Source organism: Vitis vinifera, chromosome 19 (assembly GCF_030704535.1).
Source record: "Vitis vinifera cultivar Pinot Noir 40024 chromosome 19, ASM3070453v1".
NCBI lineage: Eukaryota > Viridiplantae > Streptophyta > Magnoliopsida > Vitales > Vitaceae > Vitis > Vitis vinifera.
The window spans coordinates 12,271,686-12,343,774 of NC_081823.1; the positions used below are offsets into that span (position 1 = coordinate 12,271,686).

Genomic DNA, 72,089 nt, shown 5'->3' on the forward strand with positions numbered 1-72,089 from the left:
AATGTGAGGAGGGTGCAAGGAATGTAAAAAGGGTATGAGAAATGTGAGGGTACAAGAAATGAATATATATATATATATCATACTCTCCTCACTTTATTTGTACCCCTACAAATTTTTTAATATTTTAATCTTTTAATTTTTTTGAACATTATTTGCTTCAATTTCAAGTGTAATTAGTCTTTTTACAATATATTATTGTCAAGTTACTTAAAAATAAAAATTTAAAACAATTTAGAGGGTACAACAAATGTGAGGAGGGTGCGAGAAATGTGAAGAGGGTACAAGAAATGAAAAAACAATAAAAAATAAATTTCTTGTACTCTCCTCACATTCTTTGTATTCCCACCAATTTTTGAATATTTTAATTTTTTTCGAATATTATTTGCTTCAATTTCAACAAAATTCTTGTACCCTCCTCACATTTTTCATACCCCACCAATTTTGTAAAATTTCAATATTTTAAATTTTTTTTAACATTATTTATTTCAATTTCAAGTGTATTGAGTCTTTTTACACAATATTATTGTTGAGTGAAGTGAAAAAAAACATAAAATTAAAATTTTCAAAAAATTTAAACAAAAAATGTCAAAAGGGTATGAAGAATGTGAATATGGTACATGAAATGTGAGGGTATAAGAAATGAAAAAACTAAATTCTCATACCCTTTTCACATTTCTCGTACCTTCCTCACATTCTTTGTAACTTCACAAACTTTTGAATACTTTAATCTTTTAATTTTAACTCATCTAACCCTTATAAACAGTGTCATCAAGGAATATGAGCTCAAAATAAGAACCATTGGGATCCATAGGAGTACTAGCTCTCTTAGAATAATATTTTGAAATTGATTCAACATCTCACTACAAAGAGTCAACTGCACTTTAATACCCTATGTATATTACAACAAGACACCAAGTACTTGGATATGTGATCTACTATCTATTGCATGCAAACTCTCTATAAACCGGTGTCTGTAATCTAATAAGGTAGTGTTGTCACCTATCAAAATTACCCCTCAAATCCTTTAGTTACAGATCTCACTTATTATGTGATCAAATGACATTCTACCTCCAAAGAGCATATGTTAAATTCCACTAAAGGAATTACTATGGCCACATATTTCATTATCACATGTCCTCTGGATCACCCCAGGGGACATATTGTCTCAATCCCATGAGATATCATGGTGCCTCTATTGAGAATACCTATTGTCATCAACCTCCATAAACAGTGACCCAATTCATAGGGATATATGACCACTTTAGGGTTTCACTCATAGGTTAAAGTCTTCTATTAATTTTGGCACAAACTCAATATCCTCTAAGGTTGAGAGTCTATGCATTATAGTAGCTTGGTGAATCATGACAATTGATAGTCTTGCATCATGATTCACCGTAGGTCCTATCTAGTGTGTATCACATACACTAGTACACTCATCATAGGAAACCCATCCCAATGACCAAGACCAGTCATCCCTCCAATTAGGAGGTAATGCACTATAGTCTTTCCACTTTGGAAAGCCCAAGGCCTTTTAGCCTATACCATCAAAGGGGCAAAATCATCATTAGAAAGCATCATCGTGGCAAGCGGAATCGAAATTGCATGTGGCAAGGTCAGGATAACATTTAACCAAATACAGTGCTACATCTACATATTGTAAAATTGTACATGGGAACACAACAATAATTCATATCAAGAAAGTAGATAGGGGATAGTAAATATAGCTCACCATGAAATCTCACCATTAGAGCTATGTACAGAAGTTTGAATCCAGGCAAGTCTGGGGGAAGGACTTGGATCTACATATCTTTGGTGACGCTTAATAAATATAAAGTTAGATCTTCATGACCATAGCTAACAGCGGAGTGAAGTGGCGTTTAATTGTTGCATTGGCAAATATTGGGCAAGCTTGGCTTTTTGTTCACTAACAACTTGGCTGTTTTATATTGCCAGCCCTCAGAATGTTGAAAAAGGCAATGGCGTTATCAGAGTCCTGCAAATCCAGTGCCTCACTTGGCATGAACTCAACCAACTTCTCCACAAAACCCATGTTGGCCACTCCTAACTCAATTGCTAAGTGAAGCACTGGGGCACCATCTGTTCCAATCAGGGCAGAGATTGAATTTGAATAATGCCTCAAGAATATTGAAGCACTTTTCCAATCACCATTGAGTACAGCTTGGTATAGTTCCAAAAAAAAGGTTAAATCTTTTTTAAATAATTTTGCAGTCACAAAACCAAAAGATGTATAGGTCAGCATAGATTTCCCTGATATGTATCTTTATTTCTTCAACATTCACAACCTCCTAATACTAAAATTATCTTTTAAAAAAATAAATCATTTAAGTTATGTTTCCTTCTCAAAAAATTTGAGAAAAAATACAAAAAAAAAAATAAACAAAAAAAATAGAAAGAAGGAAAAAGTGAAAAATAAAAATAAAAAATAGACTTAAAATCAATAAATTAATTATTTTTATATGTTATTTTAAACTCATTTTCCTTGATATCTCTTCTTTCCTAAGTATTTTCTTGGAACCAAACATAAAAGTTTTATCTAAATTTACCTCTAATCAAAATCTTCATATCTTTCAATAATAGTTTGAACCTTTAATAAACTGCACCAATTAAAATTTAATTTAATTTAGTTTCTTTTTTTTGCTTTTTTTTAATAGTGGGTTTTAAAACACTTCAACTTACATAATAAATATGCCCAAAAGTTGCAGGAGGACCTCAAACGGAAATGGACATGAACATGGTTTTCAGCATTTTACCGGAGTTGCTAGAGGAAACCACTTAAACATATTCATCGGTAAGGTGAGCAATTTCGATGACCTTATTTCTTTCCGATGATGAAGGGGAAGAGACTGAAGCATATTCATCAGCATTATGCACCATATTGATGCTACTACAGTTAAGATTGTTTGGACTTGTAGGAAGAGTGTAAAAAAAATTTTATTCTATTTTATTCGATTAGTCTTATTTTTTGGGAAGAATCCTGTTGGGAATTATATTTATTTTATTTTATTCTATTAGTCTTATATTTATGGGAAAAGTCCTATTGGGATTGTGCTAGTGGAGTCTCACTTCTTTCATAAGTAGAATCCCCTTCCACTTTGAGTCATGTTCTGATTACAAGTGTTAGTGGCCTATAAAAGAAGGTCACCTCTCACTCTCTAAATATGAATACCAATTTTTTAGAGAGTCTTTTCATACATCTATCTGGATGAATATTTTCAAAACTCGAGTTGTACACATCTCGCTTACTGAGTACACCCAAGGCGAGATATGGTTGTTGAATCCTGGAGGTAGACCACTGGTACCTTATAGCATCGAGTTCGTCTTTGAAGAAGGTGGATCTATTTCAAGGACGGTGTTTGTCATGCCTCAGTCGATAAGTTTTTCTTCTTATTAATTCTATTCTTTGTTTGTGTCTTTTGGGCTAGTCATTTGTTTCCATACCCTTAAATCCAATAATCTTGAAATATATCCAAACGGAAGCTTCTCTAGTTCACACCTATCCTGACACCTCTAAAATTGATCCCTTCAATGGGACATTCTTTAAGAAATGGCAGGAAAGGGTTTTATCTACGATTGATGTAGAGAACTTGGGACACATTTTGACTTACCCAAAACCAGAATATGGTTCTCATCTGTTACCAACTTGGGAAACTGGAAATAAACAAGTTAGTCATGCTATTCAGAGTACCCTTTCTAATGAACTTTTTTATATTTATCGTTAATTTAAAGTTGCAAAAGAAATTTGGGATGCAATGAATAAAAAATATATTTTGGAAGATGCAGGAACTCAGAAATATGCCATAAGGAATTTTAGAAATTTCCAAATGACCGAGGATAGAGATGTATCATCTCAAATCCATGACTATCACTTGTTGATTAATGACTTAGCTATTGAAGACATTAAATTACCCGAACCTTTTGTGGCTGGTTATTTAGTAGAGACTCTTCTAGAGTCTTGGAAAGACTATAAAAATAACATGAAACATAAAATGAAACACATGTCCCTAGAGGATGTCATAATCCATATTAGGATTGAGGAAGAAAACCGAAATAGGGACAATGTTAAGAAAGTTAAGGAATTGTCTTCTAAGCCTAATGTAGTAGAAGGAAAACCTAAACCCAAAAACAATAGGTCCAGGAAACAAAACTCTAGGACCAAACCCTATGCATCAAACAAGGTCCAGAACTCAACTATTAAAAAATGGGGTAATTGCTTTGTCTGTGGCAAGTCTGACACCATGCAGTTCAATGTCGCCACAGGAAGAGAACTAAGAAGTCCCATTCAAAGGCAAATCTGGCAGAGACAGGGGTGATCATAGTAGTAATGTCCTCTAAGGTGAGCATGGTCACCAATATGAAGGACCGGGTGGTAGACTCTAGGGCTACCAGGCACATCTATGGGAATAGAAGTGCATTTACTTCCTATACCACTATAAAGGAAGGAGACGAACAAGTGTTCATGGGTGATTCTAGATCTACTACAATGATTGGCAAAGGGAAAGTTCTCGTTAAGCTAACCTCTGGAAAAGTGCTTGCCCTTAGTGATGTTCTTCATGTGCCAGATATCCGCTAGAACTTGGTGTCAGTATCTCTGCTTGGGAAAGCAGGAGTGAGGATCTTGTTTGACTTTGATAAAATAGTTTTAACCAAGAATAATGCATTTATGGGAAAGGGCTATTGTAATCAAGGTTTATTTATGTTGAATGTTTCTAATATTATCAATAATAATGCATCTTCTTCTTCTGCTTACATAGTTGATTCTTGTGATATTTGGCATGGTAGACTAGGACATGTGAACTTTTCATATATGAAGAAAATGGTTGAATTGAGTTTAATCCCTAAACTATCATTAGAAAACCATGGAAAATATGAATCTTGTGTAGAATCTAGAACCACAAAGAAATCTTGTAAATCAGTTGAAAGAGAATCAGATCTACTAAGTTTAATACATAGTGACTTAGGAGACCTAAAAAAATACAATGACTAGAGGTGGTAAACGGTTCTACATAACTTTCCTAGATGACTACTCAAGGTATATAAGGGTATATCTTTTGAGAAACAAAGATGAAGTAAGAGATGCTTTCATAAAGTACAAAAATGAAGTGGAAAATCAACTAAGCAAGAAAATTAAAAGGCTTAGAACATATAGGGGAGGAGAGTATGAGTCCAACCCCTTTAATTCTTTTTGTGAAGATCATGTGATCATTCATGAAACTACTCCTCCTTATTCCCTTGAGTCTAATGAAGTAGCAGAAAGGAAAAATAGGACCTTAAAAGAAATTATGAATGCAATGTTGGTAAGTTCAGGAGCACCTTTGAACTTGTGGGGGGAAGTTATCCTATCCACATGTCATATTCAAAATAGAATATCTTACAAGAAAACTGGTAAAACTCCTTATGAGTTGTGGAAGGGTTATGCACCTAATATAGCATACCTGAAAGTGTGGGGGTGTTTAGCTAAATTTCTTCTCCCTGAACGTAAAAACGAAAACTAGGTCCTAAAACCTTTGATGCAATGTTCATTGGCCATGCTGAGAATAGTACGATATATAGGTTTCTTGTTACTAAGTTAGATAACAGCCTTGTAGATGTCAATACTATAATAGAAACAAAGAATGCAAGTTTCTTTGAAAACATCTTTCCTATGAAACTAAATGGTGAACAACAAGTTTAGAAAACAAGTAGAGACAAGTCTATTGAACCTTCTGAATTTGAACTTAGAATGAGTAAAAGAGATAGGAAATAAAAAAACCTTGGAGATGGTTTCTACTCCTTCCTAAAAGATGAGGACCCTAGATCCTATAAAGAAACTATAACTTCTCTTGATACACCATTCTGAAAGGAGGCCATTAACAGTGAAATCGAATCAATCATGTACAACCATACATGGGAGTTAGTAGATTTACCTCCTTGTGAAAAGACTATTTGTTGTAAGTGGATCTTTAAATGAAAGTTAAAACAAGATGGGTCCATAGAGAAGTATAAAGTTTGTTAATTTGCCAAAGGCTTTAAACAAAGGAATGATGTAGATTACTTTGACACCTTTGCCCTAATGACTAGAATAGCGTCAATTAGTGTATTGATCAATCTAGCTTCCATTCATAATTTGGTGATACACCAAATGGATGTCAAAAATGCATTCTTGAATGGGGATCTAGAAGAGGAAATTTATATGGAACAACCTGAGGGTTGTGTAGTTCCAGGGAAGGAGAAAAAGGTGTGTAAGTTGGTTAAATCATTAGATGGATTAAAACAAGTTCCCAAACAATGGCACAACAAGTTTGATCATGTGTTAATAACTAATGGATATTCCATTAATGATGCTGATAAGTGTATCTACAGCAAGTATGAGAATAACACATGTGTAATCATCTGCCTTTATGTTGATGACATGTTGATCTTTGGAACTAGCCTAGAGGTTGTGCGTGAGACCAAGAAATTCCTAGGTTCTAAGTTTGATATGAAAGACCTAGAAGAGGCAGAGGTGATTCTAGGAATTAAAATAACTAAAACACCTAATGGGCTTAAACTTTCTCAAGAGCACTATGTTGAAAAGATCCTAAGGAAGTTTGAACACTTTGATTGTAAACCAGTGTCAACTCTTTATGATCCCAGCTCACAGCTGAAGAAAAATAGAGAACATAGTGTTGCCCAAATAGAGTATGCTCAGATCATAGGGATCTTAATGTACTTAATGAATTGTACCAGACCTGACATTGCTTATGCAGTAGGTAGATTGAGTCGGTACACCCAAAGTCCTAATAAGGACCATTGGACTGTTGTTCGTAGAGTCCTTAAGTATTTGAGAGGCACCATTAACTATGGTTTGTGCTTAGTGGATTTCCAATTGTCCTTAAAGGATTTAGTGATGCAAATTGGATCTTAGATTCAAATGAGATGAAATCCACTAGTGGATATGTTTTCATCCTTGGTGGAAGTGCAGTTTCTTGGAAGTCTGCCAAGCAAACTTGCATTACTCGGTCTACTATGGAGGTTGAGTTTATGGCCTTAGAAAAGGCAAGTTTTGAGGTTAAGTGGCTTAGAAACCTCTTAACAGATATCTCTTTTTGGACGAGACCGGACCTGTCTATGTCTATACATTGTGATAGTCAAGCTGCAATCGCTAAGAGTAAAATATTTAATGGGAATAACAAACATATACGCCTAAGGCACAATATTATGTGGTAACTGCTTGAAATAGGGGTTATATCCCTAGAATTTGTGAGGTCAGAGTTGAATTTGGATGATCCTTTGACCAAACCACTAAATAAAAAACTAGTGGAAGAAACATCGAAGGGGATGGGGCTTATGCCTATTACAGAAGTCAAGAGTGGTGGTAACCCAACCTATTAAAATGGAAATTCCATGAAGTAGGTTCATGTGGATAATAACAAATCACTTGTTGACTTGAGGCACTTTATTAACTCTAATTGTATGAGAGTCTATCCCTATGGTGTAGATAGAGCGTATTCAACATTGATTAAGGTTGAGTGTTTACTCTTAATGAATACCATATTCCTTATGGATGGTATGTTTAAATGCATAACATACTAGATAGATTCACCTATATGAGAGTGGAGGTGGGGTCGCTTCCTATGAGAACTTAGGCAGGTTCTCTAGAGCTCTCATGAATATCCAGGTAGGGTGCATGACCTATTTGTGCCAACCCGTTTGTACAGCTCGTAGTGTAGTTGAGAAAACCAATGTGGATAAAAGTCCCTTGAGTTACATCGAGAAACAGTGGTTCATAGAAATTTATTTTCACCGTGTTTTGTGATTCAATACTTATTTGTCCTAAGAATGGTTCATAGCCTTTGGGCAATAGTACTAATGGATTGGATTCTTTTTTCCTCCAAAAAAAGAAAAAAAAAATCACATTTACACTATGTGGGGGATTGTATGAAGTGTGTAAATAATTTTTTTTTTGATTTTATTCTATTAGTCTTATATTTTTGGGAAGAATCCTATTGGGAATTATTTTTATTTTATTAGTCTTATATTTTTAGGAAGGGTCCTATTGGGATTGTGCTAGTGGAGTCCCATACCTTTTATAAATAGAATCCCCTTTCACTTTGAGTCATGTTATAATTACAAGTAGAGTCCCATTGGGACTGTGTTAGTGGCCTATAAAAGAAGGTCACCCCTCACTCTCTAAATATGAATACCAATGTTTCAGAGATTTTTTCAAAGAATTTTTCAAAGTCTTTTCATACATCTATCTGGATGAATTTTTTCAAAACCTGAGTTGTACACATCTCGCTTATAGAGTACACCAAAGGTGAGATTTGGCTGTTGAATCCTGGAGGTAGACCACTAATACCCTACTGCACCGAGTTCGTCTTCGAGGAGGTTGGATCTATTTCAAGGACAGTGTTTGTCACACCTTAGCCGATAAGTTTTTCTTCTCATTAATTATGTTCTTTGTTTGTGTCTTTTGGGCTAGTCATTTGTTTCCATATCCTTAAATCCAACAGGACTGTCATCGATTATGAGAGTGGTAATGAAGAGGAAGCCATTACATCAAATTCCTCCTCATGCTCAGCAATGTCGATTTTACTGTTGTTAGGACTATTTGCGCTGTTGTCATCTTTAGGATGTGGTGAAGAAGAAGAAGCCATTATATCAAATTCCTTATCATGTTGATAGCCATTCCCATGTTTAGTGAAGTTATTATAATGTGTAACAGAAAACCTAAACAAAATCTGAAGTTGACAGAGGTCAACATTAACTAACTTACCTCGCAGATGGATTTGTTATCCACGATGGAAGAAATATTTAACTATACCAAGGCAAAGAAGATACTCTTATCCAAAGATAAACAACAACAACCCATTTTTCCCACTATCCTCAAAAGATACATAAAATCGACCAAGGACCATTGAAGCATAAGAGGTGAAATGGTGAAGTCTTCCAAGTCAACTTTGTTTATTAATTAGTTGAGTATTTTCTAAGAAGTAGATAGTGTTGAAACGTTGACCGGTGGATGACAATTGAAAATAATAAGCATATATGATTTATCCATTTTTTAATGGTAGGATTTCCCTCAAGCTATTGTCAAATATAGATATAACCCCCTTGGTGCCCTGTTTGCATCACATCATTAGTTTTGATTTTTCTTTTTTTATAGAAATTATGCCTAATTGACAAAACTCTTAATTATATATTTATATATATATATATATGAAAATTTCACCGAAATATCGCATTTTAGTTGTTGTAGAAATGAAATAGGGTTGCAAAATATCGGAGGGGTGAAATTAAAAAAAAAAAATCAGCATGTTTTGTCGATATTTTGGATTTTTACCTATTTATCAACAATTTTGCCGATTTTTCAATTTGGTCAATGCGCAGGTGGTCTGGTCAATGCGTAGTGAAATGGTCAAACCCTTAAAAATCTTAAAATGTGACTTGTTGTAGGCACTAGGACTCTAATCCAAACCCAAAACAAACAAACATAGCCTTGGTCGACCAGTAGGCTAACTTGCCTATTTATTAAAGTAAAGGCACCATATAAATATATCATAAAACCGTCATAAAAAAGATATTAAAAGAATATTTTAATAAACAAATTATTTCTAATTATTTTATTTTAAATTTCATTTAATTGATCACTAAAAATATAAAAAATGTAGCTATAATTTTCTTAACAGATTTTTTTTATATCATTTATATATTAATTAAATATAAAAATATGAATATTAAAAAAATTATGCATATATGATCATTTATTTTATATCATCTAATACAATTGAAATTAAATGGATTATAATTTTAAAATTAGATATACTATAATCAAATATTACAACATTATTGTTGAATAATATTTAATATAATTTAATAATAAATATATATTTATAAAATTCATATTTTTTTATCAACCATATGAAATTATTATCAAATATGATTAACTATATCATATACATATACCATTTTCTTTTTATAAAATAACTTTAAAATATCAATTATTGCTTATTATATCGTTTTTATAGTTTTCTTATCAATTTTGGGCTTACTGATATTTTGTGTCAAAATATCTATCGATATATCTAATATATCCATAAAATCAAAGTACCGATCTATCTATGATTATCGATATTTTTATCTTTATATATATGCCTTTTAAGTATGGTAATAGCTAGAAAAATAAAGTACGATGTCAAAATTACTAAGAAGGTTACTTGACCAATTGACAAGGTAAAATGTCAAGAATACTTAAATATGAGTAATCATGGTAAAAATACAATAAACTTACTGGAAATAAATTCTTTTCATTCAATGTATAACAACATTTGTGATTGAGGAATAGGGTTACTAGAAGTTAGGAGTTGCAGGATGACCTCAAGTGACCCATATAAGGCATTTTTACTCATTACACATGGTTTATATATATAAGACCTACAATTAGGTCTATAGAAGATGAATTGAAAAGATAATTTAGACATTTCATCATGTTTTGTCTTCGTACATAGAAATTTTCAGACTTACTCAACCTTTGCGCAATTACATTTAGGTTTTATTCCTTAAACAATATATTTTTTTAAATTAAACTAGAAAAATTGGATGAAAATGAAATTCATGCTTTTGGACATAAACAACATGCAATTGTATGCATTAATAGAAATTTTGCATTTAACAATCTTTGTAGTAGTTACTTTTTTAGGCGTTATGAACTCTTAAACATAATTTTCCTTTTCTTTTTCTTATTAAAACTAGAAGTCTTAGATAAAAATATGGCTTCTTGCTTATGAGATTCTCTTCAATCTCTAAGAGATATTTGGTGATATGGGTAGATCAACTAGTCAAGTTGCTCTTAAAACTATTATGAATACCAAGATGACAGAAGGAACTCTCATTAGAAATTATATGACTCATATAACTAGACTCTTTAACAAGATGGGGATTCTTAGAGCTAAAATCAATGGTGAGACCAAGGTCAATATGATCTTAGAGACCTTATTGGATTCCTTCAAACAGTTAAAGCTCAACTATTCCATGGATAAGATGTTGATGAACTAGCCAGAGTTGATGAGGGAACTCTAAATGGTTGAGGGGATTTTCAAAGAACAAAGGGTTGTTCATATGGTAGTTAGAGGTTCTTTAGGTTTTTCTAACAATAAAAAGAAGAAATAGAAAAACACTAAATAGGGAATGTCCAAGGTTAGGAAAGGAAATAACAAAGGAAAGGGCAAGTGCTTCCTTTGTGGCAAAAAGGTCATTAGAGAAAAAATCACTTCACTACCTAAACAAAAAAAAAAAAAGGAACATTTCATTCACTTTTAGTTGAATCTTGCTTAGTGGTGGATTCTACCATTTCATGGTAGATAGATTTTAGGGCTACTGACCATATTTGTAATTAACTATTCCATGAATAAGATATTGATGAACTAGCCATAGTTGAAGAGGGAACTCTAAATGGTTGAGGGGATTTTCAAAGAACAAAGGGTTGTTCATATGGCAGTTAGAGGTTCTTCAAGTTTTTCTAATGATAAAAAGAAGAAGAATAAGAACAATTTCAAAAAAACATTGAATAGGGAAAGTCCAAGGTTAGGAAAGGAAAGGGAAAGTGCTTCCTTTATGGCAAAAAGGGTCATTTGAAAAAAATATGACTTAACTTCCTAAAGAAAAAAAATTACATTTCGTTCACTTTTAGTTGAATCTTGCTCAATAGTGGAATCCACCAATTCACGATAGATAGATTTTGGGGCCATTGACCATATTTGTAATTCTTTACAAGGATTCTAACTAAGGAGAACATTGAATGAAAGCAACATATACTTGATTCTAGCTTCTTATGCAAGAATAGTAGTGTAGGCGCTAAGAGATGTTACCCTAGTATTAGGCATAAATTTTAAAAGGTGTGATTTAGGCGTGCCTAGGTGCAAGGCAGCACAACGCGAAGCTCTAGCACCTTGCCTTACTCTAAGCACAACTCACTAAGGAAGGCACTACTTAAGGGTGTAAGACCCTCGCCTTCAGTTAGGTGTAAAGCTCTGGAGACGTGTGCTTCTTCCATTTTTTTTCTTCTAGAGAGGTGTGTCTTCCATTCTTTTCATCCATTCTTCTTCTTATTCTTTTCTTTATCACGATCTATTAGGGCCTTTTTTTTTTTTTTTTATTTCACCTCAAAACACAACATTTTTAGTTGAACAATTTTATTTATTTTTTAAATATCTAAGCTATAATCGGATTGTGACAAAGAAAAGAAGAAGAAGAACTGAAGAAAAAGAGATGAGAAAAAATATATATATGTATTGCTCCAAGTTTTATGAGCTTTCTCAATTAGATTTTTTTCTTTTTCTTTTTGGATAATATTTGATGAAATATGTGCTTAGGACAAATAAATGGTTATTAATTTTAATTATATTATATGTGAATTATGGTGCACCTCACTTCACTACAATTTGCACCTTAGGTTGCACCTTACACCTAGGCTCCATGAGGACATTATGCCTTAGATGTGTCTTGCACCTTTTAGAACTATGGTATTAGATAATAAAGGTCATCTTAAACTTAAGCATTATATTTACTTACTTGAGTCTAGAAAGAATCTTATTTTTAGTTTTTGACTAAGTAAACACAATTACTTGGTTTATTTTAATGAAAAGGTTTTTATTAGAAAAAAAAATTCATTTATTTGTTCAGGCCCATTTGGATGACGATCTATATCATATCACTTCATCTCATTTATGATTGTGTTGAGAAAATCAAATCTCATTAAAGAGGAAAGTACCTAGCATTAATCAAACCTTGTTATGACATCTTAACCTAGGTCATATTAATCTAAATAAGATCCAAAGATTAGCTAAGTTTGGAACATTGCACTTTTTTGTTCTAGAGGATCTTCTAGTATATGAATCCTGTATAGAATGTAAAATGATTGACAAACCCTTTATAACTAAAAGACTTAGAGACAAAGATTATTTGGAAGTAATGCATGCTAATGTGTATAGACCTTTTAATGTCCATGTACATGGAGGACATGAATATTTCATTACCTTTATTGATGATTACTCTAGGTATGGTTATTTTTATCTTATGCATATGAAATTTGATGTCTTGGATAAGTTCAAGAAGTTCAAGGTGGAATTGAAAAAGTATTTGTTGGGAACTTCAAATTACTCCATTCCCTGGCCTCGAACCACATAGGGTGCATGCATCTATCCTAGGCTTTTCTCAATCTAATGTAGTGGGAATATATAGTATCAAGAACTATATTAAGATCTAGATCTAGAGGTTAAAGTATCACACCTACAATCTGGATGTTCCAAGATCAATGCATGTTTGATGCAAATTCTAAAACTGCGGTAGTCATCGTAGAATTTGTCTACCCAAGAGTCTTCTATTTGATCTCTCCCTCCATGGGTCTAAGCATAAGAGAAGGGTAGGCTTCTCTCTCTCCCATGAGGGTAGCTAGGGTTTCTCTTTGGAGGCTTTCTCTCTAGAGGCTTTCTACTTCAAAATGATAGGCAAAAGTTTGAAACCCTAAACCTTAAAAGGGTATTTATTGGGCGCCTTGTGGGTTTCAATTACTTGATCTCAAATTAGGCTTAAGTCACTAATCTAGCCTACCTAGGTCCTACTTAATTAATTAGGCCTATTAGTTGTCTCTTCATTCCATCGATTACTGGTATTGTGTGTGATACCAGACACACCGACAACCAATTAGTTGCATTTTGCATAATTTCCTTACAAACAATCCTAGGAGTGATATTGCCCATGATAAGATCGAACTACACATTTTTATTATGGTGGCATTACTACACGGAATAAACCAAAAGGGAGTTTGGTTCCTTAGTGAAATTTTTTAGTACATTATTTCCCTACCACAACAACGACAATCAATTCTACCCACCAGAATTATTTTCCACAGTTAACCGCCAAATTCAATTTTGTCACCATTTGGCATATGATTAAAAGGTTGTATGTTTTGGTAGAGTGGGGTCACATCATATTTCAAAATAAGTCTAAAAGTGTGTTTGACAATAATTTTAGGAAGTGTTTTTAATCTTTCTAATATTTAAAATTTTTTATCTTTCAAGTATTAAAAATATTAGAAACACTTCTTATAATCATTGTCAAACGCACTTTAAGTATAGGATACACAGTTTTTTCCCCATTATAGACAAAATAAATAAATAAATCTAAATGTCACTCCATCTCATTTAACTTAGATAGTCAAAGTATGTCTGTGTGTTTTTATAAATTTTTTGTGGCCATTTTTAGCAAGGATATATTCATGAAAAAAATTACTGAATAAAAAAAGTAATTGATTTATGATTCAATATTCAAATCCATAGTTGAACTGTAATGTGACAAATATATAATTTATATATATATATATATATAAATTAAAAAAATATATAAAAATTAAATTATGTACAAATAATTAAATATTTTCCTTAATATTAGAATAGTATATCATAATCATCATAAAATATAAATGTGCTAATATTTTTATTTTATTAAATAGTAATATTATAGTATTTAATTATAAAAATATTATATATAAATATTTAATACATTTATTATTAATAACTAACAATGTACTACTACATTCAAATCATTTGCCTAGAGGCCATTTATTCCTGATGTGAATCTTTTTTTAGCAGAAAAATGTGTGATATTTGAAGATGAAAAAGTCGAGAAAAAGTGTGACATACTATGTGGGGCACTAATAGACAACCATTGATGTGAGCTGATATGCTGTATCTACACTTTTATCTTCAAATATCACACATTTTTTGTTTTCAATGCTAGAGATTAGAATTACAAGGTTTTAATCATGTAAATATTGTTTATTTTAAGTCCAAAGGACATGTTCATAAAATTTAAAAAACTCATATATATAAGATATCAATAACTTTTTCCTTTTGTTGGATGTGGGATATTACAATCATCTTCTAAGATGTGTTTCCATAGGATTGTAGTACTAAACAAAGAGACATCCCTCACGATATCAAAGAAACTTAGTTATGAATTGATTCTAGTATCATTTATAATGATCAAGGAAAAAAGTTTCTTAAATTATATATTAATGAACTCCTCTCAACCTTGTAAACATATTTTAAGGTTATTAGAATCCCTTAAGCCTAAAGTGGATATTATTAATTTACATAATTAATTAAGAGTGAGTTGCTATTAGAAATTGTTTACACAATTCCATACTCTATGCATTGTTGACGATTTATACGTATTTTTATGGCATGTCCAACTTATTGGTATTAATTACCAACGGTCCCGCATGTTTGAAAAATATTGATATGATAGAACCATCTTTAAATTATTAAATTATTAGTCATAAATATATATTAATGTACCACCAACCACCTGTGTAGCTTGCTGTGCTAAATTATTCTCATATCCTTTTCAACATCAAATAAGTGGATATATGAGCACCGACATGCTATGTGATTCTAAGCTATTCCCATTTCTTTTTCAATGCAGAATCTTATTTAATGTAAGCTTGAATTTTATCTCTTCCACATGCTAAATTATTTAATGCAAAATAAGTGGATAAAATATTCATTTTTTTAAATTAGCCGATGAAGGATCTCAAACCAATCAAAGTGGAAATTTTAGAGTCAATTATAGTGAAGGACTACAACTGAAATACTATTTTGTTTCAATGCTACTTAAAAATTGTGTTGTTTTTTTGGCTTAGCAAAATTGTAGTTTAAAATATATGGAGAAACAAACTTTTAATTAACATTTTATATTAGATATGATAACGTTTAATACAAATGGACAAGAGAAAATCAACATCTATGCAATTGATACAACTTTATTGGTATGATTGAAGATTAAGAGTATGCCTACTGGTGTAATTTAAAAATTGTTTTTTATTTTTAAAATAGGAAATTGTCTTTAAAAATTCATAACATTATTTAACCATTGTTTCTTATTTCCACTCTTCAAGAACAAAGGAAAATGGAAAATAAATTTTAAAAAACCAGTAAAAATTCTTTTCATCAATTTTTAAAAAGGAAAACATAAAGAAAAACCATAAATAGAAAATAAAATTAAATCTAATATCTTTCTTTTTCGATCCTCATTACCCAATATCAATACCAAAAATTTTCAAAATGATATTTCTTTGAATTTCATGTGTTTTTCTAAATTTCCTTCAACTTCTCTAAAATTTTTCATCAAGTAAATGAATTCAAAATCATATTGTAATTTATTTATATTGAAAAATTATTTCAAACTTAAAAACCAAATTAGTACTATAAAGTTATAAAACTCAATAACATTAAAAAATTATAGACCAAAATTCATTTGAATGACTCGGCTAGTTTATTTTTTTTGTATATAATCATATTTTTGTAAATTTTTATACAAGCCAAGTCTAGCACTTTTTAAAAATAATTTTAAACTCAAATTGTGACTCAATTAAATTTATGGATAAAAAATAGTTTACTTTATTATTTCTTTTCTACTCATAATTACATTTTTATAGACTTTCTCACCAAAGAAATGAACTTCAAATCATGAGACAATTTGTATTAAGTTTATTAATAAGTTTAATAATTTGTAAAAATAATTTTAAAATAAAAAAATTGATGAAATTAATTGTAGATTAAATCAAAACATTACATAATATTCCTTTATGCATGTACTGTGTAAAACTTCACTCATTTATATATTAAAATTTCAAATTTTATTTTGTATAATTTCATTTGAAATAAAATATTATTAATAACTAGTTTTAAATTATTATTATTTATTTTTTACAAAAAAATCAATTATGCTTTCATAAAGATGTTAATATCCAGATTTTTATAGTATACACAAAAATAGTATATTCTTTTATAATAAAAAAATTAATTTATAGCTTTATTATAATATTACTATTTGTATTTTACCAAAACAATCATTTTAAAAAAAACTATTTGCAATTAAAAAAATATTTTCATTTTTAGTAAAACATGAATTAAATTTAATTGATATTATATAAATTCAATTTATAATATTTTTATGAAATCAAAATGGAAAATTATTTTTAAAGTAATTTATTCAAACAAGGTTTTTAATTTTTTTTTTTTTGAAACAATTTGTCAAAGATCCTTATTTTTGTAAAATATTTAAAAACCGTTTTTTGTTACTTGTTTTAAAAATAATTTTTGAAAACAAGCATAACAAAATGACTGAAGGACCCCAATCTTCTCAATTCTCTTAGTTAAAAGAATAAATGGGCAAAAGAAAAAAAAAGGGTTGAAATAAATGATAAACTTCTGCTTTGATTCAAACTCTAAATTTTACTCTAATTCAAACTAATAATAAATATATAAATACTAATAATTAAATTAAAGGCAAACAGATAAATTATTTATTTTCTCTATTAGAAGTATCTCCAATCAATCAAAGTAAAAGTTTTAGAGTCAAGGTGCACCAAAGTGAAGGACCCTGCCAAAAAGAAGATTGTATGGATTTTTGTAGTTTATTCAACATGTTAACACCAATGGTCCAATATGTTTTGAAAAACATTGATGTGCACATTCACCCAAAAATTAAGAGATCATAATATGCCTACTTTTTATTTTTATTTTATAATACGAGGAACAAGTGCCCACTCACCCAAAAAAAACATGTTTCACATGCACGAACCGGATAATTCTACACTACTGGAATATTGATATCATAATATGCCTTCTTTTAAATTTTATCTAGTAAAGTCGTCAAACCCATGCTTGGGCTAATATCTAGGAATGCAGCCTTTATTCATAATTTAAAACATCCAGATCAACACAACCAATCAAATCTATTGATATGTGGAAGATAATCTTCTGAATTCTCTTAGTTCAAAGAGTAAATTAGAGGATGAAAGATCTCCAACTAATCAAAGTGGAAATTATAGAGTGAAGTGGATCTATGAAGGACCACATTTGAAACATAAAAGGTTTGTCTTTCAGCATTTTTTCATCCACTGCTTTAGGAAAAAGGTTGCCAGCACAACCACTAAAAAGAACTTTGTGCGAATTTTTGTGGCTTGTCCAATATCCATATCATATATCATATGCTATATATAAAATTACTTTTGATAAAGTATGAGATACCTATATAAATAGATACCATATAAAATATTTGTATAAATATCTATATGATATTTATATAGATATTTTGGGGACAAAAAATGTGATTATTTTGGGGACTCGGCTTTTTCTATGTTCCTTTTTCTTTATAATTTATGTATGTTATGGTGACTTTTTTTTTCTTTTTTTTCTTTTTTTTTCCTTTCCATCCATGGAGCCTAATTCACGTTAAAAGGTGCTGAAATAATACAACCAAACAATCATACACAAAAGAAATGGTTAAGAGAATGGATTAAATTAACAAAATAGAAACTCCTAATAACAAAATATATAAATATTTTTAAGTTGTGATGCTCAAACGTAAATATTAAAATTGATCACTCAAATTTAAAATTATTTTAATTTTCTTTTAAAAATTAAAAAAAAAATTATAATTGAAACTTCTCAAGATTAAAGCTTATTTTTTGATAAAATAAAATAAAATAAAATAATAATAATGTAACCAATGGGTGGATCTATTTATGTCTTTGCTACCGCATCACTAGCAACCAAACATAGTGGGAAAAAAAAAATGATGCACTGTAAATGATGAAACCGAAAATCTAGAGGGCTAATGTAGACCCTCCATTCTATCCCCTTAACGCATGCCCTATTAGGTGTTCTTTCAATACTTCACAGTGGTTCCCTGGCGACCCTTTGCGGCTCATATAGCCAACCTTTTTTAGCCACCTTGGAGATTTTGGTTGAGCAATTTATTTGGCCCCTCATTATGACTCTTAGCATAATCAAGTTAGATCTAGGATTTTTTATTTTTTCTTTTCTTTTTAGGATAACTCCTTTAAGTGAACCTTTAGGATAGAATACATAAGCACCCTTTTTCGATCACCTTGGCCCATTTAGACATTTTTGCCCCATTTAGGATCACCCAGGCCCAATTAGGCACATTCAACCCATTTAGGATCACCAGAACCCATTTAGACACATCCGACCCATTTAGGATCACCTTGGCCCATTTAGACACATTTGATTCATTTAGGATCACTCTGGCCCATTTAGGCACATTCGACCCATTTAGGTTACTTTGGCCCATTTAGACACATCCAAACCCATTTAGGTCACTTAGGCCTATTTAGGCACATCTGACCCATTTAGAATTACCCTAACCTATTTAGATACATCCAACCTATTTAGGATCACCTTAGCCCATTTAGAGTCACCTAGGCTCATTTAGGCACATTCGACACATTTAGGTCACCTTGACCCATTTAGACACACCCAGACCCATTTAAGTCACCCTGACTCATTTAGACACACCTATAATCATTTCAATCACATAGGCCCGTTTAGGCACATTAAGGCCTATTTGACCCATTTAGGCACATTTGACTCATTTACACACATCTAGGCCCATTTAGGTCACTTAAGCTTGTTAAGGCACATTTAGTCCATCTAGACACTTTTGGCCCATTTAGGATCACCTAGGCCCATTTAGACACATCCGGCCCAATTAGGATCACCCTAGCCCATTTAGACACATTTGACCCATTATAGTACATTTGGCCCATTTATGATCACTCTAGCACATTAGGCCCATTAAGTGTCACTTAGGCCCATCTAGGCACACCCTAGGTCCATTTAGGAACATATTGTCCCACTTATGTCACCCGTTGACTTTCTTTTTTTTTTTTTGCATGGTTTGCATTGCATGGCTAAAACTTCTTTGTATGGCTTGCATGACACCTTTTTTTTGTTATTATTAATTACTTATTTATTTTTATTTATTATCTTGTTATTTATTTATTTATTATTTACTTATTTATCTATTATTATTTCATCATTTTCTATTTTTTCTAATTATTATTCATTTGTTCAATCTATTTTTATTTCTGTGTTTTTGTAGGGAACTTTACCAAAGAGAGCCAACGGAGATGGAAAGCAAGAATCACCAAAATGAAAAAGGAAGATAAAAGTAAGAGAGAGTAAAACTTACCAAGATGAGAGGGGATGGTGAGCTGCATTATGAAAGTATGGAGAACATGTTTTGGGAAGTTTATCAAAGAGAGAGTCAACAGAGATGGAAAGCAAGAATCACCAAAATGAAAAAGGAAGATGAAGCAAGAGAGAGCAAAAATTGCCAAGAGAATAGGGGATTGAGGGTTGCATTATGAAAGTATGGAGAACACGTTTTGGTAAGTGAGAAATTCAGCACGTGGGAAAGGTTTTGGAGTAAGGAAAGGAGGGACTTGGTTAAGTTGGAATTTGGAGATTCAATATGTTTTTTAGGAGAAAGAGGGGATAACATTTTAAGACAAAAAGAAATTCAATGTGGTAGGAAGGAATGTTTAGCATATTAAGGAAAAACATGAGGGGATTTGATAAACCACGAAGATCTCAGCGTGTTTCTCGACCAAATCAGAAATATTTGAACTGAGTCTTGAGCTGCAAAGCTTGGAGAAGAAGCTTGTTTGTGTTAAGAGTCTTTGTTTCAGTTGGAGTCCTATTATTCTGCAAGAAGTCCTATTCTTCTGCTAGTTTGTTATTTTTGCTTCCATGATTTAGTTTCTGTTTGTGCACAATAGTTGTGGCCGTAAGTTTAGGAAGAGTGGTTAGAAAATATATGTATTTAAACTCTTTCAATGAATAAAAAGAATATCAGAAAATTGTTCCAAACAATGTGGAATGTTCTCACCTGAAGAGTACACTTTATCTTTATTTCAGGACTTTTGGCTGGGACTTAACATTGGTATTAGAGCTCGGTTACAATGGCAACCAACAAAGAGAGGATTGAAGCCTTGGAGGCTGGACTCGGTGGTGTTCAAGATGGAATGCAATGACTTGAGGACACTGTCAACAGGCTGTCTGAAATTTTGCTTTCAACTAGGGAAAGCTCCAACAATCACAACAATGGGCGAGAAGGAATTGTCCGGCCACATCGAGAAGAGAACGACGACGGCAGACAAATTTTTTTTTTTCCAAAATGGCAAAAACGAACATGTTTGAGAAGTTTAAGATGATGCTTGGTGTGATTGACTTTACAATTCAGATTAAGGGAGACTGTTGAAATCATAATCCAACTTAAATTCAAATTAGAATAAGTTTAGGAATTGGATAAATATTAGGAATTGTTATTTATTTAAGCTTCATATGTTAATTAGGACTTTTAGTCTAATAGGAATTAAAGTCCTATTACAAGTATGGTTAGCTTATTATAAATAGGCTTATTATTATGTTAAAAAGCATAATGCAATAAATTTATTTTTTTAGTAAAATATTATTAATACTGAAATGTGTGGGTTCCAACATAAGTATGAGAACTTAAACAAAACTAATCAAGCCTAAAATAGAACAAATAGTAAATTTAACTAAAAAAACTAGAACCCAAACTTGTTTGATAAAAGGGAAAAGCACTTACAAGGCAAGATAGGCATTGGGCACCTAAAATGTGAAATGCACTCTTACCACCAGGCACTGATGGACACTCAAAGAATAAATAGTAGAATTGGATTCGAACCCAAACCTCCTTTAAAAAAAAAGAGAATGTAAAGATGATTATGAAAAATTAGGTGTGGATTTTTTTTTTCCTAAATTTTTTTTATATATAGAAAATAGCTTATTTTTAGATTTCAGATAGTTTGTTTTTGTACTTTTTGTTAATATATAACTTATTTCTTAAATTTTTTATTAAAAAGAAAAAAATCAAAATATTTTACTTTTTCTGATTACTAAAATTAATTTATGGGCTTTAACACTATTAAACACTTTTTAGTTTTAAGTTCCGAATAAAATTAAGTCAAAAAAAGTAACACCACCTTAGAATTAAATTTGGTTGAAAAAATAAAACTCTTATATTTTAACTCCTACCCATAAGTGACTTTGTGTCGGCATACAAAGAAGAAATGTGGGCCTAATGGGGGATTTTTGATATTTTCCTTTTTTTTTTTTTTTTGTAATACAATATTTGTAAAAAAAAAATGTAGTTATATAAATAATTTTAAACAATGTTGTTCCCTAAGGAGACCTCCTTCGGTACAAAAAATGCATGTGGTATTCTTCCAATTATTAAATTGTATCTAGCGAAAAGGTCCAACGCATATTTGAAAAAAGGAGAATTCCCATTTAGAGTAGGCTACCAGTGATAATGACCTAAAAGGATCATCATATTTGCAAATTCTTATCAAGTCCTTTGAAAAATTAATCATTTTAGATACCATTTTTATTTTTTTTTGTCCTTTTCTTCTTTTTCTCATTTAATTTTACCTTTTTTTATTGTTTTCCTTTTATACTTTTGATTCGACTCATGGTAGCTTAGCTTTAAAGGCGTATCAACAAAATTTATACCTTGAATACTATTACTAAAGTAGCCAAGCTACTATAGCATAGTGGTTCTAGGATCGTTCACTGGGAAGGGTTTTCGCAAACACAAGTGATATTCAAATTAGAAATAGGTGATTTTCTTATGGATGTTAGCTTTAAAAGAAGATGTAAATGTTTTAGAAAGATTTAAACTAATCTAAGCTAACATTAAAGACTAAAATGAAAGGGTGTAAAAACAAGTTTCTCAAAGATAGGATAGCTATGCTCTGGCTCTTATGCAAATTGGAAATCTCAGGATAGGCTCCTCGCGTTGGGGTTGCAACTATGGTGATGCTTGCTTCCCGAACCGGTATGGATTTAGCAAATCAAGTTTTAATCCTTTAAAATGGCAAAACAGATGGTAGTGAATTTCATCAATGGTTATTCACCTTAGACTTCCTTTGAATGGCTCGTAAGAGATAACTAATGGTCTAAAGCCAAAAGCTTACCAAATATTGGCAACTCAAAGTTATTCCAGGTGATAAACTCACCTTTCAATGGCCATTGAAATTGGTTCTAACGGATTAATGCAAAACTTGGAATTGAAAACCTCACCTTCCAATAGCTCGTAGGAGATAACTAATGGATAGAAATCCAAAAGCTTATCAAGTATTGGCCGTTGGAAGTTGTCAAAAGGAAATAAAAACCAAACTTTGCATTAATGAACCATTAATGAAAAACGACTACCTTACCTTCCGGGTGCGAGAAATTTCCATGGGATTGCATCCAAGTCATCACATAACATCCATACTTTGAGAAACTAAAAGTTTTAGCCAATCATCCTCTGAGGAAAAGCCCTCAGAGGCTGTTTGGCTACTAAGAAAATAGAAATGGGGAAGAACAGGAGAAAAGAGAAAAAACAGAGCAAGGCTCTGTATATTCTATATATTGATCGATATTTTTTACAATGGATGCAAGGGAATATATATAGAGAAGTTTTTCCAACCTTCCTAGCTAAGAAATTACATGAGTGGTGGATTACAAGGAGAAGAATGGAAATTTATACAAAAATATCCAAAAGAAAAGATCTCGTGTGGAGTCGGCAGAAACAGGGGAAAATTCGCACCATGCAAGGGGGTGTGCGAATTCGGAAGGTGTTGTGCGAAAATTTCGCACACCCCTGGAGCAGTTGTCTTCCGAAGGCCATATCTTCCTCATTTCAGCTCCAAATCGTACACAGTTTGAAGCGTTGGATTCTTGACTTCCTGAGCTTTGAAATGGTATATAGCATGTAGAAAATGGACTTCGGGAAGTGCTCCAAAAGTTCCAAAGAAGACTGCAGCTGCTGTCCTCTGTTTTCCTCTTTGCTTCTTTTTGCTTCTCTTTGCTTCTCTTCTTTTGTTGGCTTGCTTTGATGTAGCTAAAAGCTTGCTTTAACTTGTCCAAGTAGCTCCTCCATCATTTGGCATGCTTGAATTGATTCATAAGCTGATAAAAACATGTAAACTTGCCACAAAATGGTTAAAACCAATTACTAAGGACCTTAATGAATTAATTGGGTTAAATGAATATGATTACTACTCAAAGGTGCTTAAAACCATTATAATTAGGTCTACAAAATAGCACTTTTTGGTAGTAATCAACTTTTTTACACATTATTATTAGGGAGAATTATCTTTTGGGGTTAGATGGGCTTCCAAATTAACAAAAGGTCCGTATAACTCTTCAAATTGAGTTGAAGGATATGAAATAGTAACAGACAAATATACCCTTTAAGAACACATATAAAATATTTTATAAAATTAAGTTAAATAATTTTTTTTAATAATTTTTTTTTCAAAAATGCTAAATTAAATAAAAATAGTTTTCAAAAATATTAAATTAAATAATTTTTTTTTCAAAAATATTAAATTAAATTAAAGTATTTAAAAAAAATATTAAATAAATTTATTTTTTAAAAATATTAAATTAAATAAATTTATTTTTACAAAATATTAAATTAAATAAATTTATTTTTACAAAATATTAAATTAAATAAAAGTATTTTAAAAAATATTAAATTACATAAAAGTATTTTTTTTAAATATTAAATTAAATAAAAGTATTTTTCAAAAATATTAATTTTTTTTCTCAAAATCAACAAAGGGCATTTTTGGAAATACTGAAGGATGATATCCTTCAACTCAATTTCCATACTTTCATTAGGTCTTGGACTCAATTTGAAGAGTTATATGGACCTTTTATTAATTTGGAGGCCCATCTACCCCCAAAACATAATTCTCCCTTATTATTAACTATTAATATTATTATTTATAATATTAATATTTTGAATTATTCATGTTATTTATTAAAATCATTCTTATTAATATTATCTATTTTTATGATTATTATTCATATTTTTAAAATAATAATTAGAAGAAAAAATAAAACAAAGAAAAGACAAAATAGAAAAAAGATAAAGTAGGGATATGTTTAACTTTAAAGTGAAACGTATAAAGGTATATTTGAATTTTTATATTTTGAGATATTTTGAAGAACTATCAAAGTTGATGACCCTTTAGGATCATTATCATTCATAGCCCACCCTATATGATAATTCTCCCTTTCAAAAATTGTAAATGGAATAACGGGCCAAACAATAGTATTATGGTATCGAAAACAACTTTTTCGTGTCATACCTCCAATGACCACAAGTGAGATTGTGATCAATCAAGACAATTACAATAAAATTTAACAACCGATTACTTTCAATTTTTTGATAATATTTATTTTATTGATTAAGAATTATAATTTAATAAAAAATGGGGTTGTTATTCACAACATCCCTTTTGCTAAACATAACACTTTTTTGTCATATTTTTTTTCACATATACCCTTTTAAATAAAGAACTCTCTCTAACCTTCTCTCAACATATTGAACCTAAATTCTAGTTGGTTAAGGTTGCGAATCACATACGAAATACAACGAATGATGAAATTTAATCATCTGATGAAAATTTTCAGATAAGATTTATAATTTTCATTTTTTATAAAGAAATATATATATTTATCTATATATATATATATATATATATATTTATCAAAAAAAAAAAAAATTGGCAACCTGGGTGGGGCTCCGGTGTCCTAGGAGGCAGCAGCAACAACAACGATTATGGTTTGGAGTAGGTATGGAAGTCGGCGACCATCGACAACAGTGGTTGGGCTAAATTTTTTGCTTATAATAATTATAAAAATCGAATTTTTATTATTATTTATAATAGTTACTAAATTACTTTTCGTTTATAATAGTTAGAAAATTCTTCATGACATAAATTTTTGCTTATAATAATTATAAAATTCTAATTCTTTTATTTGTTTATAATATTTACTAAATTATTAATTTTTTGTAAGAAAACATTATAGTAGCCACATAAATTATTAATTTAAACAAGATTTGTTTTTGCCAATTTTCACCAATTTTACTAATTTCAATGTTTTAATTTCTTTTTTTGAAAATTTTAACTAATTGCTTCATGTTTTAATTTTTTAAATGCTTTAACTTTGTCATGTACATTCTCATATAATTTGAATAATGTTATTGTCTTCATGATATAAATAGAATTTTTTATCTATTTTGTAGGATGAATATTTTGTGGAGGAATTTCCATCACAATTGATAGATTATGGCAAACATTTCACTATACATAAAAGATTCAAAGATCGAGAAGAGTTTATTGAAGAGGTTAAACAAATTGGAGAACAACAAAATATATTTGTGATTATTTGTCGTTCCACTAAAGCTGATGGTTCAGGAAGTGGCAAAGTATGGATAGGCTGCGAGAGATTCGAAGGCCATAGACCGCAACAAAACAGAAAAACCGATGTGGTGCCTAGAAATCGAACTAGGATGAAGAAGTGTCGTTGTCCCTTTATGTTGAAGGGTATTGAACATGATGATGGATATTGGACTTTAGTCATCATTAATGGCAACCACAATCACTACCTTGGAAAGTATCCTCACGGTCATTCATCGGTTGGTAAATTAAAGGAAGCAGAGTTCAAGATAGTAGCTACAATGACCGAAAGTCATGTTAAGCCACAACTTATTTTAAATCACCTCAAACAGGAGAATCCAAGCAACTTGAGTTGTGGGAAACATGTCTACAATGCCAGGCAAAAGCTTAAAGATTAGAAAAAGAATGGTCGTTCAGTGATGCAACAACTACCCAAATTGCTAATTGATCATGGTTATATCACCACTGGTATAGAGAAGATGCAGAAACTAACACAGTGAGTGATATATTATTTGCTCATCCAAAATCTATTCACTTGTTGAATGTTTATCCATATATTTTGATTATGGATAGTACTTGCAAGACTAACCGATACTTGATGCCCTTATTTGAAGTTGTTGGGGTTGCGCCAATAGGGAAAATTTTTACTGTTGCATTTGTATTTCTCAAAAATGAGAAAGAGGATAGCTACACATGGGAACTTGAGCATTTGAAGCTTTTAATTGATTCAGATGATTTCCCTAAAGTTATAGTTACTGACAGGGAATTGGCTTTAGTCAATGCATTGAAAAACATATTCCACAATTCTTATCATATTTTATGCAGACGTCATATCGGGAAAGATGTGGAAAAATATTTTACTAACTTGGTAAAGAATAAGGACATTGGAACTTCTTTTTCCCAAGGACGTTGGCATAAGGTGGTTGAAGCTCAAACCCAACAGGAATATGAGGATCGACTAGGGGAGATGAATGAGGCTTATTCACATATGTCCGGTTTGTTGAAATATGTGCATGAGACATGGCTTGGACCTTTCAAAGAGAGATTTGTTCGTGCATGGACGAATTGTGCATTACATATGGGTCATCTAACAACTAACAGGTATTTTATCTTTTTAATTTGTAATGTTTATTGATTAATTTCTATTGTCAATAATAGGGTGCAGGGAGAGTGCACATTCAGAGTTAAAGAGCTATTTAGGATCATCCATAGCAAGATTTGACTTGATATGGCTCAAAATTGACTCAATGATAAATCTGCAGCTTGAGGAAATTAAAAGAGAGTTGGAAAGGGCTCGAACTGTCTCTCTTCATATTATAGTGTTGCACTTATTTCGGAGGTTGAATGGCAATGTTACCCACAAAGCAATCCAATTGCTAGATGAAGAATGTTAACGAGCAGAAAAGGTGCGCAGTGATACCTTAGATTGCGGGTGTTATTTGAGGAAAACACATGGCCTTCCATGTGCGCATGAACTTTTTGCACTTATGCAGGATGGTAAAAGTATTGAGTTGTAAGATATTCACCCCTTTTGGAAAACACTTGATATGGAAGTTGTAAAAGATAGTGCTCCTGATTCTGATGAGGAAAATAAGTTGTTGCGGTCATTATTTGATAGAATGATCCAACAACCTCGTAATGTCAAGAGAAGATATATTGAAGAGTTGGGAAAAATTGTTCACCCTGAGTGGACAAATCTCAAGGAACCACTTGTACGACAAACTAAAGGTCGACCGAAAAAAATGCCACGAAGCGGGATCAATCTGCTTGGGAATATGCGGAAAAGAAGTATCCTGGAAAATCATGCAAGAAAAGGTCGTCATCTGGATCATTGCATGGTCGTCGACAATCAAGGTCAATTTCAAGCCATGTTAGAAAATTCCCATTCGTAAATGCAGTTCCAAAATTTGTTCTTCCATTTATTAATCATTACTACAATGTTAAGGCGGATGGAAATTGCGGGTACAGATCAATTGCTTATTTTATCTATTCTGATGAGGAGAAATGACGGCCCACTGTGAGAAGAGATTTGTTAAATGAGATGAATGGTTGATTAGGGTTATATGCAAATATATTCGGAGGGGAAGATCGTGCACAATCTAGTATTGTTTCACTTCAACATTGGGAAGGTGATGCAAATGAATCCAAATGAATGGATGTGACGGATACGTCATGGGTCATTGCCAACACATAATGCTGTATGTGTTTCTTTTTCTGCGTCACAAAATTTGACATACTTACCTTTGAACGCAACCAAAGATGTACAAGGTCTTACGAGAGTCATTACAATTGTTTATTTGGAGTCAGCTCGACACTTCATAGCGGTATAATTCTTTTATTTATTCTTATATTTACACACACGCAAATACATCCTAATTGTTGATATTGTAATTGTTGTGTTTTTTTATAGGTAAATATGGTTTCAGATTTTCCATTGCCAAGAATTCATCTCAGTTGGTATTCGTTTCATGATGTAAGTGTATTCAATTGGGATGAGCAATTTAAGCTGAGGTTAGAGGAGTGGCGTAAACAATTTGGAACAATTATAGTAGATTATGTCGACCTTGATTGAGTTCATGATTCAACACATTGAGAAGGTATTTAGTTGATTATATTTATTGACTTTTGAACATATGTAGGATTTAAGTCCTATTATGTTTTGACCTTTTTTTAGGCTCTTTGATTACATACTTTGTTTTATGAGTCTTTACTTCGCATACACAATAATTATTACATTGTTCATATTCTTAATCAATCTCTAATTATATGCAATATTTTTGTTTGGGTTACAAAAAAAATCATATTGAACACAATAAAAAATATTTTTTTAAAAAAAACCATTCCAATTAAATATTGTTTATTTTAAAATTTTAATAATAATTTTTATTTTAAAAAAAATGAGTTATGAATTTCACATTAAAACATTGAATATAATAAAATCATTTTACATAATATACTTTTGGTGAAAAAAATCATTTTATAATTTATTATTTAAAGAAATTATTTTGTTTTAAAATATAAGAAGAATATGAAAAACAATTGAGTGTGAAAAAATAAAAGAAATGAAAAGAAAAAAAAAACAAAGTTTATGTGGGGTGGGGGGTTGGGTGGGTAGAGATGAAAAGGAAGATAAAAATAAAAATAAATAAAAAAAAGAATGCTAAAATGTGGGGTGGAAAAATAAATAAATAAAAGGGTGCAATTGGAACGTGAGGTTGGGAAGGAGAGAGGGGGAAAGAATAAGGGAGGGTAGTTTAGGAATGTAAAATGTTGTATTAGTAAAAATGGTGTTGTGATTAGCAATTGGGATATAACCATAAAAATAAAAATGGAAAATCATCTATAAATAAATCAAAACAAAATATAAAAAGAAAATAATATTTTCATGGTTGATTAATTCCATGAGTTGGATGATAAAAGCATTAATATCGAGTTGGAGGCAAAACCAATAACCATCAGAAAATATTCTTCCATTGCTACCACACAATGCTGTAGAATTTTCCTAAGAGAGGTCAGTGGAAAAGAGACATGCAAGACGTGCAAGAATTTTCCTAGGAACTTCTTCTATTGCTTCCACACAGTGGAAATGAGACTTTGACTCACCAGTCGTTGGGCCTCAAGTCTGCCACAACCTGTTTTGGATGGCCATAAGATTATTGATGGGCTGCTTAAACGTTGCTTTGAGTTATGGTTAACATGAAAATATCAACCAGAAGGTGGTCTGCTAATCTTGTTTTCTTGCTTATTTATTCAGGTTTTCACTGGCAATTTGTTAATGCATTTACAAATACAATCTTACAAGGTCAATCGTTCACAAACTCTCTGATAAGGGAGAATAATTTGATTCTCCATAAGATTTGCTATATCCCAATTCGGTTCCATAAAATCCGAAAGTATAGTTGTAAATATATGTAGATATGTTTTCAATATTTGTATTTCAAACCTTTCCTATTTTATAGGATCACATTGTTGTTATTTATTCTATATATATTTGATGTTATCTCCTGCACACGACAAGGAGGATTTCAGTCATTATACATTGTTTCTTAAACATCTTTATGGTATTAGAGCAAAGTTTTTTTTCTTTACCATGGCTGATTTGACTTCTTTATCTCCTTCTCTTCCGCTTAACACAGTGGTGCATATGCTCACCATTAAACTGACTTCCTCAAATTACTTATTGTGGAAAAATCAATTTGTTCCACTATTAGCCAGTCAAGATTTGTTTGGCTATTTGGATGGTAGCATCGGGGCTCCCTCCGCCACAATTCTTACCGCTGATGGCACCACCAAGTCAAATCCAACGTACGCTTCTTGGCTACATACTGATCTGACGTTTCTTAGTTTACTCTATTCTTCTCTTACCGAGGAGTCTATGAGTGAAGTATTGGGTTTACGTCATTCTCATGAGGCTTGCTGCGCTCTTGAAGTCTCATTCTTACATCGGTCGAAGACTTGTGAATTGCAACTCAAGGATGAACTCCAACTGATGCAACGCGGCTCTCAGTCCATTGTCGAGTTTTCCCATACCTTCAAAGGTCTTTGTGATCAATTGGCTGTGATCGGTCGTCCCATTGACGACACAGATAAAGTTCACTGGTATTTGCGAGCATTAGGGCCCGACTACAAGATCTTCTCCACCACCATGATGTCACAGCTTCCGCTACCCTCATTTACCGAGATTGTTTCAAAAACTTTGAGTCATGAGATTTTTGAAAGGTTGGTTTCCCACTCGTCTTCTAACTCTACTTATTATGTGCAGCAAACTTCCAAATCTGTAGGGGCTAAGAAATGGAAGAATGGGCCTCCCCCTTCATCTAGATCTTTTGCACATTCGAAGTCATCATCCACCGTTCACTGCCAGTTGTGTGACAATGATGGACACCGAGCCAAACGTTGCTGGAGCTTCTTAAAACTCAAGAAGAAGCAGTCAGCTAATATTGCTGAAGTTTTTTCAACCTACTCGATTCAAGACCTTAATGACTCTGAATGGTTTCTTGATTCTGGTGCAACGTCCCATATGATAAGTGACACTGAGGTTGTGGATCAACCAGCTCTCTACTCTAGTAATGAACATGTCATGGTTGGAAATGGTCAGTCTTTAGCAATTTCTCATACTAGTTCCATTTCATCTATTATTCCGTCTAGTTCTCTTCTTTTATCAAATGTCTTAGTTGTTCCTAGCATTAAGAAAAATCTTATTTTGATTAGTCAACTTACTACAGACAATAATTGTCTTGTTACCTTCTCTTCCTCTGGTTTTATCATATAGGATCAGGTCACAAGAATCGTACTGGGAGTCGAAAGATGTGAAAATGGTTTCTATGTGTTGGATCGTTGTCATCATGCCCTTATGTCCACCACTTCTCCTTCACCGCGAGCCTCTGTTCGTTTATGGCATGCTCGCCTTGGTCATCCCAATTATCGTACTGTCTCTTCTCTTTCTAGATTAGGATATATTTCTTGTAGTAATAAATTGGTGATCATTGATTCTGAAATTTGTGTTGGTTGTAGACTTAGCAAAAGCCATTGTTTACCTTTTTCTCTAAATGATGAACGTTGTGCCATGCCTTTTGATCGCTTACACTATGATTTATGGGGTCTGTCACCAGTTCTCTCTTTTACTGGATATAGATACTATGTGGTATTCATTGATGATTGTACTAGATTTAGTTGGATATTCCCTTTAAAACAAAAATCTGATTATTTTGATACCTTCATCCATTTACAACGTTATATTGAGACTCAATTTTCATCCAAAATAAAATCCTTTCAATGTGATGGTGGAATCGAATTTACAAATAATAAATTTCGATCTCACTTGCAATCTTGTGGCATTGTTCTCCGTTTGGCATGCCCCTACACTCCTAGTCAAAACGGCATTACCAAACGTAAGCATCACTATGTCACATAAATGGGTCTTACCCTTATGTTCCATGCACGTGTGCCGCTCTCTTTGTGAGTTGAGGCCTTCCCAACTGCTGTCTTTCTCATTAATCGACTCCCGTCACCATTACTTGATGGCAAAACTCCTTATGAGCTCTTGTTTAGTAAGCAACCAGATTACTCTATGCTTCGGACTTTTGGGTGTGTTTGCTTCCCTTATTTGAAAGATTACTCACCAAATAAATTGTCTCCAAAATCTACTTCTTGTATCTTTTTAGGTTACAGTACACTTCATAAAGGATTTTGATGCCTTGATCAAACGACACATCGTGTCTATGTTTCTCGACATGTGCAGGCTTGTGAAAATACTTTTCCTTATCATGGTGATTCTATACAAAATTTACAAACCAACATTGACTATACCCATTTTTCTGAATGTTCAGACTATGTGTCTAGTTTTTCTCATTCATTTTTTAGTTCACCATGTTTGCCTTGCAGTGATTCTCCACACCTGTCCTCATATCCTCCCCCTGATCTGCAAGGTCCTATTTCTGTGGAACCCCTCTCGGATTCTACAGCTTTAGACTCAACTTTCCCACTACCAGTGTCTTCCATTCCTCGTGTGACCACTTCCAGCCACCCGATGATTACCAATGGAAAAGACGGTATATTCAAACCACGATTATATCATGCTATGAATGTTTTGTCTTCTTTTCAAACTTTTCAAGCACTTCTTGCTCTCAAAGAACCTCGGGGTTTTAAGTCTGCTACAAAACACCCTGAATGGCTCTTGGCTATGGATGATGAGATTCAAGATTTGAAGACAAATGATACATGGGTTCTTGTACCTCGTCCTAACAATCACAATGTAGTAGGCTGTCGCTGGATTTTTGAAACCAAACTTCGATCAGATGGGTCCATTGAGCGTCACAAGGCACGTCTCGTGGCTCAAGGATTTTCTCAGATTCATAGTCTTGAATTTGGTGACACATTTATTCCTGTAGTGCGCCCTGCTATAGTTAGAATTATTTTGTCATTGGCTGTTACTTCTGGATGGCGTTTACATCAGCTAGATGTAAAAAATGCCTTTCTACATGGTTTTCTCAATGAAGAGGTGTATATGGAACAACCGCCTGGTTACATAGATCCACAGTTCCCTCAGCATGTTTGTCGCCTAAAGAGGGCTCTTTATGGGTTGAAACAAGCCCCTCGAGCTTGGTTTCATCATTTTAGCTCTTTTTTGCTCAAACTTGGATTTCTTTCCGGTCAGGTTGATTCTTCATTATTTGTCTATCACTCCTCAGTTGGAACTGTTTATTTACTTCTTTATGTTGATGACATGGTCATGACTAGAAGTAATTCTTCTATGGTTCAAACCCTCATTACTTGACTTTCCAAGGAATTCTCCATAGGGATTTGGGTGATCTTCATTATTTCCTCAACGTTGAAGTGCAAGCTAATGAGAAGGGTTTGTTTTTCACAACATGCTTTTTTCTGCGTATACATTTGTAATCATGCAGTTATTAAATGAATTGTTATAATAATGAATCTAGTGGCTATATGTCCCCAGAGTATGTTTTGTGAGGTCTCTTTTCAACTAAATCTAATGTTTTTAGCTTCGGGGTCTTGTTACTAGAGATTCTAAGTGGCAAGAAGATTACCAAATTTTATCATAGTGACTCACTCAATCTTCTTGGATATGTAAGTAACACAATTTTCCTCTTATGTACCTAAAGTTATCATGTTTACTACTATATTTCAAGCTTGAAGTTAGATCCTTGAATGCAATTGACCAAATTAGGACTATATATCTTTCTTTTTTTGGGGAATTGTTCATCAAAGTATAATTTTTTTTCCTTTAGGCACGAGACCTGTGGAAAAACAACAGAGGACAAGAGTTGATTGATCCAGTACTAAATGAGATATCTTGAAGACATATTCTGTTAAGGTACATCAATGTAGCCCTTCTTTGTGTTCAAGAAAGTACAAATGATAGGCCCACCATGTCCGATGTTGTCTCCATGCTTGGCAAGGAAAATGTACTTTTATCTTCTCCAAATGAGCTGGCCTTCTCAAATCTATCGAGTATGAAACGACATGCATCTCAAGATAGGCTTGAAATTTGTTCCTTAAATGATGTAACACTTTCAAGCGTGGGAGCATGATAAGTGTTCTAAATTTCAGATTGCATATGCTTAAATGTCTTCAGCATATTGTCTAGTATTATATCGGCCATCAAGTTGATTGTTGATGTACTGAACGTGTGAACTTTTGTATGTATTTTTCTTTCAATGTAATTCAATAATGTGCTTAATTTTACTCAATCCTCAAGGATTCAAACCTGTATCTCATCTTCCCATCTGTAATTGCTACTGAATTTGCTTTTATGCATTTCCAATCCAGAGTGTACAGTCGTTAGAGCTCATTGCAAATATTCAACTAGTACTAGGAAAGATGAGCTTTTGCGCATGCTACAGCTAAGCATAAGTACTAATTAACATATAGGCAAAAGGGAAAGTGAGGAAGGAAAGCAGCTATAGATTTCTTTGCCTTTTAAGCTGTGATATCATCTAACATTTTTTTAAGGGAAGAAATATTATAATTGAAGGTTTACGTTGAGTACTCGTAAAACCTTCTTTTCTTATTGGACATGGTTTCAATAAAATCCATTTGGTTGTCAAGAAATCTGAGGGAGTTGAGGATGTGGATGAGGAATTTGAAGTCTACCCTCGTCCCTATAGCTTAAAATGAAAAGGCATAGTTACAAACTAAGCTTACATCGTGGCAGAAACGTTTATATTCCTTAGTGGGGCTTGTAGTAGGAGATCGACCCAGAAGCCAACCAGAAAAGACATGCATCTATCGTTCAAATGATTTTCTAAACTTATTAAATTGATTTTCAAGAACTTGATAAATACCTCATTTCTATAATAAGGTGATTTCAAACGTTAGAAAACAGTGAAGGAAAATGTGAAATCACTCTACCACCAAGCATAGATGGACACTCAAGAATAAATAGTAGAGTTGGATTTTAACACAAACCTCTTTTAAAGAAGAGAATGTAAAGATGATTATGAAAAATTAGGTGTTGTTTGTTTTTAAAAAATTTTTTATAGAAAAAATATTTTTGTTTTAGATTTCAAATAGTTTGTTATTGTACATTTTGTTAATATATTACTTATTTCTTAAATTTTTTATTATAAAAAAAGATATTTGACTTTTTCTGGATGCTAAAAGTAATTTATAGGTTTTTTTTACTTCTTAAATATTTAATAAAAATAAAATATTTTAAAAAATAACTTAATAGTTAACATTATTAAATACTATTTAGTTTTAAATTCAAATTAAATTAAGGAAAAAAAAAGTAAAACCACCTTAATATTAAATTTGGTTGAAAAAATAAATCTCTTATGTTTTTCCTCCACCCATAAGTGACTTTGTGCTAGCGTACAAAGAAGTAATGTGGGCCTAATGGGGGATTTTTGATATTTTCCTTTTTTTTTAATAAGATATTTGTAAAAAAGTTGTAGTTATATAAATGATTTTAAACAATGTTGTATCCTAAGGGGACCTCCTTCCATACAAAAAATGCATGTGGTATTCTTCAAATTATTAAATTGTATCTAGCGAAAAGGTCGAATGTGAATTTGAAAAAAAGGAGAATTCCCATTTAGGGTGAGCTAACACTGATAATGACCCAAAAGGGTCACCATGTTTACAAATTCCTATCAAGACCTTTGAAAAGTTGATAATTTCATAATTCTAATTTTACCTTTTTTTTTCTTTTTTTTTTTTTCATTTTTCCTATTATTCTCATTTAATTTTACCTTTTTTATTGTTTTTCTTTTATACTTCTTTACACATTATTATTATTAATGTTAATATTATTATTTATAATATTAATATTTTGAATTATTCATGTTATTTATTAATATCATTCTTACTAATATTATTTATTTTTATGATTATTATTCATATTTTAAAAATAATAATTAAAAAAATAAAATAAAATAAAGAAAAGACAAAATAGGGAAAAGGCAAAGTAAGGATATGTTTGACTTTAAAATAAAGGACCTAAGGGTATGTTTGAGTTTTTATATTTTGAAGCACATGAAAGATTATCAAGTTGATGACTCATTATCAATAGAGCCCACCATCTTTGGTGATTCTCCTTTTGAAAAATGATAAATGAACAAACAGGTCAAACATTAGTAGTATGGAGCCCACCATCTTTGCTAATTCTCCGTTTGAAAAATGGTAAATGAACAAACGGGTCAAACATTAATACCGAGAACAACTCTTCCGTGTCATACCTCTCCAATTATAATAAAGTAGCATCCGGTCAATTTCAATTTTTTGACCATATTTATTTTATTGAATTAGAATTATAATTTAATAAAAATGATAAGAATTATAACAACCAATTCTATTATTTAAAGATAAATTGTCTAAATAAGATTAAAAATTAAAAATTAATCCATCTAACAACAAATTTAAAATGGATTTATATATCATAAAATATCATGACCGAAGAAACCAATAACCATAAAAATAAAAGTAGAAAAATCATCTATAAACAAATCAAAGAAAAAAAAAGAAAACAAAATTTTTATGTTTGATTAACTCTGAGTTGGATATCTTCCACGACAGCTGCAATGATGAATGTAAAGAGAAAGAATGGAAGAAGAGAGACAAAATGAAGTATCAAGGAAAGTGAGGGCCGGTTATATATATATATATATATATTTTCAATTTTAAGATGCATGGTGAAGATCTCATCTTGCACATCCATTGGCGCAAGATATTCATCAATTGCTACACAGTGCTGTAGAATTTTCCTAAGGGAGGCCAGTGTAAAGGAGACCTGCAAGATGTTCTTCTATTGCTACCACACAGTGGAGTAGAATTGATATTCTTCGATTGCTACCACACAGTGGTGTAGAATTTTCCTAGAAGAAATATTGAAAAGGAGGTCAGTGGAAAGGAGATTTCGACTCATCAGTCGCTGGGCCACAGGTCTGCCACTGCCTGTTTTGGATGGCCATAAGATTATTGATGGGCTGCTTAAACGCTGCTTATGAGTTATGGGTAACATGAAAATTTCAACAAGAAGGTGGTCTGCTAATCTCGTTTTCTTGATTATTTCTTCAGGTTTTCACTGGAAATTTGTTGATGCCTTTACAGATACAATCTTACAAGGTCAATCACTCACAACCTCTCAGACCATTATATCTGCTGCTGGTAACTTTGAATTAGGATTCTTTTCTCCTGGAAAGTCCACAAAATATTATGTGGGGATATGGTACAAGAAATTCTCAGAGCAAACCATTGTGTGGGTAGCTAACCGAGATTATTCATTCATAAATCCATCCGTGGTTCTTACTGTCAGCACAGATGGCAACCTCGAGATTTTGGAGGGGAAGATTTCGTACAAGGTGACAAGCATATCATCAAACAGCAACACTAGTGCCACCCTGTTGGATTCTGGAAATCTTGTTTTGAGAAATAAGAGTCAGATGTCTTATGGGAGAGCTTTGACTATCCATCGGACACGCTCCTGCCCGGAATGAAACTTGGATATGACAAAAGGGCTGGAAAAACATGGTCATTGGTGTCATGGAAGAGCAGAGAAGATCCCAGTCCAGGAGCTTTCTCCATAGAACACGACGCGAATGAAAGTAGCCAGATTTTTAACCTGCAAGGACCCAAAATGTATTGGACTAGTGGGGTGTGGGATGGGCAGATTTTCAGCCAGGTTCCTGAGATGCGTTTCATCTACATGTACAAGTACAATACATCCTTTAATGAGAATGAAAGCTATTTTTCTTACTCTCTTCATAATCCCTCCATTCTGAGCAGAGTGGTGCTAGATGTGTCAGGCCAGGTTAGGCGTCTGAATTGTCATGAAGGCACACATGAATGGGATTTATATTGGCTTCAACCAAAAACACAGTGTGAGGTTTATGCTTACTGTGGGCCTTTCGGAACCTGCACTCGGGATTCTGTTGAATTTTGTGAATGCTTGCCAGGTTTTGAACCTCGCTTCCCTGAAGACTGGAATCTGCAAGACAGATCTGGAGGGTGTGTGAGGAAAGCAGATTTGCAGTGTGTCAATGAAAGCCATGCTAATGGGGAGCGAGACCAGTTTCGTTTGGTGTCTAACGTGAGACTGCCCAAGTATCCAGTAACAATACAAGCAAGGAGTGCTATGGAGTGCGAATCAATTTGCCTGAATAGCTGCCCTTGCTCCGCTTATGCTTATGAGGGAGAGGAGTGTAGAATATGGGGTGGAGATCTTGTAAACGTGGAGCAGCTACCAGATGGTGACAGTAATGGTAGAAGTTTCTATATCAAACTTGCTGCCTCTGAGCTAAATAAGAGAGGTAAGAAAACAGAGTCATAGTTGTTATTGTAGGAGGACATAAAGCATATGGGTCTTGTTTTATTTTCAATATAAAATGGCCATCGATTCAACTAAATTTAATATGATATATTTCGTTCTACAGTTTCAAGCAGCGAGTGGAAGGTATGGCTAATTGTTACACTGGCCATATCTTTAACTTCAGCCTTTGTCATTTATGGGATATGGGGAAGGTTCCGAAGAAAAGGTCAGTATTTCTCATGGACATACAGATGGCCAAGCAATTCAACAATTTTTAGTTTCCATCTACAAATACAAAACCAGTTCTTTTCTGAAATGAGTTCATTACCACTGTTATTAAATAATTAAGGTAACATTAGGATTTCATGTTCTGATTACATGTGAGTGTGTATGTGGAATCCAATGTGAGAAATAATTTATTCCCATGCCAGAATTCCTACATTCTTATGATATTTAATGTCTGTTTGTTATTTACCAAGCAGGGGAAGATTTGTTACTATTTGATTTCGGTAACAGCTCAGAAGATACCAGCTGCTATGAGCTTGGCGAGACAAATAGACTTTGGAGGGGCGAGAAGAAGGAAGTTGATTTGCCCATGTTCAGTTTTGCGAGTGTATCTGCTTCTACAAATAACTTCTGTAATGAAAATAAACTAGGAGAGGGCGGTTTTGGATCTGTTTACAAGGTGAGATTACAACCCCTGACAATAATGTTCTACAATCTATCTTGGAATGTAAAGGCCCACTTGATATATACCAAATTTCTTTTACTTGGTGTAATTGTACTCAGTTGAAATTCCCATGACAGGGAAAGTCACAAAGAAGATATGAAGTAGCTGTGAAAAGGCTCTCAAAAAGATCTAAACAGGGATGGGAGGAGTTAAAAAATGAAGCCATGCTTATAGCCAAGCTGCAACACAAGAATCTTGTGAAAGTTTTGGGATACTGCATCGAGCGGGATGAGAAGATATTGATTTACGAGTATATGTCCAACAAAAGCTTGGATTTCTTCCTCTTTGGTTTGTAACTTCCACATACATATACTTCCGACTACTGTATATTCAATGAGAAAACTTTACACATTCATCATTCTTCACCACTTATTTGCTAACATCTATTTATTTGGTGTAAAATGGAGATAGATCCTACAAAACATGGGATTCTGAATTGGAAGACATGGGTTCACATCATTGAAGGGGTTGCTCAGGGACTTCTTTATCTGCATCAGTACTCCAGAATGAGGATTATTCATCGAGATTTGAAGGCTAGCAACATTCTTCTAGATAAGGATATGAATCCTAAAATATCAGATTTTGGAATGGCAAGAATATTTGGAGGCAACGAACCAAAAGCAACAAATCATATAGTTGGGACTTAGTAAGTGAAACCTGACAAATTATAAAATATGTGAATGTTCATACAACATTTGAAATCATGCAGCTACTGAATGATTTTTCTCATTAATAATCAAATCCAGTGGCTATATGTCTCCTGAGTATGCTTTGGAAGGTCTTTTCTCCACTAAATCTGATGTCTTTAGCTTTGGGGTCTTGTTAATGGAGATTTTGAGTGGCAAGAAGAATACTGGATTTTACCAAACCGACTCGCTCAATCTTCTTGGATATGTGAGTAACACAATATTTATTCACTTACATAACTATTTATGATGTTTTGATATGCTAATTCCTAGTTTTCAATTCCCTTGTCATATTACCTATCCGGTTGTCTTGGGATACTGGTAAATTTTCACATTTATGTCTTCAACTCAGTTTCAAGGCTTATTTTATATTGTTGGCTGATATAAAAAGGACTTTATTATCTTTTACTTTTTAGGAATTTGCATCAATGGATAATTTTCTTCATTTAGGCATGGGATCTGTGGAAAGACAGCAGGGGGCAGGAGTTGATGGATCCAGGGTTGGAAGAGACTTCGCCAACACACATTTTGTTGAGGTACATCAATGTAGGCCTTCTTTGTGTTCAAGAAAGTGCAGATGACAGGCCTACCATGTCTGATGTTGTCTCAATGCTTGGCAATGAAAGTGTACGTTTACCTTCTCCAAAACAACCGGCATTTTCAAATCTGAGAAGTGGGGTGGAACCACATATATCCCAAAACAGGCCTGGAATTTATTCCTTAAATGGTGTGACACTTTCAGTTATGGAAGCACGATAATGGTTCAGAACTTAATAAATAATATGCTTAAATTTCAGCATATTGTCTTGTATTGTTCTGGGTGAATTCATAGCTCATATACTAAAATGGACAAGTGACCTTATGTGTGAATTTTTCTTCCAAAACAGTTTAATAATCATCTTGTACTCAATCCCTATGGATTCAGACTTGTGTCTCATCTTTCAATCTGGAATTGCTACTAAATTTGACTTTATCCGGTCAAATTTGGATTTAATTTGAAAATGATCTGTTCCATTGTTGATCCAAAGAGTAAAATACAACTTTTTTCATTGCTTAGTAGCTAAGAAAAGGTGCCACTGGGGCCAATCCAACTATAGAGAATCAACCACCCACCTTCCACTTCCTCTCTTATGGATGTTTCTGAATGCCCTGGCATATGTATATCATTTCCATATAAACCACCAATTTGGTCTAGGATCAGTTTCATCGAGTATTTCAGGAGACAACATAAAACAAGTCAAAAAGTAGATAATTACGAACTAATTGGCCATCCAGCACAGAAAATCCATCTCCCAATGGGGCCTTAAAGCACTTGAATTTACTGTTCTTTCCATCATTATTTTCATTCTGGGCATGGCCTAGATTGAAGAAAGGTCCGATACAAATTGGAAAAGTCATAGAAGGAAATATATCTAGGAGGGAATCCTAACAAAAGGTCTTTCAAAATTGCTACACCTTGCTTTGAATGGTACCTGGTATCTTCATTGAATGAGTGTTTTTCCTATGTCCCACCATTAAAATGAATGGGAGTCTCCAAATTACATAGATTTTTTTTTATAATGTATTATTTTATAAATTTCATAGAATTATCAATTTAGTATTTTAGCCCCAAAGTCTGTAAAAAACATGATTTGCTTAAGGTTATCATATTATCATGCATTAATTTATTTAAATTCTACTATTTTTTCCTTAATTAAAAAGTAAATTTTTAATTTTTTTTAAAAAAGGTCACTTTTCTCTCTTTTTTCTTTGAAGTCTCTAACTCTATAACACTCGAACTCATTTTCTCATACAAAATAAAATTAATCAAATTCAAATTTGAAACATTGAAAATTAATCAATAACATAAAAATCAATTGAAAAATGAATTTATGTAATCAAAAACCTTAATTACTATCAAATTACTAACTTTCTAACTATTTACATGATTAATCATTATAAGATTTTTATTATGACAATAGATTTTGGTATTGATGATCTAGAACCCTGATCTGTAAACACACAAGTCCCTGTCATCAAACCCTGATCTAGAACAGTATTTGACATCATGGAAATGCACTGATGATTCATCCACTAGAAACTTCACTTGGAGATTAGATATTCCCAGGCTGCCTCAACTGGCTGTTGGCATGGGATCAGTCAAAAAGTACCGCACAGGGCCATGGAATGGAGTTTGATTTAATGGTGTACCAGTGTTTCCCAATGAGGAGGTCTATTTACCATTAATGATTTTTAATGAGGAGAATGTATATAACTTGTCTCAGGCTGGCAGCTACTCTGCTACTCTGAGAGTCACCATCAATCATTTAGGCTTGCTGCAATGGAATACATTGAATGAAAGCAATGACGAGTGGACTACTATGTACACAGTACCATATGACCCATGTGACAACTATGGACAGTGTCGTGCTAATGGCATTTGCAGGCTTTCCAGCATGCCAGTCTGTGAGAGTTTGAAGGGGTTCACCCCCAACTCAAAAGGAGAATGGGAAATGCTTGATTGGTCTAGTGAATGCGAAAGGGCAGGGTCCTTGGATTGCAAGAGCAAAGATGACCTTATGAAGGTCTTAGGGGTGAAATTGACTGACTTGTTGGAGTTTCGGTTGAACAAGAGTATGAGCCTCAAGGAATGTGAGGCAGAGTGCTTGAAGAACTGCTCCTGTGTGGCGTATGCGAATTCAAACATTAAAGGTGGAAGCAGTGGTTGTTTGACCTGGTATGGAGATCTGATTGATATTAGAGGGTTCACAGATGGGAAAAGTGGGCAAGACCTTTATACCAGATGTCCAGCTGGGGAACTAGGTAAGAGTATTTGACACTCTTTTCACTACCAAGCTCTTTTATTGTTCATCCATGAAGGTTTAACAAGCATTGCAATCTGGATTGCATGGTTGCTTATTTTCTCTAGGTGAGTTAGGATCTTTTTCATTTTTGGGATATGAAAGAAAGTTAGGATTGTTTGTCATATATCATAGTGGGACATTTTGACATGGAATAGCTAGTATCCTCAGTAATGGTTTTTATCTTTTAACTAAAGCCACAAAAACAATTGATGGCCAACTCTCTCTGCAGTAAGGTGCAGACAAGACTGAAGCGAGGATTTGATAACAAAAGTTTTTAGCAAAATGATTAAATTTCTTCCCATCTCCTGTTTCAGGGTCAATCCATGGTTCGCATAAGAAGAAAAAACTGGTTGTTGTCCTAGTTGCATTGACCATTTCTGGAATGCTAATCTTGGGCTTGGTGTTCTGGTGCATAAAAAGGAAAAAAATTGAGGTAATCCTAATTATTGGTCCATTCAGTGTTTCAACTTTCATCATTGAAAATCTATATCATACAACTGGATCCTGAGTACAGTAATGAAGTAGGCACTATCTCATCAATAGGCCTCGAAAGTGAGACGGAAGATTTGGAGTTACCTTTATTTGATTTGGCTACCATTAATACTGCTACTAACAACTTCTGTGTCATAAATAGAATTGGCACAGGCTGCTTTGGTCCTGTTTTCAAGGTAACATTTGATTGTAAGAAAAAGTGTGTTTCCTATTAGACAGTATGCAGGGCAGTTTGTCAATAGGATAAGAAGTAGCAGTGAAGAGGTTGTCAAAGAATTCAGGACAGGGTCTTCAAGAGTTTAAGAATGAGATTTTTTTAATTGCCAAACTCCAACACAAGAATCTAGTGAAGCTTTTAGGCTGCTGCATTCAGGGACGAGAAAGGATATTACTCTATGAATATATGCCCAACAAGAGTTTGGATTATTTTAGTTCCATTTGAAATTCTCAACCCTTTAGATCTCTTTGGACTGGTTTGGGTACATGATCATCCATACCATGCTCATGCATCTATAGAGTTCAAATAGTTATAATCGCAAAATTTACAAGGGTTGAAATGATGTGCAGATTAAAACAGAAGAGCGTTATTGCCATGGAAAAAGCGCTTTGACATTGTTATGGGGATCGTGCAAGGACTTGTTTATCTCCACCAAGATTCTAGACTTCAAATCATTCATAGGGATCTCAAGGCAAGCAATATACTGATAGATGAAAACCTGAACCCCAAAATTTCAGACTATGGCTTGGCAATAATTTTTGGAGGGGGATGAAATGGAAGCAAAAACAGAGTAATTGGAACATAGTAAGTTCTGTGCTTCTACTTTAGAAATGATGTGCTTTTCCTTGAAATAACTTATATTTGAAATCTTCATGCAGTGGCTACACATCCCCAGAGTATGTGATTGATTGCAAATTTTCTGTTAAATTTGATATCTTTAGTTTTGGTGTGCTTCTGCTGGAGATTGTGGCTGGTATAAAGAACAGGGGGTTCTATCATTCAAACTACCACCATAATCTTCTGGGACATGCAAGTAGAAAGAATGAAAATCCACCTCTGTCACACACACACATCAAAGACGCATGCCCTCTCTTGCTTTTCTGACAAAGTATATGGCTTCCAATTGCTTTAGACATGGTTGCTTTGGAAACAAGACAAGGCCTTGGAAGTAATGGATGCATGTTTGGAGGACTCATGTATTGAATCCCAGCTACTAAGATGCATACAAGTCGGTTTATTATGTGTTGAAAACCTCCCAGCAGATAGACCAGCTATGTCATCTGTTTTTTTCACGTTGGGTAATGAGGGAGCAACACTTCCTTAACCTAAACATCCTGGTTTCTTCCCAGAAATAAGTAAGATCGATATAGATGCAACAACAGGACGTGAAGAGTTACCTTCAGAAAATGTAGTAACCATCTCAGTGCCAGAAGGTAGATAAAGGATTCAAGCACTGTGTCAGCATGTGCAGGGTGCATCCAAGGTTTAATTCATGTAGGATATAGCACTAGGCTCTTCAATGGATGGACACCAATTTCCTTAAGGTTGCAAAACTAGATTACAGCTTGGCCCCAAGGAGGCCAAGGTGTTGGATTTACTGCACTAGAACCATATCTGCTGAGCTTCATAATCCTCTAAATGTATGAATAAAATGTGCTAGAGCGTGTCCTCTATGGCAGCTCAGGGCAGTGTGACTTGTAACTTAAAACTCACTAGTACAACTTTTGAAATTCATATTTTCACAGGATCAAGTTGGGTATATGCACAAGAATGTGGATTCTGCAGTCAACTTGGCTGCTTCACTTTCTTTTCCTCAGAGTTCACATTTATAGGGCTTATATAGATGCTGAGCTATACAAAAAATCTTGATTTGAAATCTCAAGAATTTCTAGAGGTGTTCAAAATCCTTTGAAATGTCCTTGGGAAGTGCAATGAGCTTGCAACAAATTGGAGTGAATGGAGATAAACAAATTGAAAATCAAATGAGAGGATTTGAAGCTTAAACAAATAAACACCTTCACATAATAAGGTGTGAATCTCTACTGTCTCTCTCAAGTTAAGACATCTTTTAACTTCTTTTCATCTTCCCAGAAGCTTCAAAATTTTTTGCAAAACATTAACTTGAATACTGTACAGTGGCAAACCTTAGAGGGAGCTTTCAAATTATTTAGGAGAAAGAATTCAAGAACTATGTAACAGATGATTCACATAGGTAACAGGGGTGAAATTGCCCGACTTAATAGATTTTCATGTGATTATGAGTGTGAGCCTTGGGGAGTGGTGTAAGGCGTTGTGCTTGAACAACTGTTCTTGTACAGCATATGCCTACTCAAATCTTAATGGAAGCAGTGGCTGTTTGATGTGGTCCGGGAACCTGATTGATATCAGAGAGTTAAGTACAGAAACAAATAAGGAGGACATCTATATCCGCGGGCACACTTCTGAGCCAGGTAAGACACTTGATTTTTTGTAACTCACTTTTTTCTTTTAAGCTATCGGGGTTCTCTCCAATAGCCTCAGCCCTGAGTTATCCTGGTAATCAAGACGCAGAATAACTTATTTTCCAGAGGACAGAGATTCAACTTCACAAGAAAATTATAATCTAGTTAAAAATAATACCCTTATATTATGCTCCTGAAGAACCATAGTTCTTAGGATCCAGGTTAACTAATGATGAACTGACTTGTAATAATCCTAACAAGCAGAAAGCAAATATCTGATTCATTTTCTGAAGAAGCAGGGAAATCTGGGGAAATAGATACTTCATTCCTGTCACCGTCTGTTCCAGAGTCATACACTAATCAGAAGACCAAAAAAATAGTGATCATCCTTGTTATATCCAACTATTTTGGAATCCTCACCTTGGGCTTAGCAGTATGGTTTCTATTTCTGAAGAAGAGAACAATGGGAACAGGTATGCATACTTATCCACCTTGATGATTTTGTTGAAAGAAAACCATGTGGCAGTGCTTTAAAAGTTACTTCTAAGTTATTATCCCTTTTAACAGACCAGGAAAGCAAGAAGGAGAACTTAGAGTTACCTTTGTTTGACTTGCCTACCGTTGCAACTGCTACTAACAACTTCTCCAACACCAATATGATTGGAGCAGGTGGCTTTGGGCCTGTGTACAAGGTAATATGCGCCATCTAATGCATCTCGGTAACCCAAAAATGATCTCGAAACAAAGAAGAGAAAAATATTTGCATCTTACACATCATATTTTGCAGGGCAATCTGCCAGAAGGAGTAGCAGTAGCAGTGAAGAGATTGTCCAAGAATTCAGCACAGGGTGTGCAAGAGTTCAATAATGAAGTTGTTTTGATGGCGAAACTTCAGCACAAGAATCTTGTCAGGCTTTTGGGCTGCTGCGTTCAAGGAGAAGAAAGAATTTTACTCTACGAATCTATGCCCAACAAAAGCTTGGATTATTTTATTTTCGGTTTGAGCTCCGTATCCTTATCTGTTTGGATTAGTTTCACTTTTTGATCACCCATCTTATGCTCAGTCGTGTTCAGCTCAATTCACACATCTAAGTAATGAATTAGGCCTAATAAAAAATTTTATGAAGGCGGATGTATTGTGCAGATCAAAACAGAAGAGCATTATTGGCATGGGATAAGCGCTGCGAGATTGTTATGGGATAGCACGAGGGCTTCTCTACCTCCATCAAGACTCTAGATTTCAAATTATTCACAAGGATCTCAAGACGAGCAATATTTTACTGGACGACAATCTCAACCCTAAAATTTCAGACTTTGGCTTGGCAAGAATTTTTGGAGAGAATGAAATGGAAACGAGAACAAAGAGAATTATTGGGACTCAGTAAGTTATAAACCTTTATAATTTTATAAAATGGAATTTATCCCTTCAAATAACTCGTACTTAAAAATGTTGGTGCAGTGGCTATATGTCCCCTGAGTATGTGATTGAGGGGCACTTTTCTGTCAAATCAGATGTTCTTTAGCTTTGGTGTTCTTTTACTAGAGATTGTGAGTGGTAAAAAACCAGAGGGTTCTCTCATCCATATCACCACCACAACCTTCTGGGACATGTAACTAGAAAGAATGCAATGGTGTTTCCTCTCTCTCTCTCTCTCTCAATTTGTCTCTACTCTCTACCTTTTTCTGGGTTTTGTGGAAGACAATAAATATGATTTTTGCTCTAGGCATGGCTGCTGTGGGAACAAAACAAGGCCTTGGAATCAATGGATGCATGTTTGGAAGATTCATGTGTTGCATCGCAGGTATTACGATGCATACAAGTAGGTTTACTATGTGTTCAGAACCTTCCAGCAGACAGACCAGCAATGTCATCAATGATTTTCATGTTGGGTAATGAGGGAGCAACATTGCCTCAACCTAAACATCCTGGTTTCTTCACGGAAAGATGTTCAGTGGATACAGATACAATGTCAGGAAAGATAAGAGTTACATTCAGAAAATGAAGTAACCATCTCAAAGCTAAAAGGTAGATGAAGAATTCAAACATCTGCTTAGTGAATTAGTTATGCAGGTGCCAGCTTCTGTGACTGAAACGGTTTGCAAAGGTTCCTCTGTTGCAGCTCAGGGCACTGAAATCTGCAACTTAAGACTCACTAGTAGAATTTCTAAGTTCAGATTCCCTCTGGATCTGGTTGGTAGTAAGCAGAAGAACATGTATTCTGCACTCACTTTATATGTTACAGTCACTTTATCTTCCACTTGTTGTAGAAGCCCAATAGGGGCTACACCCAAACACCCGTTAAAAGCCCAAACCAATTGAGCCTAGAGGATGAGTGCCAAAGCCCAATGAAATCTCAAGGCAAGGTGTTTGTACCTTGCATTTGATCCACTGAGCTTTAAAAGCAAAGGTGAGGCCATTGAGCTATATGTCATGCTAAAGTAATAGCGTTGTAAAATTAAATACATAGCAAGATTAATGGTTTTTCTTCAAAAAAATTTTATGTGAATATTTACGTTCATGCTTATTTTTATAATAATAATTATCAAATTAATATAATAATTTTAAAATAATAAAATACAAAAAATAAAGAGATAAAATTAAATACTATGATTTTTTTTATCTTAAACATATCTTTATGTTTAAATATTATACATGTTCTATTTAATAAGGTTTAAAATATTAATATATTTATATTTATCTTTATAATTTAATTTGGTATGTGTAATATAAAATTGAAATATTATTAAAATTTGTAATTATATATTTTAAATTTCTTATAAATTTTTTTTGTACAATATATAAATTATATAATTATTACTTTACCGGTTTGATCATGGTTGAACCACTGATCTGACCAGTGAATCGTGAATGTAACAACCTACATCCAATCTCAAAGAGGCTCTCACAACTTTAAAACATATCTACAAATTAAGAACTCATACATATATAGCATCAAGATAGCATCAAGATAGGGGAGAAAGTTCTTAACACTATATAAGTATAAACTCTTCTTAACAGCGAAGCTTTAAAAATTTTTGCGAAACATTAACTTGAATGCTAGACAGTGGCAAACCTTAGTGGGAGCTTTCAAAATTTTTAAGAGAGAGAATCATGGTTTAAATATTGGTAAATATGGAATATTTGTACCTACATTTTACGGATATATTGGAAATATCGATGAATATTTTGACAAAAATATTGGTAAGACAAAAATTATTCAAAATTTATAAAAATATTTAGAAAAATTTTAAAAATGATAAAATAAATAAAAATACATATGTTAAAGTTTTTTTCTAAAAATAATTGACATAGATATGATCAAATAGAAAAATATCGATAAGTAAGGATAAATCAATCTTAATAATTTATTATTTATCCAATCAAATTAATTTTAATTTATAAAATATTAGAATTTCATTATTTTTGAATAAATTTATATTTTTAATATTTTAAACACATGCGAAAATATCATCAATGGATACTTTTTAAATAACAATGAAAAGTTCTTACAAAAAATATATCTTAATAATAAAATATCAAAGACATACATATTATTTGGGAAAAGAAATTTAAAACACTTTCCAACATATAAAGTGCTTTATTCAACCAATAGTAACAAAGACAAGCTTTGACTTGGATTGAAAGCCTGGCCAAGTCAAAAATTGAAACCTTATCCTCTTGATGCTGTGTCTTGGACAAATTCTAGGAAAAACCTACATTAGAGCAATTTTAGTATTTTTTTAAACTTGTGTATAGAAGTCTTCCTTTCATCTGTCAGAAGCGTCAATGGAGACCCATCTTTTCTTTGCCTTCTTTTGTGCCTGGATTTGTCTCTCAGTTCCCTTGGAGTCTTGTATTGCAGCTAATTCCATAAGGATTGACCAACCCATAGGCGATGGTGAGTCTTTAGTTTCCTCAGGCCAAAGCTTTGAACTAGGCTTCTTCTCTCCTGGCAGCTCCAAAAACAGGTACTTAGGAATATGGTACAAGAATACACCCCGGACAGTTGTATGGGTTGCAAACAGAAACAACCCGATCGCAGATTTGTATGGAGTTTTAACCATCTTCAACAATGGCACACTTGTTCTTCTCAACTAGTCAAAGAGTGTAATCTGGTTGATTTGTTCCCAATTTGTGTCTCAGTTGACTCATGTCCTCTCAATGGTCCCTGACAGTGGTGCCATTTGATTCGTGTCCAGGTGGTGTCCCTTGATTGTGGTCCTCAGAAGGGAGTAATCAACAAAATTTATAACCTATTACACCATGTACTAGGATAGCCTTAGCTAGCATAGCATAGTGGCTCTAGGGTCGTTCACTGGGATGGGTTTTCACTTCACAATTGATATTAATTCAAAGTTGAATTGGTGCCTTTTCATTTCAAGGTTAGCTTTAAAAGAAAACATAAAGATGTTTAAATGAAAAAGGTTTGGTTTTAAACTAACCAAAAATAGTAACTGATTTTACTTACAAAGAAAAGTGTTTCTTGGAGTTTAGATCACTAGGTTCAGGTTCCTCATACAAAAAGGAGAGTTCCGGTTACTTGTTTCTTTTCCTCGCATTAGAGAATTAACATATAGTTAATTCTCTAACCGGTGTGGTACAGATGCTTCCCTTTAATGGGTTCAAACACTAAATCCCTCTCACTGATGCACCTTGCAATGGCTCGTGCCTCTCACCTAGCATTTGCCATTCAAGGTGATCCTTAACCTTGGATTATCCGTCAAAAGCTCGCAAGAGATAACTAATGGATGTCTCCTTGGAGTCCAAAAGCTTACCAAGTGTTGGCTATTCTAGAAAATCCTACCTCTAAACCACCTCCCAAAGGCTCGCAAGAGATAAACAAGTGCATCTCAATGAACGGAGACCACTTGCCTTATCAAGTGTTGGCCCAGGTGAGTTAAAGGCGTTTTAAGTTAACTAAAAAGATAAAAACCATTAACGAGTCACACTTTCTCTTCATTAAAAACTAAAACAACAAAACTTCCAATTTCTGCATGAGGAAACTTACCCGACTTTCTTCACTCCAAGAGACGAAGAGCCTAGCCTCTCATCATTTGAGAAAAAATCCTCAGAGTTTGATTGGCTAGAAAGAAAACTAACGAGAAAACAAAAATATGAAGGAAAAACAGAGCAAGTGCCCTGTTCGTCGATTCCATATATATGATATATATATTATATATTTTCTTTATATTGGTTCAAAGATATATATAGAGAATATATTTTCTAAGAAATATCCCAATAATATCTTTGACTGATTACAAGGAGAAAATAGAAATTTACACAAAATATCTTGAGAGAAAAAATCTAACTTAGTCAGTGGCAAATATCAAGAAGCTTCAGGAGAACACCACGGCACTGTATACTGAGAGAAAAACTCTCCGGGTAAGCGCTATCAGAGGATCCGGATATGTCTGACTGGAGAAGTTGAAACGTCTTCCTCTCCCATCCAGCGTCAGGCTCCGGATGTGAAATATCCCGCGCCGCAAGGCTATCCGGATCAACTCCATCAGGATTCCCCCGGGTGGAAGGAGCTATGTCGCAAGGGGGACCGTCTGCGTGTGCAAGGTGTAGGGACCCCTCTCCCAGATGACACGGAGCACGCAAGGCTATCCGGATCAACTCCATCCGGATTCCCCAAGAGGACATGTGGCGCGCTTCCCTATTCGGACTCCCTCAGGGAGAAGCACATGACACTCGTGAACATCACACCCGGACGATAGCATATCCTATCCGGATGTGTTGTCCAGATCATTGACTTAATGTGAGCAAGCCTTGCTACGTCATTCAAATAGCCTGCCACAGACCATGTTCTGTCGCCATCCTGTCCGGACACCCTGTCCGGACATCTTTACCATGGATTTCAAAGAACTCTCCTTAATCTCGGATTGCTTTGGTGATCAAAAAGCTATCAAAACACCAAAACTTAACACAATTTGATTAGAATTGATTGCAAGGGTCCTTAATATGTTAATTGGGTTAAAAGGTGATAACTACTACTCAAAAGTGTTTAAAAGAGTTAATTACAAGCTATGAAATAACACTTTTTGAGTAGTAATCACTGGTCTCTCAATTTGTCAAAGGTACCAGAAAATCCAGTTGCACAGCTCCTGGAGACTGGAAATCTTGTTCTTAGGGATAGTGGTAAAGAAAGTTTTGAAACCTATATATGGCAGAGCTTTGATGATCCATCAGACACAATGTTGCCAGGCATGAAGGTGGGATGGAACTTAAAGACTGGTCTACAACGAAAATTGACATCATGGAAAAGTGCTGATGACCCATCTCCTGGAGGCTTCTCTTATAGAATTGATATTAATGTGCTGCCTTACATGGTTCTTGGTGTGGGAGTAGGCAAAAAAGTCCGTTCCGGGCCATGGAATGGACTTGAATTCAATGGTTTGAATGCGTTGGATAACTCGGTTTACAAAGCAGTTTTTGTTGCCAACAACGATGAGGTATATGCCCTCTATGAGTCTAACAACAATAAGATCATTTCAAGACTAACATTGAACCATTCAGGTTTCCTCCAGCGTCTGGTATTAAAAAAAGGGAGCTCTGAATGGGATGAATTGTACTCAATTCCCAGTGAACTTTGTGAAAATTATGGCCATTGTGGTGCTAATGGTATCTACAGAATTGGCAAGCTGCAGATTTGTGAGTGTTTGACAGGTTTCACAATATCATGTTATGCCATTTGGTCTTTGTAATGCCCCATCCACTTTTCAAGCCATCATGAATTCCATATTTCGCCCTCACCTCTGACAATTCATTCTAGTATTCTTTGATGATATTTTAATTTATAGCCCCAATTGGAACATGCAACTTGAACATGTTAAGCAAGCTTTTGAAATTTTGAGGCATCACACATTTTTTTTAAAACTCAAAAAACGTGCCTTTAGCCAACAAGAATTAGAATACTTGGGGCATATTGTCACTGCTCATGGGGTCAAAGTGGACCAAAATAAAATATAGGCCATGCTTGATTGGCCTCATCCTACTAATGTTTCAAAGTTACGTGGGTTCTTAGGCCTTACAAGTTACTATCGGAAGTTTGTTCGCAATTATGGCATCTTGGCTGGCCCACTCACTAATCACTTGAAGAAAGGCCAATTTGGGTGGACTGCAGAAGCTAAGACCTCCTTCAAGCTCCTTCAACAAGCTATGACTACCACTCCCACCCTTGCCATGCCAAATTTTCAGGAACCATTCACTATTGAATCTAACGTTTCCGGGGATGGGATTGACACTATACTCACCTAACAAGACAAGACCATTGCCTTCATGAGTCGAGCCTTAGGAGTCTCCAAATTATCCTGGTCTACATATGCCAAAGAGATGCTTGCCATCATTCACGCCTTGGCACCCTTATCTTCTCGGGTAGAAATTCTACATCCAAACTGACCAGTGGAGCCTCAAGTACTTACTTGAGCAGCGTGTGGTAACACCAGAGTAGAAGAAATGGGTTGCAAAGCTACTTGGCTATGATTACGAGATACTATATAAACTTGGCCGCGAAAACTCAACCGCCGATGCCCTTTCCAGTGTGCCAGGCTCCCCAACTCTTAATGCTTTATTTGTTTTGCAGGTTAAAATATGGGAGGAAATCAAAACAGCCTTGGCAGACAATGCTTACATGGCCTGCATTAGCAAGCTCACTACTATCAAACCTGGCCTTTCCTACACCAACCGTCACGGGTTGATCTTCTACAAAAATCGAGTGGTGGTGTCCCCTCAATCCCATATCCCGAATCAGTTACTACATGAGTTCCATGACTCTCCTTTTGGTGGCCACTTCGGAGTGCTGCGCACATATAAACGTATCACTCAACAGTTTTATTGGCCCTCAATGTATCGCATGGTGAATGAGTATGTCTCCTCTTGTGATGTTTGTCAACGAGCTAAGGCATCCACCTTGTCCCATACTGGTCTCTTACAGCCGTTGCCCATTCCTTGTCAAGTATGGGACGACATCACCATGGATTTCATCAAAGGACTGCCTCCATCCCAAGGCAAGAACACAATATTTGTGGTCGTCGATCACCTTAGCAAATCAGCTCACTTCTTGGCCTTAACTTGCCCTTTTTCTACCAAGATGGTAGTAGAAAAATTTGTTGAGGGTGTCTTAAAATTACACGGCATGCCTAGATCAATCATCAGTGACCGTGATCCAATTTTCATAAGCAACTTTTGGCGTGAATTCTTTAAATTGTCCAACACACAATTAAAGATGAGCTCTGCATACCATCTCCAAACTAACGGGCAGATCGAAGTCATCAATCGCTATGTCAAGCAATATCTATGCTGTCTGGTTCACCAGCAACCACAAAAAGGGTACTCCCTTCTTCCTTGGGCAGAGTTTTAGTACAATACGACTTACCATGTTTCAATCGGCATGTCACCTTTTCAAGCTTTGTATGGTTGCCCTCCCCCCATGATTCCACACTATTAGTTGGGTTCTTCTCCAGTTAATGAGGTCGACCAAAACTTGGCCTCACGCAATGATCTTCTCAATCAGCTCAAACTCAACTTACATCAAGCTTCCAATTGGATGAAACAAATCGCCGATTCAAAAAGGCGGGACATCGAATTCAATGAAGGTGGCCTTGTTTTCCTTAAACTGCATCCTTATCGCCGACAAATAGTGTTCAAAAGAGCATCTTAGAAACTTGCTCACCGGTTTTATGGGCCCTTTCCAATTGAGAAACGCATTGGCAAGGTAGCATATCAACTCCAACTTCCTGCGGGGTCTTGCATCAATATGGTATTCCATGTTTCTTTGTTAAAAAAGAAGATTGGTGATTCAAGTGCAAGTTGTCCTACTTTGCCACCTCTCACCGATGATGGTACCCTCATCATCGAACCTGCAGAAATCATAGACACTCGTTGGCTTAAAAAAAGGGGGAAATTTTTTGAAGAGTGCTTGGTCAAATGGAAACACCTTTTCGTTGAAGATGCTACTTGGGAGAATGCAGCAGAGTTGCAAGATTGGTTCCATGACTTGAACCTTAGGGACAAGGTTCCAATAAAAGTGGGGGGTTGTGGACCCGCATTTATCACGTGCGCTCCCACTCGATCGGCGATACTCGCTTTTTATTCGTGAAAATTTAATTTTAGAAAAGTTGGAGTCGCCACTTATTTTATTTTATTTTAAAAGGGAAAATAAAACAAGAAAGAAAACCCTAAAAAGTGACTCCATAATTTTTGGAAAAAAGGCATGCCTTTGAAAACCTGAGTCTAGGTCCGGGGATCAGGTTACCTATTAGGAAGGTACCTTTAAAAGGTAGCACCCCTCTAAGCCCTATAGAGGTCTCTACTAACTAAGTTGAGGGAAATGTGGCAATTAATCGATTAATTATAGATACCTAAGTAAGCTTGGTGATTTTAAAATAACATGTTAACAAGAAAATCAATCACAATCATATAGAAGATTCAGGGTGCGTACCTGAACCACTTCTTAAGCGCTATCATAAAACATCAATTGTTAGTTTAGATAATATATCACTCAGCATGCATTTTATCATGAATGATCAAACAACATAACAAATATCAAGACATCCCAAGCATTCTCAAACATAGGTGTAATTTACAATGACAATCATATTTATAGAATTTAGAAAGTATGTGACAGGGGACGTACCTGGATAACATAGATAACTTACAATGCGCTTCCATAAGACATGAGGGGTTAGATAATAAATAATAAAATATAGAAATCCTAGCATGCTCGTTATCTAATTAGCATAGCAGAAATTATCAAAGTATATGAAAACACTAATTATCACACTCATCTTGTATACAATTCCTAAAAAAAGATAGACATAATTTCAACAAGTGACAAAAGTGGCAACAAAAATAATTTTTGAAAAGATTTTCTTATGTAGGGGTTTCACCAATTCCCCAATTGATATACACGAATTTAGCCTAGAATTATCCCATTTATTTGGGACCACAAGCTTTGATTCGTGTTTTATTCAAAACTGCAATTTTTTTTTTTTTTTGAAATTCGAGGAAGATGTGAACCGATCAAAACATGGTTGCACATTATTTAAGAAAATGAGATTTTGATTTTAAGAATCCTAAAGGAATTATTGAAATGAATTTTTAAAGGGAATGAGATTTTGATTCTGAGAACTCTAAATGAATTTTTGAAATGGTTTTTTAAGGAAATGAGATTTTGAGAATATTGTTATGTTTTAAAGATAAAAGAAGTTAATTTGAAAACAATAAAATGTATGAATCAAAATACCAAGCAAAGGAAAAAAGAACAAAATCACAAAGTAGAATTTTTGACAACCGATAAAATTGAAGTGGTGGGAATGGAGGCCAATCTTCACTATTTTCTGATAGCCTCTAAAAATTGATTTTGACAAAGGATGACCAAAGTGATAAACCAAAACCTTAGATCTTACAAGCACTGAAACTTTAAAAACATTTAATCTTAAGATAAACTTAATCAAGCACTAAATATTAAGTGACCTTTAAAACAGTACAAGCGATACGTATTAACTAATATTGACAATTTTGAGTCATAAATCTAATCGGCTAACTAAACAATTGAATAAAAGAAAACAAACACATAAAATAAATAAAATTAGTCAAAAACTGAAATGAACTATTTTTAAACACAAAATGACAACATGGGAATAGATTAAACTAATAGCCTACAATTCGAAAGCATAGAATTAATGGAAAAATGGAATAAAAAAAATCTTAACATAAACTAAACAATATGAAACCAACCAAATTAATTAAAACTCTAAAAAAATATCAACTAAAACAGGATCAATCAAAACTAAAATAACTATTTATTTTTATTTATTTATTTTATTTTTTATTTTTTTAAAATTTTAAAACATGAATATATCAACGCGGAATGAAATAAATTAACCAACTTAAATTCTAAAACTAATAAACTAAAAGGATGAATCATGAATTAAATTTAACAACCTTTAGATATGAAAAGAGTGACATGGAAGCAATTGAACTAATAAACTGAATTTTAATAACATTTAAACTAAAAGATAAATTAAAACTAAACTAAAAGAAATTATGAATTTCCTAATTGAGAACAAAAATAATGCCAATCAAAATTCTAAATTTTTAACCATTATCACACATTATCCAAACTCTAAAAAATCCTAACTTTTCCATTATCAACAAAATTGCCCAAACCAATACTTAAAAATAATAATAATAACAATAATAATAATAATAATAATAATAATAATAATAATAATAATAATAATAATAAGTAAATAAAAAAATCTAATTTGTCGAACTAAGAAAATAAATTGTAACTACATTAAACATAAATCATAATTTTCAAGCAAGAATAATAAATCAGTAATAATTAATTTAGTTAGTTAAGAAAAATTAAAAATTAACATCTAAGCTAAATATGAATTTACAATAAAATAAAAATTTTAAATGCATAGGCCGAATGGGAATAATACAAAACTAACTTTAACAAATTAAAAACATGAATACATTGACATTGGGAATGAGTAACTAAATATATAAAATTCTGAAATAATTACGAATGGCATTGAATAGTCATGAATCAAAATTCAAATAGGAAGAATTAATTTACCTTTCTCAAAGACGCGTGGGCTACTCTCCAACAAAAGTGACAGTATGATTTTTTTTATTTAAGAAAGTCAATTCTATGATGCATGGTGTGATAGTTATGGATCAATCAAGACTAAAAGAACTAATAATTTAAGGAACAAAATAAATTAATATGGATATTCAAAATTAATAACAAATAATTTTATGAAGTGCACACACCGGGTAATCTAAATTAATAATAATAATAATAATAATAATAAAATAAAATAAAATAAAGACCTCAAAAATCTTAAATTAAACAGAAACAAATTTAATGGCTTGCAAACATGCATATATTCACGTAAGATTAATTAAACTAGAAAATAAAAAGAACTCAAAAGACATAACGGGAATAATACAAAACTAAATTTAACAAATTAAAAATGTGAATATATTGATATTGGAAATAAATAACTAAATAAATAAAATTCTGAAATAAATTGAGTTGAATAGTCATGAATCCAAATTAAAACAGGAAGAATTAATTTACCTTGGTCAAAGACGCGTGGGCTACTTTTGTTAGTGACAGTAGGATTTTTAAAATCAATTCCACCTGGTGTGGTGGATACCATGCACTGCAAATACTTGCAGTCACCAAAACAATGCGTATTAGTGGAGAGAAATCTTCCTTGACAGTGTGTTGCCCTTGAGAGAATCTGGTGGTCTCCTTTATGTCCTCCAAGCAGCAACCCCTTAAATTGAATGACATTTTCTATGGCCACGTGATCCCCTTTGGTGCAGCCCGCGCATGGAGTCCTTCTTGGTGGCTGGTTTCTGGGCAAAATCTGGCGAGCTCCTTTCAAAGTCCAGAATGCGTGGATGTTCTCGATGAGAAACCCACGTTTGGTGAAGACGAAGGTAATCCGCGTCTTGACCGGAGAGAAGACTTCTTGGACGATATATTTTTTTTAAAACGATAGCTCCTAATAGTTCACGAAAACACGATCTGATCCGGCTGCTATCGCGCCCTTCAAGGTACAGTCGTGCTTCTCCGAAGCTTTTCCAGTGCGGCTGCCTCCTTTCCCTTCCTTCTCAATGGTGCTCCTCCTCTAAAAAACTAGCCCCACTTCATCACCCAATATGCTATCTTTCCTTGCACAGCCTAACCTTCCAAAAACCAGCCTTCCCCATACCTTTTCCATGCACGTTCAGAATTTTCCTTTTTTTTAGACCTAGCCCTCATTTCGTCCACGTACATGCTAAGTCTTTTCTTTTTCCTTTTCACTTGCCAAAACCACTTTGGTAATTTTCCCTACAACCGGCTTCATTCATCCACCAATCCGTGTGTCATTCTCATTCCTTTCTAAAAAATTCTGATCCTTCTTTGTATCTTCCCCTAAAAACCATCCTTATTCATCCATTATTTATATTCCGCTTCCACGCCCCGAATCCACCTTTCCAAAAAACAGTGTGGTCCCTTTCCATGAGCATCTTTTGCACACCTTCCCATTGACTCCACCTACATGGAAGAATAACAAGAAAAAAATTCCAGAAAAGAAAGCAAGAATCCATGAAGTCAAAACCATTCCCGTCATTCAAATTCAACATTCCTTTCATTAAAATTTCAAGAAGTCCTTAAATCCCAAATAGGAAAATATCAATACATAGATAAGAGGATACATACCTAAAAATAAATAAATAAATAAATAAATAAATGTTAGATATATTTAATAATAATAATAAAAAGAATTAAACTAATGCAACATATAATAATAGTCGAAGTGTCAAACTCAAGCCACCAATAATAATAATAATAATAATAATAATAATAATAATAATAATAATAATAATACTAATAATAATAATAAAAACTCATTTCATGCAATTATAAAATAAAATAATTAACAAAAAAAATACAAATAATAATAATGATGAAATAATATAAATATATCAAAACTCACTTAATCCTAAAAGCAATCAATAAAATAAATAAATAAATGAAAACAAATCTAAGTGAAACTAAACCTTGAAAAGTGTTTAAGTGGGCCTAAGGCAGTGCCTAATGGGCCAAGTGCGTTTAATGGGCCTAAGGTGCACTAAGTGAACCTAAGGTGTCTAAATGGGCCTAGGGTGATGTCTAATGGGCCAAGTGTCTAAGTGAGCCTAAGGTGCCTAAGTGGGCCTAAAGTGTCTAAATGGACCTAGGGCGATGCCTAATGGGCCAAGTGTGGTGCCTAAATGGGCCCAAGGTGCCTAAGGTGGCTATGTGAGCCTAAGTCTAAATTAGGGCTGCCAAGAGTCACAACGGGGTTAAATGAACCCCTCAACCAAAGTCCCCAAGGTGGCTTAGAAAAGATGGGCTACACGAGTATTCATGGGCCACCAGGGAATTGCTATAAACGACATGTGCGAGGAAGACAAAATAGAGGGTCTACAGGGGTATTGATAAACCACGAAGATCTCAGCGTGTTTCTTGGCCAAATCAGAAATATTTGGATTGAGTCTTGAGCTGCAACGCTTGGAGAAGAAGTTTGGTTGTGTTAGAGTCTTTCTTTCAGTTGGAGTCCTATTATTCTGCTAGTCTGTTATTTCTGCTTCCATGATTTAGTTTCTATTTGTGCACAACAGTTGTGGCTGTAAGTTTAGGAAGAGTGGTTAGAAAATATATGTATTTAAACTCTTTCAATGAATAAAAAGGATATTGAGCATATGCTAAAATCAACAGAAGGCTTTGACCTATGAGAGAGACCCTAAAGTGGTCATATATCCTTATGGATTAGGTCACCGTTAATGGAGGCTAGTAACAATAGGTATTCTTAATAGAGGCACCATGATATCTCATGGGATTGAGACAGTGTGTCCCTTTGGGTGATCCAAAGGACATGTGATTATGAAATTTATGGCCACAACAATTTCTTTTGTGGAATTTAACTTATGCTCCTTAGAGTTGGAGCTAGAGCATGTTAGTTAATCATATAATAAGTGGGATCTATAACTCAAGGATTGGAGATGTAATCTTGATCGGTGATAACACTACCTTGTTAGATAATGAACACCAGTTCATGGGGAGTTTATATGCAATGGATAATAGGATGTCGTGGACCTGAACTTTGTCTCATTGTTATGTACATATGGTATTGGAGTGTAGTTGATTCTCTTTAATGGAACGTTGAATCAACTTTAAAATTGGATTTTGATAGAGCAAATACTCCAATGGGTCCTAGTGGTTCTCACTTTAAGCTAATATACTATGTGACACATTTTATGAGGGTTGGATTGACTCTAGGTTGATTCTTGTGCATAAGAGCATTTTGGTAATTACACAAGGTTGCATAGGGGATAATGAACAAGGTATTTGGTTTGGGCTAATTGATCAATTAGATGACCCTATGTAGTTAATTAATCAATTATGAGCCATTTTGGGCTAGACTAAGTGACCCAAGCCTTGATGGGCTTAAGTCACTTAAGCATAATCGACAAGCCTATAAATACCCCTTTATAGGTTAGCGTTTCCTAATGAATTTCAATGAGAGTTGTTTTCCACCTCTAGAGAAAGACAGAGAGAAAATAATAGCCTCATCCATTTTGTTGCCCATACTTTAGAGTGCCAAGATTGTGGTTCAAGTCATCGGGTGGAGGATCTTAGGTGTACGAGACCTCCTTAGATGAGAGGCTACAACACTTGGACATGCGTAGGGCACGTGCACAAGACGTGCATAGACCATGTGAATAGGAATTGCACGAGACATGCACATGGGTAGTAGCATGAGGAGAGAGACTCTCCAGTTTTTCCAAGTATGTTCTTCATCGGATGGATTTTGATCTAGGAACATCTAAATCACATGTTTGAGTTTCAAATCTCTAGATCTATAGTTATTAATGGTTTTCATTGCTAATTTATTCCATTGTGATAGATTTACAAATGCCTAGGGATAGATGCATTCACCCTATGAGATCCAAGGCATAGGAACGAAGTATTAATCTAGGGTTCCCAAGTGATGACAATAGTAAGATATCAAGATTGAACCTAACACTAATTAAACATCTGGTATTTAGACCTAGGTCATATTAATCTAAATAGGATCCAAAGATTGTAAAGTCTGGACTCTTTGATTCCGAAAGATCTTCTAGTTTATGAATCCTATATAGATGGTAAAATGATCAAGAGGACTAGAGGTAAGGAATATTTGGAGTTAGTGCATACTAATATGTATGGAACTTTTAGTGTCTATGCATGGAGAGGGTATGGGTATTTCATCACTTTTAGTAATGATTACTTTAGGTTTGGATATGTACATAGGAAATCTGATGTCTTGGATACATTCATTGAATTTAAGGCGAGATCAAATAACCTATTGGGTATACATACCAAGTCATTTCAATTATATCAAGTTGATATGTTTGGTAAGTTTGATTCTTTTTGTTAGAGCATAAGATTATTTTCTAGTTATGTTCATCAAGGTCTCTATTGCAAAATGAATAAGTGGAAAGAAGATATCAAACTTGGATGGACATAGTAAGATTGTGGATAGGTTTTTCATATTTTCTCAAATTCTTTTGGGGATATGTCTTATAGATTGTGTAATTACTTTTTTTTTTTCCTAAGAGGTGTATTAGTTTATAGGATATCTAAGAGGATTTTTGGGTTATCACCTTTATAGTCAATCATTAAAAGATATTTGTTAACATAAATGTCCCATTTTTCATGAAGATTATATGATAAGGAAGAAGGCATAAAGTGATATAGATTGCAGGATATATTAGAAGATAGTCCCACATTGCATAGGATACTACGGATCCAAAGGGTTAAAGACATACCATTCCTATGATTTCTAGTACACCAGTACCTCATCATAGTGGGAAGTTTATATCCCACAGATAATGATGAAGCGGTGAGCAATGTTTATGCTCACTTAAGGCAAGGACGTGTGATCATGAAATCTATGAGCCCATAGTAATTCCTTTAGTGAAATTTGAGATATGCTCTTTGTGAGTTAGAGTATGTTATTTAATCACAAAATAAGATGATCTATGACTCAAAGATTGTAGAGGTAGTCTTGAAAGGCTGATAACTTTCACCTTGTTAGACTATGAACAACCAATTCATGGGAAGGCTGTATACAATAGATAGCAAGTCACGAACTTGAGCACTTGGTGTCTCGCTGTAATATACATAGAGTTCCAAAGTACAATTAACTCTCTATAGTAGGATATTGGATTCTAAGGGATCTAGTATTGTCCTATGGGTTCCATTGGTCTCTACTAAAAGCTCATCTTCCTTGATAGCATGGTTTATGAGAGTTGGATGGGTTTTTAGTTCACTTGTGTGCATAAAGGCATTTTGGTAATTGCGCAAGGTTACACAGAGGTAACTGTGCAGTATCTTGGAACTTGGCTAATTGATTAATTGGAGCCTTATTTTGTTAATTAATCAATTAGCAACCTTTTTGGGCTAAATTAAGTGACCCACACCCATAATGGGCCCAAGTCACTTAAGCATAGTAGGAAACCTATAAATACCTTTCGCAAGGGTTTGGGTTTCTAATTCAATCTTGTCATTCTCTCCCTATAGTCCAAAGAGAGAACCCTAGTCTTCAACCTTGAGATTTCCACCATCTTAGTGCCTAGACTCAAGAAGGAGTCATCGAGTGGATGATTATGGGTTTATAAGATCTTTCTTAAATTTGGAGCTTTCTACATTAACAAGAATTGATTTGGGAACATCCAAATAATATGTATAACACTTTTCTCTAGATCTATGACATGTTTTTGTTTTTTAAATACCAAAGTTTTCAACTATGCTTAGATCTAGAAAGCATAAGATAGGATTACATGCACCCTAATAATCCAAGGCCTAGGAATAGAGTGATCTAAGGTTTCCTAACAAATATAACCCAATAAGTAAGAATGATTTATAGGAACTAAAATTTCTTTCAAAAAGAAAAGAAGTTTATTGGAGTAAGATAGGTATACAAGAGAAGGAAAAATGCAAAATGAGTAGAAAAATACAAAGCAACATTGGTGCAAAGGATTATAAGCAAGAATAATGCACCAATAAGATGAGGGTATTTGGTCTCATTGCTCTTTTAGTAACTATGAGATTAATAATCTCTTTAATAGCTCAAAATAGTTGAAAATTTTCAAATGGATGTGAAATCCAATTTTTTGAATTGACATCTTGAAGAAGAAGTGTATGTAGAACAAACCATAGTTGGTATATATATATATATGGGCATGAGAATAAAGTTCCAAAATTGAAAATAACCTTGTATGGAATAAAACAAACACAAAGAGCATGGAATAATAGAATTGACCAATATTTTCACGATAATAATTTTGTTTGATACCTTTATGAACATGCTCTCTGCATAAAAGTGAATGAAAAAAGTGATATATTACTTGTTTGTTTGGATGTGAATTGTTTGATCTTTATTGGAACAAATCCAATCATGTTTAGTGAGTTCAAAGAAGTAATAGGATAAAAGTTTGAGATGATTGGATTAGTCTCATATCATACTCTCTTGGCATAGACTTGAAGCAAATTGAAAAGAGTACTTTTCATTTCTCAAGAAGACCATGCAAAATAAATTTTTAGAAAGTTTAACTTGAATATGTGTAATATGGTAAACACAATAATATAATGCAAAGCTAAATTATCAAAGACATGTAGAAGGAGAAAAAGTGGATTCAACATAACATAAAATCTTAGTTGGAACCGTACACTATTTGACTCATACAAGTTCAAACATTCTCTTTGGAGTTGGATTTGTCCATCATTATATGGAAGCACTAATGGTTATTTACACTAAGACCTCCTAGTGAATTTTTCACTACATCAACGACACATTTGATTATGACTTATATTATTCACCTTTAACAATTTTAGACTTGTTGGATATAATGATAGTAATTAAGGTGGAGACTTGGATGATATAGAGAGAACCAATAGCTTTATATTCCTCATGGGAGAGACACCATGTTCGCTTGGACTTCAAAGAAGCAACCTATTGTGAAACTTTCAACCTATGAAGTGGAATTTGTGAAAATGTTTACAAAATCTCATAATCAAATTGTGAAAATGTTTACAAAGTCTCTCAAGTTTAATGATTTTAGAATGCTAAGGATGCTACTTTTACAAATCAAGTTGAAGGCATGAGTGAAAATGTTGACAAAGTTTAAAATTTTTAGAAAACTAAGGATGCTATTTTTACAAACCAAGTTGAAGGGAGGATGTTAGTTAAACTGGATTTAGGAAGTTTCTAAAAAATTAGAATTTGAGTTAGATTCTAAAATGCTTGATTTAGTTTGTATATTTTGTTATTACAAGATTTTATATTTTACCATTATGAGTATCTATTTTTTTTTAGGTGTTAATATCTATAAATAAGATGTTACGTAATAGTTGAACAAGAGTGGTGGAAGACAATAAATTTTTTCTTAGTCATCTCAATTATTTAAATATCTCCCTTTACATATGTAATTACTTGTGTATTTTTTTCAACCATATTACTGCAACATATGTGAATCTGCTGGTTGGTCTATGAAAATTTATATCAGTTGTTCAACCTGTTAAATTCTGTTAGGTTTGTGTAACGGTATTTAGATCATAGCATCTTTCCCTAAGCCCGCATTTTTCTAAATATATAATTAAAATTGTTGTGCTTGCAATTTTAATGAAATCTAGCATTGGATACTTAACTACATCCCACAAAACGACAAAATCACCTGCCTTTAGCCAAGTTGTGTTTCAACAGTAAAGTAATTATCTCAATCAAAACACAAAATTCAGTTTTCTAAACAATTATTGTTATTGGAAAACATGCACGGAACTTAAGCATCATAAGGTACTTAAGCAATCCTAGTTGGACGTTCAGTATCCAGATCTTTTCATTAATTGGTTTTTCTCTTTTTGTGCCAACATCTGCTCTCTCTCTCCAGCATGCAAGCGTAAGTGGTAAGCACCTCTTTTGTGCTTTAAATTAATTGGATACTTGATCTTATTCCGCCATTCTTTTGGGTCTAACCCAAAAATACATTTACCATGCCTTCTTTTCATGTCCTCAACTTACTCAAAAGCTCATAAGTCCCATTGGATATGATGTACTGAGTTTCAGATTTTTTAAGTAAAATTATCAACATCGTCTAGCATATATACTAATAAGTTATACTCTTTTCAACAGTTTAAATTGTTTTTGTTTATAGATTATATGGATGTTTTAACACTCAGAGAAATTGAAATGCAGCCAAATATGCAGAAAAAAGAAATGGTTGTGACCAATAGTTATATTTATTCTCTTTTATTTCTATTGATACTCAAATTTTTAGGGATAGAGCGTCAACAATCCTTGTGATGAGTTAATAATGTTGAGAAAAGTCAATGACTACACAATGTAGCTTAAAACCAAATATGTCATCAAAGAAGACATCAATAATCACCCCCACACAATGATATGTTGTATAATTCATTACTTGTATCAAACACAAATTTGCTTCAATGTGTGTCTATGAATAAAAGAGAGTTCTTGGTTTACATTCGAAATACATGCTATATAGGCCATGCTAATAGCAATTGATAACAAGAATCTCAACACTGAAGTCCACGTAGAATCAGGTGTGCACCATATTGGGGTTGCATAGTTAGGATACTAAAAGGAGCATGAGCATAGGATGGCGAAAGTTCAAATGAGAAGTGTTGTAAGATCATTGCCAAAGCTATTTTTGCCTCCATCATTGCAAAATTTTGTCCAATGCATACCCGAGGACCCCAACCAAATGGGAAAAATGAAACTTGGTTTTTTGTTGCCTTCAAAACTCCTTCTGCAAACCTCTCTGGATTAAACTCCTTTGCATCATCCCCCCAAATTTCATGATCATGGTGAACTAGGATGGTGGGCAACACGACCTGCACTCCAGCTGGAAAACACATGTCTCCCACTTGAGTATCCTTATAAACAGCTCTAGCAAGCATTGCTACTGGTGGGTATAACCTAAGAACCTCATGAAAAATCATGGTAACCTGTGGTAGAGAAACTTTAGAAGTTGTTGCATGAGAATTCTTACTAAAATACATTCTAAATCATTATGAAGGACACTGAAGAATAAAGCAATTTCTTAAAATAGTGATGCAGAAGACAAAATGTTCTAAATCATGCATGACAAAATATCAAGTATGCAAAGGACATTGCATATCCCATGGATATAATAACTTAAGAACCTCATGAAAAATCATCATAATCTAGCAGAGAAATTTGAAATCATGGCATGAGAACCCGTTCCTGAGCTACTAAGTGAAAGCAAATGTTTAGTACAAGATATAAAAACTTAAAGAGAAATGTGTTTTCAATTTGACTCCAATTATGGGGGAAAAAACAAAGTACTATACGATTTTAGTGAGAATCATTAAACTGAAGATTGGACTAGTACTCACAATTTTTAGGTGATTTAATCCAGCAGCTTCTGGTTTTTTATTCCCAAAAACCTGTAAAACCTCTTCTCTTGCACGAGCTTGCCAGTTTGGATGCTCGCTTAGCAGGACCATTGTCCATACAAGCAAAACTGAGGTTGTCTCTTGGCCAGCAAGATAGAATAGCTTACACTCTTCAATGACATCTTTGACACTCATTCTAATCTTCTTGTTATTTTGATGTTCTTGAATTTCTCTAAAATTGGATTCCATTAGTATACCTAATAAGTCACTATTAGCAGTTTCGCCAGCCTTCATTGCCTTCTCCCTTTTGTTAATGATACCCCTCAACAATGCATATACTTCTTTGCTTATTTGCTTCATCCTCCTGTTCGTCTTTGTGGGTAAAAACCTGCCTGCATGTTAGTAATTCTAGTAAATAAAACATCACATGAAACACAGACATTAATTCTTATTTTCATCCATGCCTTCTACTTCTCCATTAATTTTTTGAAACTTGTATAAGGCTTCAAAGGTAGAAGCTATCAAGACAATAACTAATGGTTTCATCTACACATGTGTTGCAGTGGTATCTCATCATCTTGACACAATATCCTGCAAACATAAGCTAGATTGAGGATACTAAACATCAATTAGTGAAACATACTACTTTCTAAACGTTATACAAAAGAAGTAATTGACTAAAAGGGGATGAAATGATCTCAGAGTTGTAAATCTAATATCTCTTATGCTTGACCTTGAAAAGTAATCCATTTTTAACATAAATTCTCTTCGAACATAAATTCCCTTCAACCTTGTTAACCAAACACACACTTGAGCATTGTGAAACTTTCAACCTATGAAGCAAAATTTATGTTGGCATCATTTGTAGGTCATGAAATTTGTTCAAGAAACTTAATTTACCACACAAGAGACTGATAAAGATCTATATGGATATAAAATCAACAATTACATTATGAGAAAAATCTAGTTCTCCATGATGGTGTTGAATTTTGAATTTTGCCTTAGTATCTGTTGGAATTTGAATTTTGAAGTTAAATTTTGTAGTTGGAGTCTTGCACAAAATCTGCAACATCCAAATATTTTCTTGTTTTTATTTGGTCAAGATTTGGTTTCTATTTTATAGGAACTAATTGTTCATCATCTAGTAGCTTGATTTTCTGTTATTCTAATGTCATTTTAGTTACAAGCTTATGTATAAATTCAATACTCTTCATCAATAAAATGTGTGTTCCAGTAGTCCAAAAATATATATTCTGCATAAGTGTTTTAATCTAAGATCAACAGATGGAAGCCAGTATATTGATACAAAATATCATTGATTAGAGAGTACATTATGAAATATGAAGTGCAATTAAAATTTACAAAATCTCATGATCAAATTGTGAAAACATTAACCAAGTCCCTCAAGTTTAAAGATTTTAGAAAGCTAAGGATGTTAGTTAAACTAGATTTAGAAAGTTTCTAAAAATTAGATTTTGAGTTAGGTTTTAAAAGTTAATTAAAATATTTTATAGAAAATTCTTGATTTAGTTTGTATATTTTGTTACTGCAAGATTTTATATTTTACTATTGTGAGTATTTTTTTTAGGTGTTAGGTGTTACTATTGTGAGTATACAATAAATTTTTTTTTAATCATCTCAATTATTTATATATGTAATTGCTTGTGTTTTTTCAACCACATTGCTGCAACATAGGTGAATCCGCTGGTTGGTCTATGAAAATTCATATCAGTTGTTCAACCTTTTAAATTCTGTAACGTATGTAGATTATATAGCCTCTTTCCCTAAGCCTGCATTTTTCTTTCATTTCATGGTGTCAACACTTCAGGAAAGCAAAATTTCCTAAAATGGAATATGGTGTGCAAGGACAAAGAGACTTGTTAGGCATCTAAACTCTAGGGAAATGTAAGACTGATTTGAAACCAAAATTTGAGCCAACTAAATCTGCTGAAACACTGCTGCAAAAAGAAAACAAGCCCCAAATAACTCTTTGATCTTTTGTACCAAGCAGACTCGTGTCTGAATAGTTTCAGAAAAATAAGCTGTATATTTCTTGAAATATTTTTATGCATACCTCCATCCCGGGATATAAACTGACATTGTAACCTGGATTGCAAGATGTGTTTGTTCTTTCTGGAGCTGGAATATCCTTCTTCCTTCTTCATAGCTACTACCAAATGCTGTCCGAGAAATCACATCCCCTGTCAAATTTTCAAGATAGGGCCAAACATCCAACTCACATGATCCCCCCACTGAAAGCATTTTCCATTTGGTCACCATGTCGCTACAACTCAAATGAAATGCCGGCAACATATTCTATAACAAATTCAACCACAAAATAAATTAATAAAGACCAAAACAGTCCAGTATCCAGTTTCAAATTCAATATACAGCCATTTATCACTGACCTGCGAAATAACAATTTAACTAGTTTATAAAGCATGTACTGCTTAAAGTCATCATATGTTAGGAAGAGTCATATGGGTGATGGGTGGAGGATGAGGAATATTCAGTTTTACCATGGAGGCACTGACTAAAGAAATCATAGAAAAAAAATGTGCATATTCATGAAAAGTTAGATGTACTGGTAATGTTAATGAAAAGTTAGATGTATGGGTAATAAGCAAGCAAGATAAGAAAGTTGTTAAGATCTTACTGTCATATGTATCAAGTATTTTAAACTAGGAACAGACAATCAAGCATATTTTGATCCTTATGGTTCAAATTACCTATGGTTTACATTGGTAAATAAAACTTCTGAAAATTTCTATTGGAGACTGGAAAAAGACTTTAGATGAGTAAGAAAAAAAAACAAGGAAAAGGTAGGACACATTAGGTATGTGAAAATACTTCATTAAACTGATTGAAATATTTGGGAATTTCGATAATTATCTTTATGGTAGCTGAAAAAGGTATTTTAAAATATATGATAATTTTTCAAATACTAATATAAAATTATCTTTGGAAGACACAATTTTAATGCAGTTTTCAAGTGTTAAATTTACTTTTTTAAAAAGACAACTTTATAAAATTCAGTTCTTTTAACTTTTAAATGATAACTTTCAAATTAGTATCTAGCAATCTTTTAAATGATAATTTAAATGATAACTTTTAAATTATAAAATAAATTTTCAACTACCATATTTTAGAAGGTTATATATCAATCTAAGATACATGAGATGAGAAATGGGTATTCATAACCTCCAAATCTTATATATATTATCACTTAAATTTTTTTTTCCACTGCATTCACATGCTCAATCTCTTTTCCAACAGTGAGAGGGCTATGCAGAGAAGTTAAACTAGGGAAAAAATCCAAGTCTGTAATATGTCACAATTGAAGCAGTTTCAATCATGGAACTGTTTGTTCACTTTCAGAGTTTGTGAAAAGATTTAAAAAAAATACATGAAAATAAGGTAAAATATTCTGGTTTGGAAGCTGGGCATTGAAAATTACCTTCAACTTTTCTAGATGGAAAGCTGGGTTGATGATCTTTCTACGTTTAGCCCATCGTTCGCCTTCCAAGGTCACCAGACCAGAAACCAGCAACTTGCCAAGTGGGTGTGGGGGTGGCTTTTGAAAGACATTGGACTTTAACAAAACATCCCTTATTAGCTCAGGCTCCATAATGTTTACCATTGGATTTGGACCGAACCATGCAAAGAAATTTTTACGTGCACGTTTATGCCATTATTGGATAGTGTTAGCCTCAGATTGCTTTTAGTTTGGACTTCACACAAATTCAACTTTGGGTATTAAAATTCAGTTGAACCCAACTTGGACCATGAAAACAATGAAAACTTCAACCATAGTTTCTATGCTGAGTTATTATAAATGGACTAAATCATTTTTTCAGAATTGTCTCAATGTCAATTGATATTAAGGAATGAACTCTATTCATTGTAGCCTTGAGATTAAATAATGAAATCAGAAGTTATTCACAGCTCCCAGAAATTAAACAATTGAAAACTAAAAACAGTACTTTTCAAAGTGGAAGTATATTAATTTCTTGATAAAAGAAATTGCAATACAGTTAGCAAAGATTAAGAACTACCACTGAAGTCTAAACCTTTGGTGTAATTTAAGAAAGAGGAAAATAAACAAAACAGAAAGGAAAAGAAAAATAGTTAGGAAGAGAAGAGCAGATAACAAACAACTGCTTTAGGGCAGTATAAAAAAGTTGGCCATAATTTGTAGAGATCAGCAAACTTTAATACTATGATGAAAAGTAATCAGTCATATCGGTACCGTATTTCTTAATGAAATGACAATGGAAGGGCAGGACACGCGGAGCAATTTCATCGGAGAGGCTGATTGGTCTTGAATATGCTTCTTTTAACATCATGGACATCTCTTTGAAGTCCCCATGTAAAAGCCTATAAGAATTCCCAGCCAGGCCTTGCTCTCTAAGGCATCTTTCTAACCTCTTTGGCCTCAACCACACCCAATTCAGTAGCCTCCATAAACAGCTTATGAGCACAGTAAGGAATCCAAAAGAAATTGCAACTGAGCTATGCTTCATTTCCAGTTTGAGGGACTTCTATCAGGAGACGTGTGTTAAATCACTTCAGAGTGAGAGAATGACTTTATGCTGCCGATGTGTATAAATTGGCCCCTCTTCTATTCCCTCGTGCCGGCAAACATAGAAGATTTCGTCAATGCCTAATGGGGAGAAGAACGTCTAGTATTTTAAAATCTATAAATTATCTATTTTAATTGTCTCTATCAATATGGATTTTAAACTTGTCAATGAATTATTAATTTATTCTATTTGATACATTTCAAAGTTTGTGCAATCATCACTGCTTATTAAAAACTATATATGCCATGAATGTAGAAGGCAAAATTTGAGCATACGGAATATGGAATTCTATTTGATGGACCAGCTTTCACTTGTGAGTAGATGGAGCATGTGGATGCTCACTTTCAGAGCCTCGAGGGACAGCTCGCATCCCTCACATCTTGGCAGATGTCGCAGGGTGCTTCCAGCTCTACAACTCCATCTGATCTGGACTTTTTGATACTTCATGTTTTTTTTTTCGTTTTTTCGTTTTTTTTTTGTTTTTTGTTTTTTTTTTTTTTTGTTTTTTTGTGGATAAGTTTATTTTGTACACCTAACCATCTTGGCTCAGTCTATCATATATTTTGTTTGTCTAGATGTACTTTTATTTTCTTATCTCTTGTATCCAGAACCTTTTTTACCAGATATGTCCATGTGTTTGCTTTTCTTTTCTCCTTTTCGTATGCTTACTGCTTTATCATGCTCTTTGTCATTTTTTGCAACAAAAGGGGGAGATGGATTGTTGATTTGATTGAGTGTTTTGATATTCATATTTTTTTGACATCTGTTTCATGACTTGCATCCCCTTACTCGTTTACCTGATTTGATAAAATTGATCAATTATCTTTCTTCCCACACACTACTTTACCTGGGTATGTTGTTTAGTGTGTGCAAGTTATAGGTACTAGGGTATTGCTCATTTTTTGGATGTGGCTTCTAGTCCTTTGCACGTTAGATGATGAATTGGTTTAGACAAGAGGT

At 33.6% G+C, this 72,089-nt stretch overlaps 4 protein-coding genes across 8 annotated transcripts; 3 read left to right on the forward strand and 1 right to left on the reverse strand.

The window, feature by feature from the left end:
• Positions 1–36,600: 36,600 nt before the first annotated feature.
• LOC100852799 (receptor-like serine/threonine-protein kinase SD1-7) lies at positions 36,601–40,721 on the forward strand. 4 transcript variants are annotated; one of them, XM_059735402.1, is made up of 8 exons: positions 36,605–37,112; positions 37,184–38,382; positions 38,506–38,607; positions 38,864–39,066; positions 39,189–39,399; positions 39,523–39,757; positions 39,858–40,005; positions 40,248–40,721. In XM_059735402.1, exons 2-8 carry the CDS (start codon positions 37,566–37,568, stop codon positions 40,554–40,556), a joined length of 2,025 nt encoding a protein of 674 aa, XP_059591385.1. In that variant the 5' UTR covers positions 36,605–37,112; positions 37,184–37,565; the 3' UTR covers positions 40,557–40,721. The 4 variants fall into 4 exon arrangements, with proteins under 4 accessions (XP_059591387.1, XP_059591385.1, XP_059591386.1 ...); XM_059735403.1 differs by having other exon boundaries at positions 36,605–37,087; XM_059735404.1 differs by having other exon boundaries at positions 36,601–38,382; positions 40,214–40,721.
• Positions 40,722–41,881: 1,160 nt separating this feature from the next.
• LOC109121860 (putative inactive G-type lectin S-receptor-like serine/threonine-protein kinase SRK) lies at positions 41,882–44,897 on the forward strand. Its single transcript, XM_059735423.1, has 3 exons — positions 41,882–42,599; positions 42,955–43,073; positions 43,700–44,897. The coding sequence occupies exons 1-3, from the start codon at positions 42,023–42,025 to the stop codon at positions 43,835–43,837; spliced, it is 834 nt and encodes a 277-aa protein (XP_059591406.1). The 5' UTR covers positions 41,882–42,022; the 3' UTR covers positions 43,838–44,897.
• A 328-nt stretch (positions 44,898–45,225) lies between these two features.
• Positions 45,226–47,087, forward strand: LOC132252608 (G-type lectin S-receptor-like serine/threonine-protein kinase SD1-1). 2 transcript variants are annotated; one of them, XM_059735405.1, is made up of 6 exons: positions 45,226–45,580; positions 45,865–46,044; positions 46,139–46,263; positions 46,359–46,569; positions 46,716–46,952; positions 47,031–47,087. In XM_059735405.1, the coding sequence occupies exons 1-5, from the start codon at positions 45,388–45,390 to the stop codon at positions 46,772–46,774; spliced, it is 768 nt and encodes a 255-aa protein (XP_059591388.1). In that variant the 5' UTR covers positions 45,226–45,387; the 3' UTR covers positions 46,775–46,952; positions 47,031–47,087. The 2 variants fall into 2 exon arrangements, with proteins under 2 accessions (XP_059591388.1, XP_059591389.1); XM_059735406.1 differs by having other exon boundaries at positions 45,229–45,580; positions 45,871–46,044.
• An 18,616-nt stretch (positions 47,088–65,703) lies between these two features.
• LOC100265207 (cytochrome P450 CYP72A219) lies at positions 65,704–71,069 on the reverse strand. Its single transcript, XM_059735127.1, has 5 exons — positions 70,784–71,069; positions 70,004–70,206; positions 68,621–68,862; positions 66,547–66,934; positions 65,704–66,135 (listed from the first exon to the last, which is right to left on the reverse strand). The coding sequence occupies exons 1-5, from the start codon at positions 71,067–71,069 to the stop codon at positions 65,704–65,706; spliced, it is 1,551 nt and encodes a 516-aa protein (XP_059591110.1).
• Positions 71,070–72,089: the final 1,020 nt, after the last annotated feature.

Bases quoted from the DNA above. Each gene is read 5' to 3' on its own strand.
- LOC100852799 (XM_059735401.1), top strand. From the start codon at position 37,566: ATGAAACTTGGATATGACAAAAGGGCTGGAAAAACATGGTCATTGGTG. The intron at 38,383-38,505 runs GTAAGAAAACAG...TTCGTTCTACAG, and splicing joins CTCTGAGCTAAATAAGAGAG to TTTCAAGCAGCGAGTGGAAG. The intron at 39,067-39,188 runs GTGAGATTACAA...TTCCCATGACAG, and splicing joins GTTTTGGATCTGTTTACAAG to GGAAAGTCACAAAGAAGATA.
- LOC109121860 (XM_059735423.1), top strand. From the start codon at position 42,023: ATGATTTTTAATGAGGAGAATGTATATAACTTGTCTCAGGCTGGCAGC. The intron at 42,600-42,954 runs GTAAGAGTATTT...CTCCTGTTTCAG, and splicing joins ATGTCCAGCTGGGGAACTAG to GGTCAATCCATGGTTCGCAT. The intron at 43,074-43,699 runs GTAATCCTAATT...AATGATGTGCAG, and splicing joins TAAAAAGGAAAAAAATTGAG to ATTAAAACAGAAGAGCGTTA.
- LOC132252608 (XM_059735405.1), top strand. From the start codon at position 45,388: ATGAGTGTGAGCCTTGGGGAGTGGTGTAAGGCGTTGTGCTTGAACAAC. The intron at 45,581-45,864 runs GTAAGACACTTG...CATTTTCTGAAG, and splicing joins CGGGCACACTTCTGAGCCAG to AAGCAGGGAAATCTGGGGAA. The intron at 46,264-46,358 runs GTAATATGCGCC...CATATTTTGCAG, and splicing joins GCTTTGGGCCTGTGTACAAG to GGCAATCTGCCAGAAGGAGT.
- LOC100265207 (XM_059735127.1), bottom strand. From the start codon at position 71,069: ATGAAGCATAGCTCAGTTGCAATTTCTTTTGGATTCCTTACTGTGCTC. The intron at 70,207-70,783 runs CTGATTACTTTT...AAAATTTCTTTG, and splicing joins GAAATACGGTACCGATATGA to CATGGTTCGGTCCAAATCCA. The intron at 66,935-68,620 runs GTATGCATAAAA...ACATGCAGGCAG, and splicing joins GTTTATATCCCGGGATGGAG to GTTTTTACCCACAAAGACGA.